The sequence below is a fragment of the Oncorhynchus tshawytscha genome, linkage group LG12 (genome assembly GCF_018296145.1).
Source record: "Oncorhynchus tshawytscha isolate Ot180627B linkage group LG12, Otsh_v2.0, whole genome shotgun sequence".
NCBI lineage: Eukaryota > Metazoa > Chordata > Actinopteri > Salmoniformes > Salmonidae > Oncorhynchus > Oncorhynchus tshawytscha.
Genome location: NC_056440.1, coordinates 58957622 through 59029710, shown reverse-complemented (window position 1 = coordinate 59029710; position 72089 = coordinate 58957622). Strand labels below are relative to the sequence as shown.

Below are 72089 nucleotides of genomic sequence, written 5' to 3'. Positions count from 1 at the left end.
TATCTAAATATGATTAACTCTGCCTCTCTACAGTGCTGGTGGCAATGAATGTCAATCTTCTGAATCGTGGAGAGGAAATCAAACCAGCGAGCAGAGGAATTCCTCCTTCTCGTTCGACCGCAGCACAAGCTCCTCATTACTTCCCAGACCAGGAAGAGAGCACTCACCTTTTTTAACAAGCCCCAGTAAATGTCACACTGCAATTTGACAAGAGCACATTTCCTACGGTGAAGTGATTTGCAGCAAAATGTTCCTGCAAATCATCCCTCTACAAATCATCTCTTTAATGCTCGCCAAAAAGAATATGTTGGGAAAAGGATATTCCTAAAATAATGGTATCCAGAGACAGAGATTGGTAAATGTTGATCAAGAAGTCGCGTTCGTGGGCCTCCCGGGTGGCGCAGTGGTTAAGGGCGCTGTACTGCAGCGCCAGTTGTGCCACCAGAGACCCTGGGTTCGCGCCCAGGCTCTATCGTAACCGGCCACGACCGGGAGGTCCCTGGGGCGACGCACAATTGGCCTAGCGTCGCCCGGGTTAGGGAGGGGTTGGCCGGTAGGGATATCCTTGTCTCATCGCGCACCAGCGACTCCTGTGGTGGGCCGGGCACAGTGCGCGCTAACCAAGGTTGCTAGGTGCACGGTGTTTCCTCCGACACATTGGCGCGGCTGGCTTCCGGGTTGGATGGCGCTGTGTTAAGAAGCAGTGCGGCTTGGTTGGGTTGGGCATTGGAGGACGCATGACTTTCAACCTTCGTCTCTCCTGAGCCCGTACGGGAGTTGTAGCGATGAGACAAGATAGTAGCTACTAAACAATTGGATACCACGAAGTTGGGGAGAAAACGGGGTAATGGATGGACCCTGTTCAATGTCTCCATGCTGTAAAAGGAACATTGATCCCTGGAGATGACACTGCCATCAGATTTCCATTCACTATCAGATGGAGATGACGGTTACAGTATACTGATACATTATGAATGGCAATGTGATCTATCAGCTTTGGGTCTGAGTGATTTGTCTGACCTTCAAAACCATCCTGTGACCATTCTGTTAAGTTACTGATTTAGTAACGGAGGTCTGAGGTAATAGGTTTCTAGTTTTGATATAAAAAGCATCAGTGTGCCGATGGTTGGTGGGAAGTGTTTTTTTAATGCTCAAATACTAGATATCTGGCTTACACATACGAAGCACAGACTGTTTTGGTTTTAAGATGGGAAAACCACAGTGGATTGAGACTACAGGCCCTCAAATAGCTCTCATGTCATTGAAAAGCCATAGTAATAGTTTCTATTGTTGCTCTTATACCTGTGTAATAACATGGTAATTACCTAAATGGTAACGTTGCAATTACTTCTATGACATCTCAATTATTCCAATTCCACACTGTTAGAGATACTATGCCGTATCTACCTCCTAATGATGTTTAGAATGGTGAAAAAGACAGCCTGGCCGTGTTAATGCTCTGAATTCTATTAATATTTAAAAGTATTAAAATAGTTCAAAGCAATTAGCATTAAGATATGGTATGGAATTCACCTTTAATGGCTCAATGTTCTAGCAGTGGTTGCCTCAGAAACTGAGAAACATTTAACAGAGACGTCTAAAGATATCTACACAAAGTATGTTCTCTGGCTAATAATTAGTCCAAAGCTGCAACCTGGTCTCAGAGCATTTCGTATTATTCTGTATGTAAATCTAGCCAATCCATTTAGAATGATATGTATTAATTTGGGGATGTCCATGACCCATTAGAAATGATGTGTTACAATTTACAATTCATATTATATGTTATGAAAATATTTGAACAATCACCCCCGATTGCTCAGTTTGGCAAGGTGGCCAGCTCCCTTATATAGACGGTTGTGTGCCTTTCCAAATCATGTCCAATCAATTGAATTTACCACAGGTGTACTCCAATAAAGTTGGAGCAACATCTCAGGGATGATCAATGGAAACAGGATGCACCTGAGCTCAATTTCGAGTCTCATAGCAAAGGGTCTGAATACTTATGTCAATAAGGTATTGCTTGGAAACATTGGAAACATTTCTAAAAACCTGTTTTTGCTTTGTCATTATGGGATATTGTGTGTAGATTGATGAGGTAAAAAATGTATTTAATCCATTTTTAGAATAAGGCTGTAACTTAAACAAAAATTCAAGGGGTCTGAATGTATCACACTAATTTGAGTGTCCCGGATTTATATTTACTATGTTACCTCTAGTCTATGAGACCAGGCTGGCCCAGACAGTCCAGCCATGTTCAGCCTGTGCGGAGCAGAGCATTGTGGTACACACAGAAGCCCCAGCTTTGTAGGACAGGCTTCATGGAGAGGGACGGATCAAAAGGAGAGGGAGGCCAGTCGGGGTGAGGCTCTCTCTACTCTAACATCTTCCTTTGCCTTTTTGCAGACCTCTCACTGTCCAGCCAAATTGATTTTTTCTCCTCAGCAGGCAGTTAAGAGAAAGAAAGGAAGAGGCCCTGCTGGATAGGAGCAATTCTAACCACGCTGCCAACAGCACACCCTTCACTTTAGCTGGTAGAGGGATTCTCAAGTGGAAATGTTAGTGGGGACTCCCCTCAGAACTCCCCTTTCATAATCTCTAAAGGAACGTGCAGTTTGGCAAAAAATAGTCTTCCAATGTCAGGGAAGGAACTCAAAGAATACACAGCAAATTTGGGGTGTTAAAACCCAGTCTTGAGGTAAAAAGTGTTGTGAGTGTTATATCTGAGTGTTGACTCGAGTGGGGGTTCAAACCAGTGGGATGGAAATTAAGATTTATCAATCTACCCTACATTGGCAGTCATTCTGAGTGCAGTTGGGGTGATTAAAAGTTCCAATTGCTGGATATCCTAACTCTGGCTGGATTCCAATATGAATTATATATCACTTTGCAAGCCAGCATAACGTGAGTTTCAGACCACTGTGTTATGGTAAAACTAGGCTGCCCAAGTATGGTAGTGTCAAAAATAGTAATGCATTGTCATAAATCATAAAATGTTTATGATATAAAATATTCACTCACTTGGTGAAGGCTACAGGACTAAAAGCCTTCAAATGCAACAATAATGACTATGTCACTAGCAAACACAGTCATGGGTGGTGCTGGTACCTCTAAAATTCACTCAAAAGGCACCCTAGGAAATAAATATGTAAATGAGGCTTTAAACCCCTCAATGTTAAGACAACAGCCCAAAACAAGTTACTGTAACACCATAGGTGTTAGTTCCCTAACACTGAGAAAGTGTAACAGCATCACCTCTGATAAAGTGTTCATTTAAGTCAGAATTTGCATGGTATTAGGAACCCAACACTCTTGGGGTGTTCGCTTATCAACACTTTGAAAATAATTTGACTGGTTGAAACAACATTTAGGGTTAGATTTTCACGGATTCCTTTCTTTGCAAATTGAACGAGTGGAAATACAAAATCGATCGTGCATGCTATATGGACCTTTTAAGGATATGAAAAATGATTTTATCTAACAAAACAACACTTCATGCTATCTCTGGGATCCTTTGGATGATAAATCAGAGCAACATTTCAGAATGTAAGTACACATTTCACCTTCAGAGGTGAATTTATCAAACCTATCGTGGTGAAAAAAGTGTTTTGTTGTTAGGAGCTCTCCTCAAACAATAGCATGGCATTTTTTCACAGTAATAGCTACTGTGAATTGGACAGTGCAGTTATATTAACAAGAATTGAAGCTTTCAGCTGATATAAGACACTTATATGTACCGACATTTGTTGTTTCTCTAAAATCTGCGATTGTGACATACGGCTCTGCATGATTTACAACTGTCCCGTTGACGGGACTCCTATCCCTAAGTTAAGTGATTCATGTAATTGTGTGATTCAATACATGTGAAGGGGAATTATAAGTAACGATTATCGTATTTTGGCCACTCATGTTTTTCTATCCAGTCTGGTGTACAAAAGGACATTATGTCAAGAGATTTTTGTTGCTTCACATTTTGTTACTGAGGACAATCCATTGAGGTAAATGCTGAGAGCAGAGTAGCTATATCAGGATATTTTAGAATGAAACATTCATGGGATGCAGTGTAACATTGAGTTGAACTTATTACATGGGTACATATAGTCGAGAACAATCATTCAGATTTCCTGAAGATGTAAGCAGGAAATGATTCATCCACAGACTCTATCATCACGCATGCAAACAAAGCTAGTTCTTTGAGAACACTGAGACGTTACTTTAAATAGTAAATACACCGTCTGGAATACATCTATGAGAACACTGTGAATCACATGACGTTCCTGGCACAACTGCAGCACAACCCCTGTGCTTGAAGCTAGCAATCACTGATAAAGCTAATAACAAGCTTTTTCTGAAAACCTTTAACAAATCCACTCTCTGTTGAAACAAATCCACTCTCTGTGACATCCTTATAGGCCACAGTAGAGTATTGCATTGTGGGTGGTTAACCAGGGTAACCAGTTGGTTGGAAGCTGTTTGAAACGTCATTGGCCTATTAGGCAGTACACTCCACCAAGGGGAAAAGCTGCAGACTGTGGTCCATCCTCACATACCGATTGATAACTAGTCGTGTATCCAATAGCTTCTTGTTTAACTTCAAGGCCAACTGACCATGTCACAAAACAGGCTTTGCACAACCTGTGCAGTTCACACTGAGATATGACAGCACAGACCACCCAATACACAGGGAGGCATTCCCATTGCCACAGATTCTGTGATGTAGAAAAGGCTCCACCCTGCTAACGCAAGATAAAATACTGTTAAACTCACATTACATTGCAGCGTGATCTATGTTGTAAGATGGAGACTATTATTTTACCTGAGTCTAAGTAAATTGTGTGCAAATATGTGGCTTGCAATACAATTACAAGGTAAACAATGTTAGCTCCTGCAGATATTTGCTCAAACACTACAAACATTGTCATGCATTCATACGCTCTCATAAATCTTGGTATATTGGGTCTTAGACTCTTGCAGATGCAGGGGACAGACACTGTCAGGTCAGAGCGAAGGAAGAGAGAACAAGGACTGTACCTCAATCTTCTTTGTTTACAAGTACAGAAAAATTGAATTTCCACAAGGACGAGATGGACACTTAAGGATTGTCAGTGTTAAAGTCCCTCAGTCAGACTGTGTGCTGCCTGCTGTCTGCTGCCTGGCCCTTACTTAACCAAATGCTTTAGTCAGCTATTCCACACGGGTTGGTGCACTTTTGGGCTGACTTGGGGGTGTTTACAATCGAGATTCAACATTGTTCTCTCTTGCTCTCCTTCTCCTTCTTTTGGCAACCCCCTCTCTCTATTTCTCCCATCTACCTCCCCCCCTCTTCCCACTCTCTTTGTGTGCTCGTTTGTAGCTATACACACAGCCATGAATAATTATCTCCAGAGGGAGGGGAAACAAATAGCTAAATCTATGTTATGACATGGCAATGAGAGTTATAGTTTCCATAAGTGCAGGCTATTCCCTGATCCTCTTTATCTTCCATAAGGCCTGACTCTGAGTATGCTTCCAGGTAGTGCCCTGTGTAATTCCCCAATGGTAACTGTTTCTTAGGGTGGCTTGTGGAGTAATGAATGGTATAGGGCTCTTCAGAACAACAATTGCTGACAGAACACTTCATCTGTTGAGAATCTCAGCAAGGCTGCACACTGAATCAAATACTTTCTCCTCTCGAGCCTGGTATGTTCTTCACTGCCATTTGACTTTACCATTCCTTTCCTTTCAGAACCCTATAGGGACACAGCCACTTTTCAACGTCCTTGATGGACCAAGCTTTGTTTAACTGCCACAGGAATGGGTCTGTTAACTTGAAAACATTGAACAAGGATGAAGTCCTTGGAGCTTGACCTGGAGGGACTATCAGCATAACGTACCCATGGCACAGGACCGTTTCTAGCATTTCGGAGGCCTAAATGAGATTTGGTTGGATTTACATGTCGTGTATTCTACTATCCAAACCAGCAGTAAGTTGAGACCCCGACTGGACTTACACATTTCTGCCATGACAACACTGACAGTCTGAATGGCAAGTGTGAAAGTATTTCAGCTCCAACAGACAAGGATTCCACTATCTGTAACTGCTGTTACCACAATGTTCCTTTTCCCAGTTGGAAAAGTATTCTCATGAGTCTCAGAGTGCTGGGATGTGATGTCATACGTCAGATTCAACACTCACACTGACTTGCCTGGTGATGGTTGACGGTTTTGGTCAGGATCTATTCTGTACCTTGCATCTTGTAACACTCTGTCATCACTCCACGCAGCACCACGTCAGGCCAGTGACCCTGGCGCACTTTGTAGGGGAGCAAGAGCTCATTGATTTTCAGGTGAGGTTTCATGACATTGATTCAGGCCGAGTGGGCTTCTCAACGTGTCCCTGCAAATCGAGGAGGGGAGGAGGGAGGAGAGCTGGGAGCAGGTCGCAGAGGACAGCTGGGTTGAGCTGCTGCTCTGTAGCCCCAAAATGCCAAAGACGTACTCAAGATAGTAAACAGAGCACAAAGTGGCGGGGTACAATATAGTATAGATGCTACACAATGCACAGCAGCGGCTTCATGCTATTAGATCCTACGAGGTCATACTGCCTTACCATGCCTCATCCATGTTTCTCGAAAGTCAAATTTCGAAGTTGTTCCAAACTTCAAACTTCAAAGTGCTTAAGGTTAAGTTTAGGCATTAACTCTGTATTTTTCAGGTTGGGCAGTAAACTCAGAATGGTTAACGGTTAATATTCAGAACGGTTAAGGTAAGGATTAAGGTTTGGGATGGGCTTAAAACACAAATATCAGAAACAACTTTCCATCGCTGGATTCAAACATGCAACCTTTGGCATACACCCATCCACAAAGCTGAAACCCACTTGAAGCTAAGAGCGCTTACAGTTGCCCCTATCTCCCCACGTCCTCAGACATGGATGGATGTCGAATATTGACTTGTATAACGGGTGACCTGGCTGGTTAGATCACTCCATACCGGCTGTAAAAGCACCACGCTTTTGAACTCACATATCCACACTAAGGCACATCATGATATGTTATGTTGGCTTTCACTTCAAACATATGCTTTTGATACTAAACTCTACACCATCACAGCATAACAGAGTAAAACATCCGCTTACAAGCCTCATTGTTAGGCGGGGTGGAGCCAGCTGAACCCAAGTGCAGACTCAGACGAGGAGACAGGGATAAGGTAACCAAGGTATATATTGAAAAGCGAGGGGGAGATGGGGTGTAGGCCAGCAGGAGCTCGGGTAGGTAGCAGTGAACCAGGAACTGAGGGTGCGGCAAGGGGAGTAGGGGCAGGGTAAGGAGGACTGGCGACAGGGACCAGAGTCAGAGCGGACGAAATGAGAAGAGGCTACGATCTGGCCGCGTGGAAGTGGCAGGGCTGAATATTTGTAGAGGTCTTGATTATGGAATAGGTTACAGCTGGTGGGGATCTGCTCTGACTCCAGCACACCTGTCTCCACTCACACAATCAGATACATCCACACAGAGAGAGAGAGGGAGAGAGCACTGGGGGAGTGGCGGCAGGTTTGGGAGACACAGGATGAGAAGTAGAGGGCATGGCAAGTGCAGATGTAACACTCATACTGCAGCACTAACTAAACCGCTCAATGTGAATTCATTGACTTCTGTTTTCACTATGTCACATGTCTATTTGATCCTAGAGCCCAAGATGAGTCAGTCTATCCCGTTCAGTTACACAAACAGATTGAATTAAAGTATAATGGTTCTAACATAGGGCAAAACAAATTCATCAGATGTAGACGGTGATCTATACTGTATGTTTGTTTACAGCTTCGCTATTGTTCTGGGTATCCAAGCTAAAGAAAGCACAGCCACGCTTATGTCCAGTTAACTCTAATCCTAGGGGTATATTTTGAGGACATGACCACTAGGATTACATACAAATCCTACTTACCCCAGCTTTTTTTTGATGGGCCCCAGTGGCCGAGCCGTGAACCTGGATATATAAAGTTATTCAGAGGGACTTAACGACATCGAGCATCCTGATTACACAAAGACAATGACAAAGCCTCAGCAGCAATCATTTTAGAGTATCTGAAAACAACATTAAAGGAAAATCCGCAAAGGCCCTGCAAAAGGCATTATGTAACAGATATACATTTTACAGCTGCAGTACATGTTGTTTTGCTGCTGTTTTGCCAAACTACTGAACTGCAGGTCATTGCTCAGTGCTCAGTAAGTGGGAAAAACAGATATGCCTCTCTCTGATAAAGGTTAATTTGTCGTTGCTGAGGGGTGCATGTTTGTACAGGTTGGCGTTGGAGAGGCTAAGTGGCTGACCACTTCAAGATGAAGAGTGTTCCATATCGCAGCTGCTGCTCCCTAATGGCGGCCTGATTAACGGTGCGATGGCAGGGCAGCAGAGCAACGGGGCCTGAGCGGCCGTGGGAGAGACGCTTGTAGGCAGCCACTCGGTGACTTATGGTGTTTTATTTTTAAATTGGCCTTCTCCACCGTGTCTGATAAATCAACACGCAGGTCATTAAATGGTTCATTATCCTCCTAATATGATTCATTGGCGGAAACACAGAACGCGCCAATGGGCAGCGCCACACAATCCACTGGGCATGTTGAGACTGTCTGTCAAACTGATTTATGGAGTGGAGGAGACTGCGGACGACACACACAGAGGTCAAACAGAGCACAGGCTCTACAGCGGATCTGTTCTAAAGACCCCCCTCTTCCTGTCATTTTAGCTCTCCTGCACCTCACTCTGCCCTAACCTCTTGTAATCTTGTAAATCTGGAACAGGCTTATTCAGTTGCTGTGTAGTGCTGCCCTCTTTGTCTTTGCAATGTCAGGTCTCTAATGGTTTTTATCCATGTCTGCTCTGATTTCCACAGACTGGAAATGCCATTGGTTTTCTTTGGCACAGGTACATAAAGCCCTTGCTGTGTGCTCATATTATACACATCCCCATTTCCCAGGCTTACCCTGTTTCCCTCCAGTCCCCCGTGGGTTGATCAAATGATAGCGTCATTACAGTCATTTGGCAAAAGAGAGCTGGACAATTACTGAATCTTTGTACTTGCCATCATAATCCTCAGTCCCATACTTTCAGACCAATTATAGAAATTCAAGTGCTGATGTATTGCCAAGGTATAAAGGTATAAAAGCATTCCAATGTTTGAGGGTAGAGAGAGTACAGTATGTGTGTGCACGTCAACGTGTGCATGTGTGTATGTGTGTATGTGAGAGGAAAAGAGAATAACTCAGCCTTGGCAAGGAGGATACAAACCAAATGCACATGTACACATCGAGTCACGATCAGCACATCTCGTTTCTCACCTCTTACCCAGAATCAACAACAGAGTCAAAGGCAAGAGGGAAAATTATGAAAGGCTGAGAGAAGTGTAGAATATGGGGAAACAGCATTCCAGAGTATGGGACACCTAGCAAATCAAAATGACTAACGGATCGATCAACACTTGAAAATGACTTCCTCTGTGACTCTCACCAGGGCCCCATCCGGTGGCCAGTGCAGGGGTAAATTGAATGAGCCCATGACGAAAGGACTGTGTCCTGCCCAAGCTCTCTCACTCCCTGCTGAAGGTGGGAAAAGTCATGCAAAATAATGTTCTGTCTCGACATCAGCGGTGATGATTTCCACAGCGAATGAGACCACGTGTCATCCCCTGTAAAGGGATATTGAGGGAGAAGGGGGGAAAACTGAAACGTATATTTCAATGCAAATGTTTGCATGCGGCACCGTGTTCTATTTGCTTTGTCTTTAACCTCAAATGTAATGCCTGAGCATCTTCATCTCGCCTGCGCAGAGAACAGAGAAGTGACAGTGTGATGCATTCCATTACATCCTCCACAACCCGCACGTCAGTCACATCAGAAAGCATGCAATCAAAAGCTGATTTCGCTGTGTCGGAGCGATGGTGAGACGCAGAGATTCTTCTATTAACGAGGTAAACTTGTGTTTGAATTGTGCCACTGAGGCGAGCGAGGCTGCCTGGACTGCCCGGGCTCCAACTGTCACGTCTCCCTGTGATTAAGTGTGTCGTTATTAAGAGACATTACTGACTCAAAGTGCACTATTCAGACATTGAAATGTATGGCATATGGATCCACCAGAAGCTTTAGGCTCCCTGGCCACCTGTGTTTAATATTAAAATGATGTAGGCTTTTATAATGAAGAGGTTTTATGTTAGCTGTATGTGTGCATAGTGAAGTACAGACACTACTGTATATATTAAGCTCACTTGAAGATGTCTGTGTATTCTGATTCATCCACATATGAATCTCCCACCATCAACTGTGCATGATACACCCTCAGAAAAATGGGTTCCAAAAGGGTTCTTTGGCTGTCCCCATAGGAGAACCCTTTCAGATTCCAGGTAGAACCCATTTTGGTTCCAAGTAGAACTATTTTGGGTTCCATGTAGAATCCTCTGAGGAAAGGGTTATTGTTATTCGATGGGTTCACCTATGGGGACAGCCGAAGAACTCTTTCAGGTTCTAGATGGCACCATTTTTTTCTGTTAGTGTAGGAAAGGACCAGGAGAACCCGGTCCAACATTAAGCCCATCCACACCAGTACCTCCACTTACGAAATCCCAATATAAAGCCTGCTAGCTATCCATCAATAGACTGGTAAGATCTACGTCGTGACTAAATCATCATCAAAATGAAATCCACACACTTCCATATTGCTGTGTTCGTAGGAGACCAAATGAAACCTTGTCTTTTGCAGTCAACATTTGACATATTATAAAAACTACATCAGTTATGCAAAACATGCCATCCTGTTTTCCCTCAGTCTCAATGTTCATTATTTGATCTATTTTCCAGACAGGAACTTTACCATATATTCCAATCAGGGGAAAAGCCCTTATCTATGAGACAGACCCACAATATAGATGGGGACCACACACACACAAACACACACACACACACACACACACACACACACACAAACACACACACGCAAACACATTTCGTTTTTGTTGTTTTGCAATAATGTCTTTCAAATTCTATATCTAGTTACAACATTGCCTCCTAGTGGCAACAATATTGCCAATGTGTTTTTCTAATACGCAGTCGACCTGTTTGGAATCGCAGTTTGGGGGTTTTGTAGGAAAAGTATTGGATGATAGATTCTCCAAGGTTGTTTATGTGTTTGAAGTGGCAGTGGGGAGTGGACTGATTGATTTGATTTGATTGGAGTGCTTTCACAGGATACATTGAATTGAAGTTGAAGTTGAGATACACTAAGTGCATTAAGTGCTTTAATAACATTTGTGTTAACCCAGGAAAAAAATACATATAATATAATAAAATACATAGAAAAGATTTCAGGAAAACAGCACCATGTTGTAAAATGTTACTAGAATGGACTATTTTTTTAAATAACAGGTGCAAATATTCCACCAATGCAAAACACTCCATAAATGTGGGCCATGTCATGTAGACCAATGATTCAAATTCCACATCGGTCCATACGTCTTGGTCTGTAATAAGGGCTTTCCTGTGGATAATCCTTGTCAGCTGCCTCAACGCTAGGAGAGAAGGGGTTAATAGTAGCCATACTTCATTAAGCAACATAGTAAGTAATGTACCAGCCGCACAGTGACGCAGAGGGCTGCAGTAAGCCCTGTGTCACAGACTTTAAATTCCTCCTCTGGAATAGAAATAAAATCTTCTTTGGAGCATTTAGCCATATTGGAGGAGAGAGAGCGTGTCTCTGCTGTACAATATTACAGCAATTGCTGAGCTAGGTTTAACTGTGGGCCACTGTGCTGGGTTATCTGTTTTACTCACGCAGAAATAGGTCCAGTACTTTATCTGGTCAGAAGTGCTTAATCTTGGATCTCTCAGAGAGTGGAGGTTCTGGCTACACTGTTACTGGAGCCATGTCAGCGATGGGACAGCTCAATCAGCCTGAGAAACTGGCAGGAACCTGGAGGGTTTTGTTTCACCTTATTTGGATGCTGTGTGGAAATGCTGCTTTTCTCAGTACTGATAAGATCATTGGGTAGCGATGGTCAATGATACGTAATGTACCACATGGCCCAACGCACAATCTCTGCAAACTGCAGGAGTGTGTGCTCATGCGTGCGTTCGTGTTTTATGTTTCACTCCCACATGCTTAAAAGCCAATTAATGTGAGATCAAACAGGGACATGAGCTTGGAAGTTTGCATCCTTCACATCCTTAGAAGTGAGCACATTCATTTTGCCAATATTTACATGAATATGTATCCAAACAATCTTTAGAATAACATAATGACAGATGGTCTGAGTCATTAAGTTGAATAAAATGGGAAAACTCAACACGACTCAGAGATATTTTTCAAGTCTCTCCGTGTATAGAGATTGAGAAGTTCACAGTCATTCCCTAAGGGATGCGACTCTTAAGTGTTTGAGATAAATGGCACATTGAAAGTGAAATCCATTCCCCAGTGTCAAAAACAAAACAGTCTCTTTCTACGAGGCTATTTACAAATGGCTGCCTCTACTCAGCTCCCCTCCCATCTCTCTCATTTATCCATTAGCATACAGGCTTTATGTTACATCTCTTCCAAACGGCTGAAACTCAGTAACTAATGTCATCAGTGTTAAAAAAAAAAAGGCAGTGAGACAGCGGGGGGAAGGCAGAGGAGACAGAAAAAAGGAATGTTCCCTTGGTGTGCCATGCACACTCAGACACCTCCAGGTCCAATGAAAGTGAGCAGAAGATCACAGCTCTGTCTTGTTCCCTCTGTCTGTGTACTGCTGCACAGTGGAGGTCAACCAGGTCAACTGCACGTCTGCGTCCGCCACCGCCTGACTGTGCCCACCTGCCGTGAGCAATGCACATCCGGCGGCACTGTGATCTGGTTGAACACGGCGATTAAAAGGCAAAAAGGGGACGCGGTTGGAACGCTCGCTAATGGCCCAAGGTGCCTTTGTAGCGGCCCACCGTGGTACTGTCTCCGTGAGGACAGGCTTAGGTGAGCCCCATTAGATAGAGAGGACCCATGCAGATCTTGGAGATAAAGGATCTGACAGCTAGGGCCCTCGCTGGCGCAGTGATAAATAAACATGATCTTCCCATTGTTTAGCGTGGCTGGCAGGAGTGCTTCTCCACGCGAATCCCACAAGGAACACAAAGTCTCATGAATAAGCCACAAAGAGCCGGGGTGACGTCTCCACAGCAGGGAGAAGTAAACATGTCTCGGTACAACAGGGAAACACCCAGACTACACCAGGAGAGCGGGAGGCAGAGACAGTCTCTGAACTCTAGACTCTACAGACCATGTCTTAAGCATATCATTCAGAGGATGACAGACAGGCAAAAAATACATTCCATGTTATACCCAGGCCAGTAGTATGTCGGTTAGAGGGATGGACAACCGTCAGTATCCATAAAGCTAACCATGGAAACTACACTACATGACCAAAAGTATGTGGACACCTACCTTTGTGACTATAGTGTATGTTGGTGCTCAGGTGTACGTGAGTGACCAAGCATGAAGGGGAGCATTACAGCGTTGCTCATTTAAATCCATTAACTGACTGAGATAGAGATGCAAAGAGATAGAGGATTGACCCCACATTACATCAAACCCGATCAAAGAGTTTGTGTTTGTCCCAGCTGGAGAGCTAAGTTTAGGTGTACTTCCCCCTCCTTATCCGACTGTGTGGCACCGACCGACCGACACATCCTCTGGCTCCTGGTGGCCCAGTGGCATGTGGAGAGTGATACCCTCTCCTGCTAACACAACTTGTCCTTGAGCTCCCACGCGGCGCTGCGCAGCTTCACATTCCAGCGAAGATAACAGTGTCAAAGTCAGCCTCTCAATAAGGTTGATTCAATTTGTCTGTTTGGCTCAGTGGAAAAGGCAGGGGGTTAGAAGCTACAGGAGAAATAGACAGAGGACAGGGGGAGCGAGATTAGATTTAGGGAGTGTGTGTGTGGATGGAAGAGAGAAGAGGATAAGGAGTTAAACAACCACTCCACGGCTGAGACAGAAGAAAGAGGAGGTTGAGGGGAAAGGATGAGGAGAAAGGGTAGGGTATAGAAAAAGGAGGACATCGATGGGAGGCCATCCTCCTCATATGGTAGAGGCTTCCTTCACACCATGGGGCACTTAGACATATGCTAATGGTCTCGCTGGGGCGTAAGGCATCAGAGGATGGACAAGAGGAGCAGGGTCGTACAGAGGATTTTGGTAATATGACCGGTACTTTTGCAACCCTAAACTATGTTCTAGGGCTGTTGCCAACATATTTACTGTAGCTTTTGAGCAGTTTGAAAGCTAAAAGGAAACAATGGAGCTCACTGGTAGACATCACCTCTTCAATGAAGCATTGTGAGAACTGCAGAGATAGCTCAATGAAACAGTTGACTACAGACTGTTTTCAAGATTTAAGCACAAGATGTAACCATCATATGCTGTATCTAATGCTGTCTTAGATACTTCCTTAAAGTTTAAACATGGTTACATTTCGTTAAGATACAACCTTCTTCTGTGGGCATTTCAGTACTTCAGCATAACGTTTCCTCATGTTTCAATTGGAAGTCATGTTCCCAAAATGTTGTGAGAACGTTAAGAAATTGTTCCATAAAAAAACACAAGAAAAAGTTCAGAGAATGTTCTAAGAATGTTAATTAAAAACATATAAAGCTTGTTCTCAACGTCAACAAACTCTGCATATCCTCTATCTTGTTAAGTGTGTTCAGGTGTGTTGGCCACACCTGATCTAATTGGCCACACCGTATCTTAATGAGTGCTTGTTTCCTTTGAAATGCGGTCTGTTTGAATAGATTAAAATGAACAGCTTTGTATGTGTAAAAAACAACACGGCATGCTAGCTTCATCCTGGTGGCGCAGACTAATTCCATGGTTAGACAACAGAAGATTATAGGTTTGAATCACTGTGTTTGCCTGATTAATGGCTCAGGAAACAAATTTCCAAGTGTTCTATCTGTGCTTGGAGTTCAACAAAGTTCAACCAAAATATGTTAGAAGTGTTATTAAATATCTTATTAAAACAGTTTTCAGGAAGTTATTCAAAAACCTTCAAATAACCTACAATTTAAATTCTCAGAGTTAATAAAACCTCCCAGGAAAAATTCCAAGGAACTAGAATAAAACATTCTCAGAACCTCCCTGCAATCTAAAAATAAACATTCAAAGAACAGGTGAAAGTTTCACTATTTAAAGTTTCAGTTTTACTGGACTGGAAACTTATGTCTTCATTCCTAGAACCAATGGGAAACCAAAAACATAAGTTCCCACAACTTCCAAGGAACCAAATGTGCTAGCTGGGTGGTGTGTTGGGGTGTCTGTAGGGGGAGTTGGGGGGTGAAGTATTGGGGTCCTTATTAGTAAACTACCTCCTACGCAGTTAAGAAGATATTTGGGACCTGTCTCCTTTCTCTCAGAGTTAAATAGCGTGCCAGTGTCTGATCTTGTCCTCATTGATCCGGCTAGCTTTTGAAATTGGCCAATTAGTATGCAGGGTCAACCTCCAGACAGAGCAGAGAGGGTGTTTGTGAGATGCTGCCGCTGCAGGAGACACTGACTCTTCCCCTAGCACAACAAGTCACCTTTAATGAGTGCTGACTCCTTTCTGATACAAACACAAACACTGGGTAGCCCACCCACCCACCTATTCCTACCAACCCTCTAACATTATTTTATCCTTGTGGTGGTAAGGCGTGGGGAAGTGGAGACAGACTGCAATGAGGAGTGGAACCACTGACTGATTGTTTGATTGTATATCTGACTTTGGTGCGACAAGAGTTGTATCGTCTCACCTCCTCATCCTGTTTGAGAGACACCTTTCTGATCTGTCTGTATCTCCGTCTGTCTAATTTTCTCTCTTTTACTCTTTCTCTCCTTTTTCTCTCCCTCTCTCAGAGAGAGGGAAAGAGAGTTAGGGACTGGGTTGAAAGAGAGAAAAGAAGAGGGAACAGATAAAGAGAGAAGGAGAGGGGCCATCTGACAATATGTGCTCTCAGTCACCACATTTTATTTTTTATTTCACCTTTATTTAGGCCAGTTCTCATTTACAACTGCGACCTGGCCAAGATAAAGCAAAGCAGTGCGACACATACAACAACACAGAGTTACACATGGAATAAACAAACGTACTGTCAATAACACAATAGAAAAAGTCTATATACAGTGTGTGCAAATGGCATGAGGAGGTAATGCAATAAATTGGCCATAGTAGCGAAGTAATTACAATTTAGCAAATTAAGACTGGAGTGATAGATGTGCAGATGAGGATGTGCAAGTAGAAATTCTGGTGTGCAAAAGACTGGGGATGAGGTAGGTAGATAGGATGGGCTGTATACAGATGGGCTGTGTACAGGTGCAGCGATCGGTAAGCTGTTCAGATAGCTGATGCTTAAAGTTAGTGAGGGAGATATAAGTCTCCAACTTCAGTGATTTTTGCAATTCGTTCCAGTCATTGGCAGCAGAGAACTGGAAGGAAAGGCAGCCAAAGTTGGTGTTGGCTTTGGGGATGACCAGTGAAATATACCTGCTGGAGCGCGTGCAGGTCCGGCGCAAAAATGCAAATGCTTTCCGTTTGAGTTATATTAGGTTTTATTTTCATTGTTATCGTTCATCGTCATCTGTTATGGTGACCAGTGAACTGAGATAAGGCGGAGCTTTACCTAGCAAAGACTTATAGAAGACCTGGAGCCAGTGGGTACAGCATACAGCCGACGAGAGCATACAGGTCACAATGGTGGGTAGTGTATGGGGCTTTGGTGACAAAACGGATGGCACTGTGATAGACTGGATGGATGCAGTTTGCTGAGTAGAGGGTTGGAGACTATTTTGTAAATTACATAGTCAAAGTCGAGGATCGGTAGGATAGTCAGTTTTACGGGGGCATGTTTGGCTTTTTTGATTTAGTTTTACTTGCATTTAAGAGCAGTTGGAGGCCACGGAAGGAGTATTGTATGGCATTGAAGCTCGTCTGGAGGTTTGTTAACACAGTGTCCAAAGAAGGGCCAGATGTATACAGAATGGTGGCATCTGCGTAGAGGTGGATGAGGGAATCCTCCGCAGAAAGAGCGACATTGTTGATATATACAGAAAAAAAGAGACGGCCCGAGGATGGAACCCTGTGGTACCCCCATAGAGACTGCCAGAGGTATGGACAACAGACCCGCCGATTTGACAGAGTTGAAAGCCTTAGCCAGGTCGATGAAGATGGCTGCACAGTACTATCTTTTATCGATGGCGGTTATGATATCATTTAGGACCTTGAGCATGGCTGAGGTGCACCCGTGACCAGCTCAGAAACCGGATTGCAATGCAGAGAAGGTATGATGGGATTCGAAATGTCCAGTGATCTGTTTGTCAACTTGGCTTTTGAAGACTTTAGAAAGGCAGGGCAGGATGATATAGGTCTGTAACAGTTTGGGTCTGGAGTGTCACTCCCTTTGAAGAGGGGGATGACTGCGGCAGCTTTCCAATCTTTAGGGATCTCGGGCGATACGAAAGAGAGGTTGAGCGGACTGGTAATAGGGGTTGCAACAATGGTGGTGGCTAATTTTAGAAAGAAAGGGTCCAGATTTTCTAGCCCAGCTGATTTGTATGGGTCTAGGTTTTGCAGCTCTTTCAGAACATCTGCTATCTGGATTTGGGTGAAGGGGAAGCTGGGGAAGCTTGGGCAAGTAGCTGTTGGGGTGCGGAGCTGTTGCCTGGGGTTGGGGTAGCCAGGAGGAAAGCATGGCCAGCCGTAGAGAAATGATTATTGAAACATCTCATCTCACCGACAACTCCCACAGCAAGACAAGAAAGTCCCAAATGCCATTTGGATGAGCCCATATCTCCCAATCCCTCTCACCACAGCACCCATCCCTCCCACTACACTTTCAAATGCATGCTCTTAGGAGGTCAACAGGTATCTATGGGACTGTGCTTTCACTCAGGCACCCCACCGGTTCTGCCATCTACGTGATAATGGCTCCAACAAAAGCAATAGGGCCAAATATGACCTACACATCATTGTCTCTGACCCAACTCACAGCGCAATTAAAGCAATTTCCCCTGGCAATGCACTCAGAGAAAAAAAAACGTTCATCGCTAATAGCTTAGCATTGCCTCACTAGTGTGCCAAGGAATGAATTAATGACCTTTCGATCAAGACTCAATAACTACTTCTCCATGTATCTGAACTGCTACGTTTTATTGACACAGATCAGACAGCTTATGTGCACAGAGTCAGTAGAGGGAACTTTAATCTAGCAAGTATGTCTTTTTAACTCGACTTCAGAGGCGGATTAACACATGTAAAATGAACAGGCTTTATGATGCCTCCTGCTATGGGGATGGGGCCCTACGGATAGACACTGTCTGCATGCCGTTAAAATTAGTTTAATCTTGTATCTTTAACAACTTGCTTTATGTGCCACACCGCTTCCTGAGTTAATTGTTAATTTATTCACCTTATTATGACTGGTTGTTAGTTCCTCAGGCAGAAAACAGTGTGTCTGCGTCTCTAAAACTGTATGAATAATAATTTAGAAACAGTTTCAGGATAGGCGCAGGCATTGCCGACACTCTTAGATAAAAAGGGTTCCGAAAGAGCTATTCAGCTGTCCCCCATAGGAGAACCCTTTTGGTTTCCATGTGGAACCCTCTGTGGAAAGGGTTCTACATGGAACCCAAAAGGGTTCTACCTGGGACCAAAAGGGTTCTACCTGGAACCAAAAATTGTTATTCAAAAGGTTCTCATATGGGGACAGCCGAAGAACCCTTTTAGGTTCTAGATAGCACCTTTTTTTCCTAAGAGTGTACGACAGTTGCACACCCTATGCAAATTGTATCCATTTGAGTTTATCTGGTTGCTCGTTAATCAAAGACAAATAATGAAACTTAAGAGATACCTGTGGGTATTAAATATCCAATAATGAATGTAATTTCATTTAATTACAACCAACATTGAGATGACAAAGACTATTTCCCTCCCAGCAGTGTAAATCAGTGTAAAAAAAAAAGTGTTACATATCAACATCAACATCATTTGTGTTTTGAAAAACAAAGAAATACAAGAAAAGTTAACTGAAAAGGACTTTGACATCATTGCATGCACTACCTAGTTTTACATGGAGGTATATGTCAGAAGTCATTTTGATATAAAAGCTTTGATATAAAAGCTAACATCTTGATATGAGGCCTTTGCTGTTTTCCGAGAGGAAAGATATAGTGTGTGTGCATCCCACACGGAGCACATTGAAAGAAGACGGATTTGAAGCTACAGTGGAGGCAAACTTCAGGCTGAATCAATGGGGTGTCTCAAGGGTAGATGTAAAAGTTTGAGTGAAGGCTGACAAGCAAATCTGAGGTAATAAGAGTGTTTCACACAAGAGACTGCAATGACCCTTTGAAACTGAAATACATACAGTGGCTTCAGAAAATATTACCCCTTGACTTATTCCACATTTTGTTATATTACAGCCTGAATTCAAAATTGATTCAATCGAAGAAGGAAAAAAATCACAACCATCTACACACAACTATGGGGTAGCATAATGACAAAGTGGAAACATGTTTTAGGATTTTTTTTTGCAAATTTATTGACAATTAAATACTGAAATATCTCATTTTCATAAGTATCTACACCCCTGAGTCAATACTTTGAAGAAACACTACTTTGTAGCAGTCTCTAAGAGCTTTCTACACCTGGATTGTGCAACATTTGCCCATTATTATTTTTCAAAATTCTTCAAACTCTTTTAAATTGGTTGTTGATCATTGCTAGACAACCATTTCAGGCCTTGCCATAGATTTTCAAGTAGATTTAAGTCAAAACTAACTCAGCCACTCAGGAACATTCACTGTCTTCTTGTTAAGCAACTCAAGCATAGATTTGGCCTTGTGTGTTGGGCTATTGTCCCGCTGAAAGGTGAATTCATCTCCCAGTATGGGTATGTTTGTAATCATTAAGGACCGGGGAGCTTTTCAGGATAAAAAATAAACTAATGGAGCTAAGCACAGGCAAAATTCTAGAGGAAAATCTGGTTCAGTTTGCTTTCCACCAGACCAAAAATATATATTTGTTATGCAGTATTACAATTATGTACCCTTTCTTCGTAGAATATGAAAGAATGTTTACTGATACCACTTTGTCTTGAAACCGAGCTGGATTTTTTGTGTTTTGGATTTAAATCAACTTTTAATTATGGAGCTAACCCAGGCTGGTGAAAGGACCCCACTGAGCACAGACATCAATTCAACATCTATCCCACATTGGTTCAGCATAATATAATTGAAATGATGTGGGAACAACGTTGATTCAACCAGTGTGTGCCCAGCAGGACAGCAGCTGGATTACCAAGTGGAGCAAACCCCTACACATGTTTATATGACTGAGTGTTTTAGCAGAAACCATCAATCCTCAAATCCACATTGAATATCCTATTTTAGATATGCAGAATTTACGGACCCCACAAACCATTGTGCTATCCAAGTGTTTTTTTTATTATGTGTCAGAGACAAAGTGGAGTGTAGGACATGACAATATGTCTATAAACTGAGAAATGTCTAACATGATCGGTTAGGACAGATGGCTAGTTTTCATTGCACATAACTCAGAGGCAGAAACAGTGGTGGTTCTCTTTCAGTGCAGACAAATGTACATGTCGCAGGTTGGTTCAAGTATTGAATAAACCATCCCCAGGCTACACCAACAAATTCTGAAATGAATTACAGTACAACAATCCAACAGTAAGATTATCCATTGTACCAATCTGTGATACTTTTACCACAGCTTACAAAATATGGTGTCAAGGAACGGACAATTAGAATGATAACCAGGAGTGTAATGCCACTACGACGGAAAGCCATCAGTGTCAGCTCACTGCTTTAAAATGTCCTTCTGTTATGGGTTGTAAAGGTGATACGTTCTTTGGATCTGGGTTGAGTAAGCAGAGAGAAATAGAGACAAATCACAAATAATAATGCTTAATTATGCTCCTTCGTCTCTTCCATCAGCAATCCAGACACATTCAGGCAAATATTGGTGAGGCCAATTCTGTTCCTCAAATTCTGTTTCTCTTTTCTCGTTCAGTGCCACTCAAAAACTCAATCACTTAGGTCCACACCACGGTGATGACACCTGTCTGAAGGAGAGTGAACATGGTGGAGGGGAGATTTCTTAGGATTGTGGGGGATCAGAGCTGGTGATTCTATTCTAGAGATCACTCAAACCCAAGTTCTGGCCTGGTTTAGATCTTATCTGTCGGAAAGATATCAGTTTGTCTCTGTGAATGGTTTGTCCTCTGACAAATCAACTGTAAATTTCGGTGTTCCTCAAGGTTCCGTTTTAGGACCACTATTGTTTTCACCATATATTTTACCTCTTGGGGATGTTATTCGAAAACATAATGTTAACTTTCACTGCTATGCGGATGACACACAGCTGTACATTTCAATGAAACATGGTGAAGCCCCAAAATTGCCCTTGCTAGAAGCATGTGTTTCAGACGTAAGGAAGTGGATGGCTGCAAACTTTCTACTTTTAAACTCAGACAAAACAGAGATGCTTGTTCTAGGTCCCAAGAAACAAAGAGATCTTCTGTTGAATCTGACAATTAATCTTAATGGTTGTACAGTCGTCTCAAATAAAACTGTAAAGGACCTCGGCGTTACTCTGGACCCTGACGTCTCTTTTGAAGAACATATCAAGACCATTTCAAGGACAGCTTTTTTCCATCTACGTAACATTGCAAAAATCAGAAACGTTCTGTCCAAGAATGATGCAGAAAAATTAATCCATGCTTTTGTCACTTCTAGGTTAGACTACTGCAATGCTCTACTTTCCGGCTACCCGGATAAAGCACTAAATAAACTTCAGTTGGTGCTAAATACGGCTGCTAGAATCCTGACTAGAACCAAAAAATTTGATCATATCACTCCAGTGCTAGCCTCTCTACACTGGCTTCCTGTCAAAGCAAGGGCTGATTTCAAGGTTTTACTGCTAACCTACAAAGCATTACATGGGCTTGCTCCTACCTATCTCTCTGATTTGGTCCTGCCGTACATACCTACACGTACACTACGGTCACAAGACGCAGGCCTCCTAATTGTCCCTAGAATTTCTAAGCAAACAGCTGGAGGCAGGGCTTTCTCCTATAGAGCTCCATTTTTATGGAATGGTCTGCCTACCCATGTCAGAGACGCAAACTCGGTATCAACCTTTAAGTCTTTACTGAAGACTCATCTCTTCAGTGGGTCATATGATTGAGTGTAGTCTGGCCCAGGAGTGGGAAGGTGAACGGAAAGGCTCTGGAGCAACGAACCGCCCTTGCTGTCTCTGCCTGGCCGGTTCCCCTCTTTCCACTGGGATTCTCTGCCTCTAACCCTATTACAGGGGCTGAGTCACTGGCTTACTGGGGCTCTCTCATGCCGTCCCTGGAAGGGGTGCGTCACCTGAGTGGGTTGATTCACTGATGTGGTCATCCTGTCTGGGTTGGCGCCCCCCCTTGGGTTGTGCCATGGCAGAGATCTTTGTGGGTTATACTCAGCCTTGTCTCAGGATGGTAAGTTGGTGGTTGAAGATATCCCTCTAGTGGTGTGGGTGCTGTGCTTTGGCAAAGTGGGTGGGATTATATCCTTCCTGTTTGGCCCTGTCCGGGGTGTCCTCGGATGGGGCCACAGTGTCTCCTGACCCCTCCTGTCTCAGCCTCCAGTATTTATGCTGCAGTAGTTTATGTGTCGGTGGGCTAGGGTCAGTTTGTTATATCTGGAGTACTTCTCCTGTCCTATTCGGTGTCCTGTGTGAATCTAAGTGTGCGTTCTCTAATTCTCTCCTTCTCTCTTTCTTTCTCTCTCTCGGAGGACCTGAGCCCTAGGACCATGCCCCAGGACTACCTGACATGATGACTCCTTGCTGTCCCCAGTCCACCTGGCCGTGCTGCTGCTCCAGTTTCAACTGTTCTGCCTTATTATTATTCGACCATGCTGGTCATTTATGAACATTTGAACATCTTGGCCATGTTCTGTTAAAATCTCCACCCGGCACAGCCAGAAGAGGACTGGCCACCCCACATAGCCTGGTTCCTCTCTAGGTTTCTCCCTAGGTTTTGGCCTTTCTAGGGAGTTTTTCCTAGCCACCGTGCTTCTACACCTGCATTGCTTGCTGTTTGGGGTTTTAGGCTGGGTTTCTGTACAGCACTTTGAGATATCAGCTGATGTACGAAGGGTTATATAAATAAATTTGACTTGATTTGATTTTGGTGTAAAGTACTTAAGCACAAATACTTTAAAGTACTACTTAAGTAATTTTTGGGGTATCTGTACTTTACTATTTATATTTTTGACTACTTTTACTTCACAACATTCCTAAAGAAAATGATGTACTTTTTACTCCATACATTTTCCCTGACACCCGAAAGCACTTGTCGAATGCTTAGCAGGACAGGAGAATGGTCCAATTCATGCAATTGTCAAGAGAACACATGGTCATCCCTACTGCCTCTCATCTGGCAGACTCACTAAACAAAAATGCGTCGTTTGTAAATCATGTGTTGCAGTGTACCCCTGGCTATCCGTACATTTAAAAAATCAAGGAAATGTATTTACTGTATACTTTTACATGTACTTTTGATACTTAGAACCAAATACTTTTAGACTTTTACTCAAGTAGTATTTTACTGGGTGCCTTTAATTTTACTTGAGTACATTTCTATTAATGTATCTATACTTTTACTCAAGTATGACAATTGGGTACTTTTTCCACCACTATTCAAACCAAGGGGGCAAAAGGTAAGGTTTAAGGGCATGACAAAGCCAACACAGCTGCAACACCCAACTCATCACTATTCCACACACCAGAATCAATTGTTCACCTCGATACAGAGAAGCAGTCACAAATAGAATTTAGCAATGTGGCAACCAGCAATCTTAGCTTTGAATACATTCAGTCGCTATGTCATTTTCATGACCAGAACTTCTCACAATGACCTCTTTGGTTGAGGCACAAAAGCTGACACTTCCATACATACACTTTTTCTCCATCTAAAACAACTTTCCACCAGGGGAGCGGGAAGGCCTTCCTATGACAAAGAGAGAACGGGATAGGTAGACTGTGACGACGAAGTCAAGTGCTGTGATAATAGAACCTTAAAGAGGCCAGCCAGGTCAGAGAGGTTGCAGCAGGTTGCTGCCGGCTTTGTGCCCTCTTGTAGGATCTGGTTGTTGTGTAATCGAAAGGAACTCTGGAGAGAAGATTTTCATTCGGTTTTGAAGAGCTTAGAGTTTGCTCCACTTAGAGGACCTTTCACCATGTTGCTTAGAACTACTGCGTTCCCTCAGATCGGCAAAAACTGAAAATGTAAGGGCTACATTGCACGTGTTTAATGCTGTTCCGTCAACAGAGCAGAGTTGTTAGTCATTTGAATTACAGTCTGTAAGCCCTCAGGTACATCATTCCCAGTGTGATAGCAGTGCCAGCGGCGCATTTCTCTATCCACAGACTGCTCTGTTGAAAGAGATGTTTGACTCTTCTCTTTCATCTCCTACTGAATAAAAAAAGAAGAAAAAAAGATCCTCGCTGTAACACTTCCAGCTTTCTCCGCCCATCACGAGGGACCATTCATGTGGCAGCCTTATTCATATGTATAATTTTCGGAGATGAAAATGTTATGGCTGGGGAACTTCATGTGTGACAACAACTCAAACCAGCTGTTTCTGTGCATCTGGCAGAGCGGAATGGGTCACTGCGGCCCACAGATGGCAGCTTGTTTATGCGTCTTCACGCTCTGGGTCTGCAGATTGTAGTTGGGGTAATTCAGAGTGCACTTTTCTGAGCATTCAGAGTGCTCTGCACTCTGTTCCTCTGAGATATTCTGTAAAAGGTTGTTTAACCAAAGCCTAGAACAGAAGAGCAGCCTCCCCTCTCCCCGCCTGTTTCTGTTCCACAGTGAGGAGGGAACTTCCTCAGGGAGTTATTCCCTCTTTATCAGGTTTGTTGCTCAACACTGCAGCAGCAGTAGCCTAACCATCCATCGGTAATTTGCGAGGGGCCGCCTCTTGTGACAAAAGGGACGAGTGCGCTGTAATTGTTATGAATGGGCGGAATCAGAAAAGAAAACAAAGAGCGTTGGGAGAAAACAAACCCAATATGCTACATGACAAGTGGAATTAATCTGACGCTCTAAAAAGCCACTAGCGCCACTGCAACCAGGAGTCACTGAGGGTCTGATTGACTGGCTAACTCTCCGTATTGCATATTCATTAGGATAGGACCGAGGGGCCCTGACGGACCCCCGTCAAATGGACAAAGCCTGTCCAACAGGTGTAAAGTCTTGTCCAACCCCTCCATTAGGAACGGCATCATGATTGGAGAAATCTCCACAGGGAACGTGTGTCCTCCTCCGCAGAGCTGCAAAGGAGCCATCTTGTGTTGGAGACGGCTGGATGAGCAGGAGAGCACGGAGCCTCTGGTGTCCTGAGCACATTCCCTGAGGAGAATGAGTGGAAGAACAGATGGAGGCGTGTAGAGATGCAATCTTTCACTCCGAGAGTTTAATGGCTGAGAGGAAAGGGATGGGATGGGCCTGGATAGCTACATAACAACTTCTGAACTCCCTTGCCCATGGAAGGAGCTGGACAACCTGGTCCCTGTCTGCATTTTAATGTGAAAATCAGACTGACAATTGGGAGTCAGTCCATGAAAAGCAACACCTGTTCACTTCTTAATTCGATTTTTCATCTTAATGTGGCTTATTTCTTTACTTTTGAACTTTCTAAAAACGGATTTCTAACAACTAGATTGCCCCAATTGAGATGCCTCAAAGTTCACTGAAGAGTTTCTTACGTTATTGTTTGCACTTCTCTAACACGTGCCAGAGCATTAATCAGTTAAATCATTCGATTATAATTTTCTTACACACACACACACACACACACATCATTATATTAGGTTGCTGTGGCAACACTTGGATGAAACAGAATTCACACATTTAGTATAAGTTACTTAAATAAAAGAAAATAGACTCCCTGAGACCAAATCTTTTTTGGACACAAAAAATAACTATGGCCGAGACAATTAGAGTGGGCTTTTATTTCTAATATTTACTTGGCTGGTAATGATGGACAGACTGATCCATAGGTATGCTCATACAAAAGTGACATCAAATGTGAATCTTGTATACCGTACATAGTGCTGTGAACTCATACGTCTTAGCTCACCCCCCTGACTATGGATCTTGAATAACTGATTTAGCTGAAAATAGACTTCTGGAGAAATAAGAATTAGAAGCAGAGCAAACCAACAGCCATCCGAGTCTATTCACAGTGCCTATTTTTCTCACTTGTGTCTACAATGCCCCGAATGCATTGTGAATGGCTGGGGTCTGTTCATGCTGACTCTGAAAGATATTTCATTACTTATTAACTGTCGACTGTAAATGGGACATATGGAAGTTTGTTCTGGGGATTCGAAACCCTTAGAATGGTTATATTCTATTGATATAGGCAGGATGACACATCCACTTCTGATTTCTATGAATAACAAGGATGTTTGGACTATGGAAATAAGCCTCAGAAGGTATCTCATTTGCCCTCAGTAGCTGTTATAATGAGACCCTTTGATTTAGTATATGACTGATACAGGTCATATGCCCCTTCAATAGGAATAAATATGCCGTGTTCCATGGCGTCCATGGTCAACAAACACTGTAGGTGTGTAGAGGAGATCAAATCAAATGTTATTGGTCACATACACATGGTTAGTAGATGTTATTGCAAGTGTAGTGAAACGCTTGAGCTTCTAGTTCCGACAGTGCAGTAATATCTAACATGTAATATCTAACAATTCCACAACAACTACCTAATACACTCAAATGTAAGTAAAATAATGGAATAATAATATATACATATAAATATATGGATGAGCAATGACCGAGAGGCATAGGGCAAATACAGTACATACATATGAGATGAGTAATGCAAGATATGTAAACATTATTGAAGTGGCATTATTAAAGTGACTAGTGATCCATTTATTAAAGTGGTCAATGATTTCAAGTCTGTATGGAGGCAGCAGCCTCTCTGTGTTAGTGATGGCTGTTTAACAGTCTGATGGCCTTGTGATAGAAGCTGTTTTTCAGTCTCTCGGTCCCGGCTTTGATGCGCCTGTACTGACCTCGCTTTCCGGATGATAGCGGGGTGAACAGGCAGTGGCTCGGGTGGTTGTTGTCCTTGATTATCTTTTTGCCCTTCCTGTGATATCGGCTGTTGTAGGTGTCCTAGAGGGCAAGTAGCTTGCCCCCGGTGATGTGTTGTGCATGCCGAGGAATTTAAAACTTTCCACCTTCTCCACTGCTGTCCTGTCGATGTGGATAAGGGGTTGCTCCCTCTGCTGTTTCCTGAAATCCTTCTACTTTATTTTGTGGACGTTGAGTGAGGGGTTGTTTTTCTGACACCACACTCCAAGTGCCCTCACTTCCTAGGCTGTCTCGTCGTTGTTGGTAATCAAGCCTACTACTGTTGTGTCGTCTGCAAACTTGATGATTGAGTTGGAGGCATGCATGGCCATGCAGTCATGGGTGAACAGGGAGTACAGGAGAGGGCTGAGCACACACCCTTGTGGAGTCCCAGTGTTGAGGATCAGCGAAGTGGAGATGTTGTTTCCTACCTTCACCACCTGGGGGAGGCCCGTCAGGAAGTCCAAGACCCAAATGCACAGGACGGGGTTGAGACCCAAGGCCTCAAGCTTAATGATGATCTTGGAGGGTACTATGGTGTTGAATGCTGAGCTGTAGTCAATGAACAGCATTCTTACCTAGGTATTCCTCTTGTCCAGATGGGATAGGGCAGTGTGATGGCGATTGCATAGTCTGTGGACCTATTGGGGCAGTACGCAAATTCAAGTGGGTCTAGGGTGACAGGTAAGGTAGAGGTGATATGATCCTTAGAGCACTTCATGATAACAGAAGTGAGTACTACGGGGCGATAGTCATTTAGTTCAGTTACCTTTGCCTTCTTCGGTACAGGAACAATGGTGGCCATCTTGAATCACGGGGGGACAGCAGACTGGGATAGGGAGAGATTGAATATGTTCATAAACACACTAGCCAGCTGTTCTGCGCATGCTCTGAGGACGTGGCTAGGGATGCCATCTGGGCCGGTAGCCTTACGAGGGTTAACACGTTTAAATGTCTTATTCGAGTCGTTCATGGAGAAGGAGAGCCCACAGTCCTAGGTAGCGGGCCGCGTTGGTGGTACTGTATTATCCTCAAAGCAGGTAAAGAAGGTGTTTAGTTTGTCTGGAAGCAAGACGTCGGTGTCCGTAACGTGGCTGGTTTTCTTTTTGTAGCCCATGATTGTCTGTAGACCCTGCCACATACGTCTCGTGTCTGAGCCATTGAATTGCGACTCCACTTTGTCTATATACTGACATTTCGCTTGTTTGAATGCCTTGCGGAGGGAATAACTACACTGTTTTATTCGGCCAAATTCCCAGTCACCTTTCCATGGTTAAATGCGGTGGTTCGCGCTTTCAGTTTTGCGCGAATGCCACCATATATCCACGTTGTCTGGTTAGGGTATGTTTTAATAGTCAAAGTGGGTACAACATCTCCTATGCACTTCCTTGTAAACTCACTCACCAAATCAACGTATAAATCGATATTATTCTCTGTGGCTACCTGGAGCATGTCCCATTCTACGTGATCAAAACAATCTTGAAGCATGGATTCTGATTGGTCAGACCAGCATTGAATAGTCCTAATCACGGGTACATCCTGTTTGAGTTTCTGCCTATAGAAAGGGAGGAGCAAAATTAAGTCATGGTCAGATTTGCCGAAAGGAGGGCGGGGGAGGGCCTTGTACACATCACAGAAGTTAGAGTAGCAGTGATCCAGTGTTTTGCCAGCTAAAGTGCTAGAATCAATATGCTGATAGAGTTTAGGTAGCCTTGTTCTCAAATGTGCTTTCTTAAAATCCCCAGCTACAATAAATGCAGCCTCAGGATATATGGTTTCCAGTTTGCATAAAGTCCAGTGAAGTTCCTTGAGGGCCATCGTGGTATCGGCTTGAGGGGGATATACATGGCAGTGACAATAACTGACGAGAATTCTCTTGGGAGATAATACGCTCAGCATTTGATTGTGAGGATTTCTAGTTCAGGTGAACAAAAGGACTTCCTGTATGTTGTTACAATTACACCATGAGTCGTTAATCATAAAACATACACCCCCGCCCTTCTTCCCGGAGAGATGGTGGCGGGCGACACACAAAGAATCCCGGTGGCTGTACCGACTCCGACAGCATATCCAGAGAGAGCCATGTTTCCGTGAAACAGAGTATGTTACAATCCCTGATGTCTCTCTGGAAAGCAACCCGTGCCCTAATTTTGTCTACCTTGTTACCTGGAGACGGTACATTAGCGAGTAATATACTCAGAAGCGGTGGGTGGTGTGCGCGCCTCCGAAGTCTGACCAGAAGGCTGCTCCGTCTTCCTCCTCTGCGGCGACGTTGTTTTGGGTCAGCCTCTGGAATCGGTTCAGATGCCTTGGGTGGTTCGGACAAAGTATCCGCTTCGGGAACGTCGCATTCCTGGTCATAGTGATGGTAAGTTGACGTCGCACTGATATCCAATAGTTATTTCTGGCCGTATGTAATAACACTTGAGATTTTCTGAGCTAACAATGTAAGAAATAATATATTAAAACAAAATACTGCAAAGTTTCCTAAGGACTAGAAGCGAGGTGGCCCTCTGTTGGCACCACCTTAGTTGACTGCATAATAAAGTGTAAGCTGCATGCCCATGTTCACCTACAGATGTACGATCTTAATTTGGGCCATATTGCTACAGCAACAACAACAAAAATCCGGCAGCAACATTAAATGTGGATTATTATGTGGATTATAATAAATGGACAATTTTGTAGGGGTTGATACATTTTTCGTAAGGGAAAATCAAGTCTGAAATGTCAAAGTAGAAATTAAGCCTTCTCAAACCTTAAATACACTACAAGTTTTACATTTCCTGCAACGCAGTACAATTCTCCAGCAACAGGGTGATCAAATTAAGATCCCACTTCTGTAGACCATCGGTAAACAACACACTTTCTTCTCAATCTAGACTTAAATACAGCCTGGTGAGTCTTTCTCTCCCCTGTAATTCCCAATTACATCCCAGTGAGTAATGAGTCTTAGCTGATTAAACATCTTTATCCCTCTCACACACTGATTATGTAAGCCAGAGAGCGATATGCAGGGATGAGAAAACAATCACTACTAACATGAACATGCACACACACACGGACATGCACAGACAGACACGCACACACACACCACACAGATGGGATCGTTCCCACAAGTCTTCCAAGTCTAAACCCTATGCTAGATGGGGGGGCTGGGAGGGGCTGGCAGTATAGTTTCACAAAGTCCTCAGCGGAGTCGTTCAATGCCGGCGGTATTTCATTAATGAATTAACGACATAGTCCTTTGTAAATTAAATACTTTTTTCAGTGAGATCTAATGACTTTAAACTTTGACAGCAAAAACAATTGCTTAGTTTTATTAAGCATTCCTATTTTTTTTAACCTTTTTTCTTCTTTTCCTGAGGGCAAATCGGTTGCAATATTGTTTGTTGGCGCCAAGAAAGCCAGCACTGTCAATTTAGATTTGGCTGTGATTAAATAGCCTACCAAGTGAAATTCAATGTGACATTGCCCCTGCTGTTAAGAAGCCTAAGATTATTTTTATTTGATGGAGAGAGGAAGAGAGAGAAGAAGATAATGTTGGAGAGGGAGAAAATTGCCCTCACAAAAATATTCCATAAACCAAGGCTCTTGATCATGAAGTCAGCGCTTTGCCCAATTATTAAAACCTCCCGAATAAAAATGAGTTGTTCACTTGACTGGTGTTACCAGTTCTATGGACCAGTTAGGCATCTACTTGTCAACCTTTATAAAATATCCTAACCCCTGCTGTTCCTTACTGTTTTACCCGCTACTGCCTCACAGTATCCTGCGCTCTCTTTTTTTTCTCCTTCCATTCTATCTTTTCTTGGTCTAGTATTCTCTGTTTATCCTTCCCCTCCTCTCCTCACTGTGTTCACCGAGGAGAGTTAGCAGCTCTGTTGGGGTTCTCTAGCTTGCATAGGGGGCCTGATGTTCCACCAGCCCTCTGCTTACACCAGTGGAGGAGATTCACATCAAACAGCAGAAAGGCAGAGCCACGGGCTGTGAGAGGATGGAAGGGGACGTGGAGGAACTGCATGATTCAACCTCCCCTCAACACCGGCACCGGCCTGTTTCCCATCTATCCCACCTCCTCTGCTTTACTACAGCCATATTCAGCAGACACGGATAGAGGTGTATTCAAAGGCAACCCTGTTATTATGACATCAAAGGAGACCATTGCCCTTTGAGGCATGTTTGTAGATGGAATGGCTAGTACAATTTCCCTATAGCTGTTGACATGGTGATGTGGAGGTTGAGGATGAGGTTGAAACACAAGTGTTTGATTTCTTAACACAGAGAGAGGGAGAAAAAATACAAAGTCATTGAAATAAATTGGTTGAATATCTTTTTCCTGGAAAGGCTAGATTGTGCAGAAGTCATGATGGGGGCAGTGTTCAGGGGATAGGGTGGTAACCAGCGGCGACAGAGGGTCAGACAAAAGTCTGTATCACGGTGGACATGCATGCTTTGAGAGTAATGAATGTAAATGTTCAGAGTCAGACACAGACAAACAGTCACAGAGGGAGCCGAATCCTCAATGACCCTTTTAATAAACTCTGCAGGACAAGAGGTACCACGCACGGCTTAACTAGAGGCCAGGAGAGACAGGTGGAATGGTTAAGTAGATGTCAGGCACGGGTCCACCTTGCCTTGTTCAGAAAATAGGGAATAAAGGTTGTATGTATGTATGTATGTATGTATGTATGTGTGTGTGTATGTGTGTGTGTGTGTGTGTGTGTGTGTGTGTGTGTGTGTGTGTGTGTGTGTGTGTGTGTGTGTGTGTGTGTGTGTGTGTGTGTGTGTGTGTGTGTGTGTGTGTGTGTGTGTGTGTGTGTGTGTGTGTGTTGTGTGTGTGTGTGTGTGTGTGTGTGTGTGTGTGTGTGTGTGTGTGTGAGAGTGCTTGGAGCCCTTAAGTTTTCCAGAACCAGCACTGTTAAACTAGGAACATCAGCAGAAAGAGACGGGGCTTTCACACGAGGATGCTTGTGAGGGTTATCCTATTTATTCACTATTTGTTATCCTCGTGGTGCTTTCATTTGATACACAACCAATATCACAGACTGCATACGGGAGTTGAATGGCAGGTTTTCTGTGGACTCTGACTAGACAGTTTCCCAGCTCGTTTTTTGTATTGAGCCTGCTGTATATAAGTCCCCTCCTGCCGTCCATGGGATGCATAAACCCATCCTCCGTCAACAGTAATGAGACTCCAAGGGGAGGACACACACAGAGTCATTCAAATCCCCTCTGCAAGAAAAAGTCAGCACACTCATGCAAGCCATTAGCAAACAAAAAAAAACATGCACTATTTGTCAAATGATCCATCAGAAGCCCGTAATTGCCTCGACCGGATTTACATACTGAAGGATAATAAGTACAAAATGGATTCTAATGTGACAATGAGGGACCTGACATGGGGCTGAATAGCGATGAGTATTAGCGTTCTCAGGGACAGTATTTGCATTCAGCTCAAGGCGTGTTGATACATGTACAGCAATCAGTGCTATGAGGGAGACCAGCGCCCTTTTGTAGAAAAGCTGCCCTCTCGTCCCTATTATGGCAAGTATACGGCCAGTTTATTCCTCACTTGTGACAACAATTGGCATTGCTTTTTGGCAGTACTGCTGTGCAGTAGAGTTGAACGGAGAGAGCCATGTCAACTCAGAAGGTTGTGGTGGTTTTATGACCCTTAAGTAAGAAAGTGGTAGGAGACCTAACCAATACGCACTGTAGGGCTGCCTGACACTTGAGAACAGCAGATTGGCTTGTACTCATCACAGCCTGGGGAGAAAAAGGGAGATATAACAGTAGGAAGAGATTTTCATGCAGAGTAACAATATGTAACAATCAGAGACGGGGAGAAATGCCCTGTTGGAGTGCTATCTACGACAGTGTCTATTTTTTTATGTTGCATAGAAACTCAGCGACAAAAAAAAAACACCCTCTCACTGTCAACTGAGTTTATTTTCAGCAAACTTAACGTGTAAATATTTCTGTGAACATAACAAGATTCAACAACTAAGACAAAAACAGAACAAGTTCCACAGACATGTGACTAACAGAAATGAAATAATGTGTCCCTGAACAAAGGGGAGCGTCAAAATGAAAAGTAACAGTCAGTATCTGGTGTGGCCACCAGCTGCATTAAGTACTGCAGTGCATCTCCTCCTCATGGACTGCAACAGATTTCCCAGTTCTTGTTGTGAGATGTTTCCCCACTCTTCTACCAAGGCACCTGTAAGTTCCCAGACATTTCTGGGGGGAATGGCCCTAGCCCTCAATGGGATTGAGATCTGGGCTCTTCGCTGGCCATGGCAGAACACTGACATTCCTGTCTTGCAGGAAATCACGCACAGAACGAGAAGTAAGGCTGGTGGCATTGTCATGCTGGAGGGTCATGTCAGGATGAGCCTATAGGAAGGGTACCACATGCGGGAGGAGGATGTCTTCCCTGTAACGCACAGCGTTGAGATTGCCTGCAATTACAACAAGATCAGTCAGATGATACTGTGACACATCGCCCCAGACCATGATGGACCCTCCACCTCCAAATCGATCCCGCTCCAGAGTACAGGCTTCGGTGTAACGCTCATTCCTTCGACGATAAACGTGAATCCGACCAACACCCCTGGTGAGACAAAACCGTGACTCGTCAGTGAAGAACACTTTTTGCCAGTCCTGTCTGGTCCAGTGACGGTGGGTTTGTGCCCATAGGCGACGTTGTTGCCGGTGATGTCTGGTGAGGACCTGCCTTTACAACAGGCCTACAAGCTCTCAGTCCAGCCTCTCTCAGCCTATTGCGAACAGTCTGAGCACCGATGGAGGGATTGTGCTTTCCTGGTGTAACTCGGACAGTTGTTGTTGCCATCCTGTACCTGTCCTGCAGGTGTGATGTTCGGATGTACCGGTCCGGTGGTCTTGTTACACGTGGTCTGCCACTGCGAGGATGATCAGCTGTCCGCCCTGTCTCCCTGTAGCGCTATCATAGGAGTCTCGCAGTACGGACATTGCAATGTATTGCCCTGGCCACATCTGCAGTCCTTATCCCTCCTTGCAGCATGCCTTAGGCATGTTCATGCAGATGAGCAGGGACCCTGGGCATTTTTGTTTTGGTGTTTTTCAGTCAGTAGAAAGGCCTCTTTACTGTCCTAAGTTTTCATAACTGTGACCTTAATTGCCTACCGTCTGTAAGCTGTTAGTGTCTTAACGACCGCTCCACAGGTGCATGTTCATTAATTGTTTATGGTTCGTTGAACAAGCATGGGAAATAGTGTTTAAACCCTTTACAGTGAAGATCTGTGAAGTTATTTGGATTTTTAGGAATTATCTTTGAAGACGGGGTCCTGAAAAAGGGACATTTCTTTTTTTGCTGAGTTTACATCAGTATCTATACATATCTGGTTATTTTTTTGTCCTTGTTTTGTTTGTGGTATATCTGTGTCTGTTTTCTCTGTCGATGGACTTCAACAAACCCATTTCTTTCCTCTACACCGTGGAGCCATGGTGCATCTCTAAGTTGATGTATGAGCCGATTTTCTGCAACATTCCTCTCCTGCGTACAGCGTGAGAAACATGCAGCAGGGAATCATTACTCTTGATAAGGGAATCAAGCAAGGGAATCATTACTCTTGATATCCACTGATGTGTCTTGACCTGCTTTCGTAAATGGGTAACACACACACCGTCTTTGTGTTCTCTACAAATTTGCTCACGTCTACTCTTTTCGACCAAAAAATAGAAAAGCCTCTGGTGGAAGCTATTGTATCAGTGATTCCATCTGTGTTTGGGTGTTGCGGAGATACCAGGTTTAATTCATTTTTCATACTGTTGACTAGCCATAAAGACTAGTAGCCTATACAGAACTAAGATTTGGATTGGGGATTATAACTTTGTCCACTATTTTACTCAAACAACAAATGTAAAAAATTCAAGGTTTATTGTTATTCCATGTAAAATTCTCACAATGCTAATGAAACTGACAAAGAACCTGAAAGATAAAAGCCCATAGAGACCATCAACATTTTAGGGTAAAAGGGGTAGCTGAGGGGGAAAGAAAATGTATGATGAAGTTCACTGCTTTCGTGTAGTTGAAGAAAACTTCAACTTCAAAACAGTCTCTTGATATTAGCTTTAAGCCATCGGTGCAAGAAAAAAGATGATGCCTGCCCTATCAGTGGTATCAGAAATAGGTTGGCAAGGGTCACCGTAGCAAGAGCTGACAATTACCCGTCTTTAATCCAGCCCAATTGGCCTGGGCCTGTTGAGGATGACAGATGGTATGAGATATTGCAGTCATTAAAGCAAGCAAACTGTGGCGGATGACCCACCAAGACTCCATCGATCTGCCTCCGCAGCAGGGTCTGGGTTCGACACACTCTGAACACCGATTCTGACCCCCAACAAAGTAGATAAGGGGGCAACTAAAAGAGATGAAGCAAGTGAACGTTTATGGGTGAAAGCTTTTGGTGTTAGCAGCAATACTCTGTAGCCTTACTACTGTCTGAGGGGAGGGACTTTATGGATCACAATTAACTGCTGCATCTAACCAGCTAAATATCTAACTTAGTTACACCGTCATGGATTTCCTGTAAAGATCCGGTCTACTTCACGTTTTAAAAGAATTCATTAGCTCTCTCCGATCGGAGGTGGTCTATTCTTGAGAGTGATAATAATAGCCTGTTTCCGATAAAGGATTTCAAATAAAGCTTTCTACACAACACTTTTCAAGGGCTCAATCCATCCATTTTGGCCTACGGATAATTGTCCGCCATCTGTGACAGATCTAACACACTTCTCTCTCCTCAAACGGAGCTGTCTCCAACCACATTGGCTCTCCTTTTTTTACTGATCAGGTAAAGAAAGGCATGTGTGATGGCAAATGAATAAGCTTATATGAATAGCTTATACACATTTTTCTTCTCAGTCAAATCTACCTCTCACGTACGTCAAAGCCATTGGCCCCATTTCATGCTAGCTGTTGTGCCATGCCAAATGTGAGGTTTAGCTGAAGCCAATCGCTCCACAGATGGCGGCTGGTAGATCAGTTGAGCGCAAACTTTATTCGGTAAAACAAAGCTTTCGGTCCTAGTTTGTCCATTGATTGTGTTCTGAGCACATAGCGGTCATTTTATGCCAAGAACCTGACTGGCAGGGAACGGAAACATATTTTGAGAACTTGCGCTAAACTTTGTCAGTAAGAATGTGAAACATAAGAGACGAAATAGTACTACGGGTATCTGTCTGCATGTTGTAGCTGCCCTGTAGCACAACAACCACATAGGAGCACACTCTCACTCCCAACAGAGCACCTCATGATTACCATTTTCATGCTGTCAGCATACAGTCACAGATGTATCAATTGCAAAAATGTCAATGTTAGTATGTATTGATCGGAACTAGCCTGGTTATAGTCTGCTGACACTGGAGAACTATAATGGAAATAGACGGAAAACAGTCCTCCTACACGCCTCCTCAACTCCCTTTTATTTATTTCACAGGGACCTCAGCTAAAACCCCATATATCCATTGTGCTGATGGCCGGCTATTTTAAACGATCTTCACTCATACAGTTGCAATTAGCCGCTCCAAAGGATTTAATGTTCGACCCACTGGTTGCCCTAAAGAGGCACATTCCCAAATCTCAAACCTGTCTGAAACTGCCCTAAAGCTGTTTGGCTCCTTGGCTGAGATGATTACCAAATGAACATGTGTGTGAATGTAAACAAGCAATCACATATACGCGCACACACACACACACACACGGGGCTTGTTCGACATTGCAGCTGACATTGCAGGCGACTACGGACTGACTGATCCATCAAACCTTGCATCGTAAATAACTACTCATTGTTATTTGTAAATCAGTCAGTCAGCCACAATTTACCCACAATGCATCACAGATTTGAACACGGCTACACACACGCACAAGAGTGCATTCAGACTCACCACATACTTTTTGTCTGCGATCTTCAAGTCATGCAAGGACAAGAGACAAAAACCAGGACAGCAGACTCAAGTATTTGTTCGACAGTATTCTGTTCTATATCATACTTTCCCCACAGAAATATAACTATTTCTATAGTTTTCCCCTTTCTTTTCCCTTTGCTTCATCTGAACAGCCTAGTTGTTTTTTTTAACTGCCTTCCCTCAGATTACTTTCTGTGCCCTTCAATACCCCTGGCCAGCCTCCATCATGTTCAGAACAGATTTAGGTGCAACGGGTTGTGAGCAAAGATTTCAAATCCATTTGAGGTCCTGTTTCCTTCTCTCACGTCGAGCTGCTGAGGTGACCGTATTACCACCCCACTGGTGGTCATGGGTTGTGACCGCAGTAAAATTCCACGTGACAGTTGAGTCACAGTCATCTCCTCTTATGTACTCTGGACATGCTTTGGTAGTACCCAACTCGCTAATGGCCTGGAAATTAGGGCTCGACTGTCCCTCTAACCACGCTGACATTGCAAATGCGATCACAAATCACATCAAACACATATCAAAACAGTATGTGTTTTTAAAGATCACATCAATGTCAGTTATCAATTTCCAGTCACAACTTGCAGACTTGTTTACGTGTTGCTGTTCGTTTTGTTGGCAACCTAAACTTTGCTACCTGACAACTATTCATTTTTTACTTTTTAATTACCGTTTATATTATTTTTTCCTCACTCAACTTTTTTTCATTCAACTTTCTCACTCCGGACGCTTCATCTGGACATGGTTCGTCAGGACCTCCAACAGCCGAAGCTAAGTAGTAACATTAACATCATGATGCCTTCTAATTGCAGTCGCTGTACTCATAATATACAGGAGAACGATCGCCTTACGGCGAGAATAGCTGTGCTGCAAGCCCAGCTTCAGACGCAATCGTTAGGCAAGGGTAATTTCAGTGTAGGAAAGGATGAAACAGCATCTGTGCCACCAGTAAGTACAGATAGTAACGTTAGTATAAATCCCCTCGCACGGTCCCCACAGCCGGACAACTTTCTCATGGTTTCTGGAGGCAAATGCTGTAGGAATGCTCAATCAGTGTCGTTCATTCAGCCAACAGAAACTTTCAACCGGTTTTCCCGGTTGAAAGTCGGAGTCTGAGGCCGAGCCTTCTCTTGTCGCTACTCCTCCCGTTACGGGGTCTGAGACGCCGAAGCTTCCCACCATTAGCTCTGACAAATTGAAAACCCTAGTCATTGGCGACTCCATTACCCGCAGCATTAGACTTAAAACAAATCATCCAGCGATCATACACTGTTTACCAGGGGGCAGGGCTACCAACGTTAAGGCTAATCTGAAGATGGTGCTGGCTAAAGCTAAAACTGGCGAGTGCAGAGAGTGTAGAGATATTGTTATCCACGTCGGCACCAACGATGTTAGGATGAAACAGTCAGAGGTCACCAAGCGCAACATAGCTTCAGCCTGTAAATCAGCTAGAAAGATGTGTCGGCATCGAGTAATTGTCTCTGGCCCCCTCCCAGTTAGGGGGAGTGATGAGCTCTACAGCAGAGTCTCACAACTCAATCGCTGGTTGAAAACTGTTTTCTGCCCCTCCCAAAAGATAGAATTTATAGATAATTGGCCCTCTTTCTGGGACTCACCCACAAACAGGACCAAGCCTGACCTGCTGAGGAGTGATGGACTCCATCCTAGCTAGAGGGGTGCTCTCATCTTATCTACCAACATAGACAGGGCTCTAACTCCTCTAGCTCCACAATGAAATAGGGTGCAGGCCAGGCAGCAGGCTGTTAGCCAGCATACCAGCTTAGTGGAGTCTGCCACTAGCAGTCAGTGTAGTCAGCTCAGCTATCCCCATTGAGACTGTGTCTGTGCCTTGACCTGGGTTGGGCAAAACTAAACATGGCGGTGTTCACCTTAGCAATCTCACTAGGATAAAGACCACCTCCATTCCTGTCATTATTGAAAGAGATCGTGATACCTCACATCTCAAAATAGGGCTACTTAATGTTAGATCCCTTACTTCAAAGGCAATTATAGTCAATGAACTAATCACTGATCATAATCTTGATGTGATTGGCCTGACTGAAACATGGCTTAAGCCTGATGAATTTACTGTGTTAAATGAGGCCTCACCTCCTGGTTACACTAGTGACCATATCCCCGTGCATTTACAATAGCAAATTTCAATTTACAAAAAAGAAAATGTATTTTTTGTCTTTTGAGCTTCTAGTCATGAAATCTATACAGCCTACTCAATCACTTTTTATAGCTACTGTTTACAGGCCTCCTAAGGCCATATACAGTGTTCCTCATTGAGTTCCCTGAATTCCTATCGGACCTTGTAGTCATAGCAGATAATATTCTAATTTTTGGTGACTTTAATATTCACATGGAAAAGTCCACAGACCCACACCAAAAGGCTTTCGGAGCCATCATCGACTCAGTGGGTTTTGTCCAACATGTCTCTGGACCTACTCACTGTCACAGTCATACTCTGGACCTAGTTTTGTCCCATGGAATACATTTTGTGGATCTTGTTTTTCCTCATAATCCTGGACTATCGGACCACCATTTTATTAGGTTTGCAATTGCAACAAATAATCTGCTCAGACCCCAACCAAGGAGCATCAAAAATTGTGCAAATATTCAGACAACACAAAGATTCCTTGATGCCCTTCCAAACTCCCTCTGTCTACCCAAGGACGTCAGAGGACAAAAATCAGTTAACCACCTAACTGAGGAACTCAATTTAACCTTGCGCAATACCCTAGATGCAGTTGCACCCCTAAAAACTAAAAACATTTCTCATATGAAACTATCTCCCTGGTATACAGAAAATACCCGAGCTCTGAAGCAAGCTTCCAGAAAATTGGAACGGAAATGGCGCCACACCAAACTGGAAGTCTTCAGACTAGCTTGGAAAGACAGTACCGTGCAGTATCGAAGAGCCCTTACTGCTGCTCGATCATCCTATTTTTCCAACTTAATTGAGGAAAATAAGAATAATCCGAAATTTCTTTTTGATACTATCTCAAAGCTAACTAAAAAGCAGCATTCCCCAAGTGAGGATGGCTTTCACTTCAGCAGTTATAAATTCATGAATTTCTTTGAGGAAAAGATCATGATAATTAGAAAGCAAATTACGGACTCCTCTTTAAATCTGCGTATTCCTTCAAAGCTCAGTTGTCCTGAGTCTGCACAACTCTGCCAGGACCTAGGATCAAGAGAGACACTCAAGTGTTTTAGTACTATATCTCTTGACACAATAATGAAAATAATCATGGCCTCTAAACCTTCTAGCTGCATACTGGACCCTATTCCAACTAAACTACTGAAAGAGCTGCTTCCTGTGCTTGGCCCTCCTATGTTGAACATAATAAATGGCTCTCTATCCACCGGATGTGTACCAAACTCACTAAAAGTGGCAGCAATAAAGCCTCTCTTGAAAAAGCCAAACCTTGACCCAGAAAATATAAAAAACTATCGGCCTATATCGAATCTTCCATTCCTCTCAAAAATTTTAGAAAAGGCTGTTGCGCAGCAACTCACTGCCTTCCTGAAGACAAACAATGTATACGAAATGCTTCAGTCTGGTTTTAGACCCCATCATAGCACTGAGACTGCACTTGTGAAGGTGGTAAATTACCTTTTAATGGCGTCAGACCCCGAGGCTTTGCATCTGTCCTCCTCGTGCTCCTAGTACTTCCGGCGCCGACAGAGATGGCCGCCTCGCTTCGCGTTCCTAGGAAACTATGCAGTTTTTAGTTTTTTTACGTGTTATTTCTTACACTAGTACCCCAGGTCATCTTAGGTTTCTTTACATACAGCCGAGAAGAACTACTGAATATAAGATCAGCGTCAACTCACCATCAGTACGACCAAGAATATGTTTTTCGCGATGCGGATCCTGTGTTCTGCCTTACAACCAGTGTAACGGAGTGGATCACATGCAGCGACCAAAAAAACGACTCAGAAAAAGAGGGAAACGAAGCGGTCTTCTGGTCAGACTCCGGAGACGGGCACATCGTGCACCACTCCCTAGCATTCTTCTTGCCAATGTCCAGTCTCTTGACAACAAGGTTGATGAAATCCGAGCAAGGGTAGCATTCCAGAGGGACATCAGAGACTGTAACGTTCTTTGCTTCACGGAAACATGGCTAACTGGAGAGACGCAATCCGAAGCGGTGCAGCCAGCGGGTTTCTCCACGCATCGCGCCGACAGAAACAAACATCTTTCTGGTAAGAAGACGGGCGGGGGCGTATGTCTTATGGCCAACGTGACATGGTGTGATGAAAGAAACATACAGGAACTCAAATCCTTCTGTTCACCTGATTTAGAATTCCTCACAATCAAATGTAGACCGCATTATCTACCAAGAGAATTCTCTTCGATTATAATCACAGCCGTATATATCCCCCCCCAAGCAGACACATCGATGGCTCTGAACGAACTTTATTTAACTCTCTGCAAACTGGAAACGATTTATCCGGAGGCTGCATTCATTGTAGCTGGGGATTTTAACAAGGCTAATCTGAAAACAAGACTCCCTAAATTTTATCAGCATATCGATTGCGCAACCAGGGGTGGAAAGACCCTGGATCATTGTTACTCTAACTTCCGCGACGCATATAAGGCCCTGCCCCGCCCCCTTTCGGAAAAGCTGACCACGACTCCATTTTGTTGATCCCTGCCTACAGACAGAAACTAAAACAAGAAGCTCCCACGCTGAGGTCTGTCCAACGCTGGTCCGACCAAGCTGACTCCACACTCCAAGACTGCTTCCATCACGTGGACTGGGAGATGTTTCGTATTGCGTCAGACAACAACATTGACGAATACGCTGATACGGTGTGCGAGTTCATTAGAACGTGCGTTGAAGATGTCGTTCCCATAGCAACGATTAAAACATTCCCTAACCAGAAACCGTGGATTGATGGCAGCATTCGTGTGAAACTGAAGGCACGAACCACTGCTTTTAATCAGGGCAAGGTGTCTGGTAACATGACTGAATACAAACAGTGCAGCTATTCCCTCCGCAAGGCTATCAAACAAGCTAAGCGCCAGTACAGAGACAAAGTAGAATCTCAATTCAACGGCTCAGACACAAGAGGTATGTGGCAGGGTCTACAGTCAATCACGGACTACAGGAAGAAACCCAGCCCAGTCACGGACCAGGATGTCTTGCTCCCAGGCAGACTAAATAACTTTTTTGCCCGCTTTGAGGACAATACAGTGCCACTGACACGGCCTGCAACGGAAACATGCGGTCTCTCCTTCACTGCAGCCGAAGTGAGTAAGACATTTAAACGTGTTAACCCTCGCAAGGCTGCAGGCCCAGACGGCATCCCCAGCCGCGCCCTCAGAGCATGCGCAGACCAGCTGGCCGGTGTGTTTACGGACATATTCAATCAATCCCTATACCAGTCTGCTGTTCCCACATGCTTCAAGAGGGCCACCATTGTTCCTGTTCCCAAGAAAGCTAAGGTAACTGAGCTAAACGACTACCGCCCGTAGCACTCACATCCGTCATCATGAAGTGCTTTGAGAGACTAGTCAAGGACCATATCACCTCCACCCTACCTGACACCCTTGACCCACTCCAATTTGCTTACCGCCCAAATAGGTCCACAGACGATGCAATCTCAACCACACTGCACACTGCCCTAACCCATCTGGACAAGACGAATACCTATGTGAGAATGCTGTTCATCGACTACAGCTCGGCATTCAACACCATAGTACCCTCCAAGCTCGTCATCAAGCTCGAGACCCTGGGTCTCGACCCCGCCCTGTGCAACTGGGTACTTGACTTCCTGACGGGCCGCCCCCAGGTGGTGAGGGTAGGCAACAACATCTCCTCCCCGCTGATCCTCAACACTGGGGCCCCACAAGGGTGCGTTCTGAGCCCTCTCCTGTACTCCCTGTTCACCCACGACTGCGTGGCCATGCACGCTCCAACTCAATCATCAAGTTTGCGGACGACACAACAGTGGTAGGCTTGATTACCAACAACGACGAGACGGCCTACAGGGAGGAGGTGAGGGCCCTCGGAGTGTGGTGTCAGGAAAATAACCTCACACTCAACGTCAACAAAACTAAGGAGATGATTGTGGACTTCAGGAAACAGCAGAGGGAACACCCCCATCCACATCGATGGAACAGTAGTGGAGAGGGTAGCAAGTTTTAAGTTCCTCGGCATACACATCACAGACAAACTGAATTGGTCCACTCACACAGACAGCATCGTGAGGAAGGCGCAGCAGCGCCTCCTCAACCTCAGGAGGCTGAAGAAATTCGGCTTGTCACCAAAAGCACTCACAAACTTCTACAGATGCACAATCGAGAGCATCCTGGCGGGCTGTATCGCCGCCTGGTATGGCAACTGCACCGCCCTCAACCGTAAGGCTCTCCAGAGGGTAGTGAGGTCTGCACAACGCATCACCGGGGGCAAACTACCTGCCCTCCAGGACACCTACACCACCCGATGCTACAGGAAGGCCATAAAGATCATCAAGGACATCAACCACCCGAGCCACTGCCTGTTCACCCCGCTGCCATCCAGAAGGCGAGGTCAGTACAGGTGCATCAAAGCTGGGACCGAGAGACTGAAAAACAGCTTCTATCTCAAGGCCATCAGACTGTTAAACAGCCACCACTAACATTGAGTGGCTACTGCCAACACACTGTCAATGACACTGACTCTACTCCAGCCACTTTAATCATGGGAATTGATGGGAAATTATGTAAATGTATCGCTAGCCACTTTAAACAATGCTACCTTATATAATGTTACTTACCCTACATTGTTCATCTCATATGCATACGTTGATACTGTACTCTATATCATCGACTGCATCCTTATGTAATACATGTATCACTAGCCACTTTAACTATGCCACTTGGTTTACATACTTATCTCATATGTATATACTGTACTCGATATCATCTACTGTATCTTGCCTATGCTGCTCTGTACCATCACTCATTCATATATCCTTATGTACATATTCTTTATCCCCTTACACTGTGTATGACAGTAGTTTTTTTTGGAATTGTTAGTTAGATTACTTGCTCGTTATTACTGCATTGTCGGAACTAGAAGCACAAGCATTTCGCTACACTCGCATTAACATCTGCTAACCATGTGTATGTGACAAATAAAATTTGATTTGATTTGATTTAGACCTTAGTGCTGATTTTGATACCATTCATCAACACATTCTTTTGGAGAGATTGGAAACCCAATTTGGTCTACACGGACAAGTTCTGGCCTGGTTTAGATCTTATCTGTCAGAAAGATATCAGTTTGTCTCTGTGAATTGTCAGAGGACAAACCAATCAACTGTAAGTTCCTCAAGGTTCCGTTTTAGGACCACTATTGTTTTCACTATATATTTTACCTCTTGGGGATGTCATTCGAAAACATAATGTTAACTTTCACTGCTATGCGGATGACACTCAGCTGTACATTTCAATGAAACATGATGAAATGATGCAGAAAAATTTATCCATGCTTTTGTTACTTTCTACTTTCCGGCTACCTGGATAAAGCACAAAATAAACTTCAGTTAGTGCTAAATACGGCTGCTAGAATCCTGACTAGAACCAAAAAACTGGCTTCCTGTCAAGGCAAGGGCTGATTTCAAGGTTTTACTGCTAACCTACAAAGCATTACATGGGCTTGCTCCTACCTCTCTCTCTGATTTGGTCCTGCCACACATACCTACACGTACGCTACGGTCACAAGACGCAGGTCTCCTAATTGTCCCTAGAATTTCTAAGCAAACAGCTGGAGGCAGGGCTTTCTCCTATAGAGCTCCATTTTATGGAATGGTCTGCCTACCCATGTGAGAGACGCAAACTCGGTCTCAACCTTTAAGTCTTTACTGAAGACTCATCTCTTCAGTGGGTCATATGATTGAGTGTAGTCTGGCCCAGGAGTGTGAAGGTGAACGGAAAGGCTCTAGAGCAACGAACCGCTCTTGCTGTCTCTGCCTGACTGGTTCCCCTCTTTCCACTGGGATTCTCTGCTCTAACCCTATTACAGGGGCTGAGTCACTGGCTTACCGGTGCTCTTTCATGTCATCCCTAGGAGGGGTGCGTCACTTGAGTGGGTTGAGTCACTGATGTGATCTTCCTGTCTGGGTTGGCGCCCGCCTTTGGGTTGTGCCATGGCGGAGATCTTTGTGGGCTCGGCCTTGTCTCAGGATGGTAAGTTGGTGGTTGAAGATATCCCTCTAGTGGTGTGGGGGCTGTGCCTTGGCAAAGTGGGTGGGGTTATATCCTTCCTGTTTGGCCCTGTCCGGGGGTGTCATCGGATGGGGCCACAGTGTCTCCTGACCCCTCCTGTCTCAGCCTCCAGTATTTATGCTGCAGTAGTTTTTGTGTCGAGGGGCTAGGGTCAGTTTGTTATTTCTGGAGTACTTCTCCTGTCTTATCCGGTGTCCTGTGTGAATTTAAGTATGCTCTCTCTAATTCTCTCTTTCTTTCTCTCTCTCGGAGGACCTGAGCCATAGGACGATGCCTCAGGACTACCTGACATGACTTCTTGCTGTCCCCAGTCCACCTGGCCGTGCTGCTGCTCAAGTTTCAACTGTTCTGCCTGTGATTATTATTATTTGACCATGCTGGTCATTTATGAACATTTGAACATCTTGGCCATGTTCTGTTAAAATCTCCACCCGGCACAGCCAGAAGAGGACTGGCCACCCCACATAGCCTGGTTCCTCTAGGTTTCTTCCTAGGTTTTGGCCTTTCTAGGGAGTTTTTCCTAGCCACCGTGCTTCTACACCTGCATTGCTTGCTGTTTGGGGTTTTAGGCTGGGTTTCTGTATAGCACTTTGAGATATCAGCTGATGTACAAAGGGCTATATAAATCAATTTGATTTGATTTCAACAACAGTATGACACTGAGTGGAAAGCATGGTAGTTGTGGATGTTGTTTCAAAGTCTAACACGACGAAATGGACGGCGCTTTTTAAGGTGATGATTCATTCAAAACACCCATAAGCATATTAAAGCTTATTGCATTCACATAAGCATATATAGCACGAAAAAAAACTGCATTAAAATGTTGTTACAATACATAGCCTACCGCATATTAAGCATTGGCAGAAATACATATTTTTAAATTATTTAAGATGCCTTTGGACATAATTGGTCTGGCTTATACTCCAAAATGCAACCAATTCTAGTAATTGGCTTTGAACGTGGACTGTATTTTTATGCATACTGAATGGACTGTTACATTATGCTATGCTCCAAACTTTCTTTGCATCAGTCCGAGGGGGAACGTAAAAGCCTAGGCTATACTGTTGGTTCATTGATTGTGCAGGGGCGGCTTATAGAGTTAGCCTACAATTATATTGAATTTGTTTTGATTTTAAACAGCCTGGTAATAGGGCTTTAAAAAATATTTTCATAAGTAATAGGCTGACATTACCTTTAGCTAGCTACAGAATATATCTCACACACAGTGTATGATACACGTTTCCCTTCCTTACAATATATTCAGTGGAAATGGCAAATGTGAGGGACACCAGGAGAATTGCAGGCATGACAAAGTCATGGGGAGAGGTGGAACTACCCTGACACAGCTAACTAACTGCCAACCGGAAGTCGTTCTTAATTCAAATAATACGAATTCTCATTCGCAATGTATCATAAGACAAAGAAGTCTCAAACTTCTTTTAAAGACTGGAAGAGTATTCATTAACTGCTATTGTCATAGTTTTTTTGATGAATAAGATCAGCTATTTTACCATTCATTGGGCAAAAGTTCAGAATTGAGCTGCCTGTGTGAATGCAGCAATTTAGGCCTTTCAAACGATTTATAATACACTGTCAGAAAATGTATTTTTAACATAGAAGCTAAGAGGGAGTGGAGCTACTGACAGTGATTGTGTATTTGGACAAAAGTTTGAGATAAATAAAGTGAGGCTGAAAGGCAGCCAAACGGCTATCTGCCCCTCATATGACAAAGCACTGGTCCCACAGTAGTTTGGGGACAAGACAGACCCTTCCCTCTCCCCCAGAATGATGGTCACTGCTCGTTCCTGTAGACACTCACTATTTATAAAGGACACCACTTCAAACAGCACTTTCCACTGTCCTCCCATCACCCAGAGCTCTAGTTTTGGTCCTCCTTGAATTCTACTCTTTTGAAGATAAAACATTTGTCACAAAAGCCCTGCAATTTCTTTCTCCACCCATTCTGTTTTGACATCTCTAGCATGTCACTGAAACGTTGGGTAAAATCTGTAATAATCCCCTGTATAGTTCTCAAGACAAAACCACACGTTCCCTGGGCAGTGAGCAGTCCTACTAATAATTGGTTCCTAAAATTGACAGAATGAAAACCCACCTGGACCTTGTTCATTTCCAATATCCAGTGTACAGACCTATTCTTGACAGTTATTTTTGGCATTAATATCGCTTTAAAAAAGTTTGATTGTCACATACGCTGGAGCAAATCAAGGTTAAGTGCCTTGAAGGGCACAGACAGATGGTTCCCCTTGTCGGCTCGGGTATTCGAACCAAGGAACTTTTGCCTAATGCAGAAATTACAGATAGGCTCAAGTCATTCACCAGCATCAAGTCCTGCCGGGAATAAGCAGAGGGGGGAAGTAACTAACACCTTGACACGACACAATCCCCCCCACACACACACAAAACACTGAAATACAAGAAACTATCGATCCCTAGGTTGTTTCTGGGTAAAATGTTTGTAAAAATATTAAATTCAACAAAAACCATTTCACATACAATTAGTCCCTTCTCCCAGTCAAATGCTGACCTAAATATGGACTTTTGTCAGACTGTACTCAGACTTTTAAATCCATCATTGGATCCAGTCACTGGAATAATGATTACCGGCAGCATTTAATTCAGTTTTGGATTTGTGGAATAAAATTGGTCTATTGAGGTCAGCCTGGGACACCTTATAAGAAGCAGTACAACATGTATTTCACAGGGGCATGCTGGATTAGGCAATTCATCAAACTGCCTGTGGTGTAATGAGGTTTAACCAGCCCTTTAATCCCAAGGAAATTAATCAAGTGGAATTAAACAATTGTGAGCATCTTATAAAAGGTGAAGCCTTAAGCTTCTTATTAAGCAGATTTCCCCCCCTCTCATCTGACCTGTCCAGTTGTAAAAAAAAAACTAAAAGATCAAAACGTATATAAACTCATTTTATTGGCTCATGATTTTGATTGTTTAGAGTCCCTTCAGCAACATTTGACAAAGGAATGACCAGAACTACAGGTGCGGGTGAGATACTAACTCAAAGGCAACACGATTTCCCCCAACACAAAACAATTTCAAGCAGTGTCATCTTAATAATATCCATAAATATAAATTATACAATATCCACACAAAAAATTTTTTTTGCGAAGGACATTTGAGGCGCAGTGTCATCGTGAAAACAATTCAGTTTATTAGACTCAGGCATCCACAATATCAGTATACTAAAATGAGAATTGTGTTAAAAAGCCATGTTTTAAAAAAGCATTTAAAAATACACATACCCACTCACACGTCCGTGCAGCAAAATTTAACAAAGATGTTGGAATAAATGAAGTAAAAGTGTGTTGTATGGAATACAGAACAGGAGGACGGGTCAGTTAGTCTCAGTATAAGAAGGTGCCGAAGCTGCCCATACCGTTCCTCCTGAACTGGTTGTCCTGTATGGAGACAAACATCTCCTGGGAGAGCAAGTTGTCATCTGCCTTGGTCACCCCCAGCTCCTTCAGCCTGCTCTTCTGGAGTCGCTGCTTCTTGGCTGACGTGGCCACCAGCTCCCTCTTGATGGCATCGTTGCCCTCCGTGAACTCCGGAGGAACGACGTAACAAGACGAATAGGAGACTGGTTCCTTCACGGAGCAGTCGTCCACCACGATGACGGGCACATCCACCTGCAGCTTCCCCTCGCTCTTCATCTCGTCTTTCCCCTCTTCTTTATCCAGTTGCTCATCTGGAAAATAACATGAATCAGTTCATGACAGGCTTGTCAACACCTCACTGTGACATTGACCTAATACCACCACTTCATTCCCCATCATAACATTCTGATTTGTCATGTTTATAAAAACACTACGTCTTCCTGTGAAATATTACTACATTCTGTTCAAAATCACACTGACAGTGTATTTTAACTGAGTGTCCTTAGGGATCAATCGCAGATAATTGCCATGCTCTTACCTTTTCAAATCAAAATGTGAGCAGCCTCATCGACGTTTAAAGTGGGGAATGTTTAATTAATCAACAGCATTTTTTTGCTAATTTCCGGAAGATAAACAACAAAGCACCATAATGGACATATTTTCAATAACAACGAACTGACAATTATTACCCAGTTGTTGGCTTTGTAGTGTCTCTGAAAAACTGATGAATGCTGTAGTTCAAATTTTTAAAAGGTTAATCTGAAAAGAGATGGCTTTGTTCATTTGTTTTATTAAATTTACACTCATTCCCCTGTCTGGGGTAGAGGTATTTATTCCTGCGTACTGGGGGTGGGGGTCAAACAATAAGGGACATTCCATTAGAGGACGCTGGAGAGGGCGAGAGATGGAGAGCTCTCCAGATGTATTTTAAGCCATGCCACCTTCAGCTGCATCTTTTATTCTGCAGCTGCCCTGGACTGAAGGTCAAGGTCATTTAAACTTCCCAGTGAAACTAACTCTGCCTTCCAGAAATAGTAAGCCGATTTATGTGGGAAACACTGCGTAAGACTTGGTTAGTACCTAGTCTCACGTGGCAATCCTTCCAAATCCTGTCTTGCTGATTCTAAAATTGGAAGTCTGGAGAACTTCAGTATTGGATTATGTGCTTGAATGGGAGCGCTGGCATTCAACTCTCAAATTACATTTGCTCGAAGTAGAAATGACATTTCCCCTCAGATGCATTTCCCAGTTTTTTTCTTCCTTGTTTCGTACATTCTCTTCCTACCGTGTCAGACAGTTTCAGTAGCATGTGCGGTGTTGGTTTTGTATCTAAAGCTTGTTGCAAATCAGAATAATTTTCAGAAAGGCAAAACTCAATTTGGAACGCCACTGATGCAAAAATGTCAATGCATCACGAGTTTCCATCTACACTCTGCTGTACGCCACCCCTTATCATATTCCTGAGGAAAACTTCCCAATGATTAGTACCTGAAGGGGTGTCTTCCTGTGCAGCCTCGCCCTGTGCAGCTGCAGCGTCACTAGGTTTGACCAGGATCACTCCGTATCCCTCGTTGTTGTGGATCACGTTGTTCACCATGGTGATCTTGGGTATGGTGTCCAGCTCATCAGCAAAGTCCTGTTAGAAGAAGACGGGACGGAGGAGGTTGACAAATTGAGCAACAGAGTGGGGGGGGAAAGACGGGCATAAACAGAGTCATCATGTCCATCTTCCTGCTTAAGTTGTCCTGGCCAAGTCCAACACATCGGGCAGAGACAACAGGAAGGAAAGCTCTGAGAGAGCGATAAAAACACTACCGTTCTAGCCTCAGGAAATGAGATAAGAACCCAGAAGTCGTCTGGAGGTAACGAGGGAAATAAGTCCATATTTGTTTTTCGCTGTGTGTGCGTGCATTTGAACATTTTCTCCACTAAACTCAATTTCGTTTGAGGGAAGATAATGCCACAGGCTTAGAATTTAACAACCTAGAAAGAGATGAAGGTTAGATGTGCTAGTGCTGGGAACAGTGATACACAGATTGGTAATTTACCAGTAGAACTTCAGTCTCTTACCTTGATCAGGATCCCTTCTTTGCAGTGATGTATGCCATTTCCCACCATACTGCAGACACTGCCAGGATAGATCTCCACACCAGCTCCCTATAGCGCAACAGTTATCAGCATGTAGAGACACAGCTAGGCTACTGCACGGCCTCAGACACACACAGTGATTAACATAACAGCTAGATCTGTAGCAATCAAAAAAGAAAGCCACCATGAGAAGTGTCAATGACCTCTTACCTTAGAGCCGTAGAGGTCACACATGTTCATGGTCAGGTGGCCTGACGTCCGCACAATGACACCGGTCGTCTCGCACTGAAGGACACAGTTCTCCATCTCCATCTTACCCTGACGTACGCCTGGAGACAAGAGGGAAATAAGACGAAAATCGACACTAGGGGGAAAATGAAGATGCCAGCTAGATCCTAGTATTCCGAATGGTTACACACACAACCCATTCTACTCCTAGCAAGTCATTGATATATGGCTGTTGCCGGATGTTAAGCAGCACCAGCAGCTTAGGCAGAATTATTAATGCAGGCCAGTGGGTGGACTGATAGTAGAGTTGGGGAGAGGGGGGGGAGCAGGGTAGATGTAGAGGCAGAATCACATTGGGAGGACGAAGACGACTCACAGAGGATGCCTTCGATAGCGTCGTGCTGGATGAACTTGACGTTGGAGATCTTCACGTTGGCTCCTGTTGACTCCACAAACGAGTCCCCTTTGTTCTTCTTCTCAATCACCACCTCATCAGGTAGACCAAACCCTGAAAATAAAGATTTAGCCTAAATCAGGGCCTAAAATGTACTTTTTGGTCCACCAGTCACCATAGCAGGTAGATTTAAAATTCTACCAGCCACTCAGGGACAACACACAGATTAGCATACTTTGTAATGTTACTAAAACAAATGCATTACTAGTAAGAAGTAATATGGTATATTGTTGAATTTTCTGTGACCTATTTTAACCAAAATATCAGAGATAAAAAATATTCACCTGCCTCAAGGGCAGGGGGGTTACAGTGGTAACGTGACTCCAGTCACGTGTGACTGAGTGACTAGTAGCTGCGTTGTCTTCTCTTCCCTAATAGTTTAAACTCAAACATTGAAAAACCTGGCGTGTGAACAAAACAGTCTACTGTAAATAGCAAAGAAACAGGGAACAAGTCTCACTTCAGTAGACTTGTCTCAAATAAATTAGACCAACTTGTGTCTGTGTGCTGCGCTTCTAAAAATGAATCATTCAGTTCTTCATGTGCGCACAGCCCCCAAGTCAGGCAGTGATGCAGAGCAAGGTGAGATAGGCTATAGGGATTCATAGTTTTTACTTTGTGCAATTAAATTTACAGGCTATGAAACAAAAAGGCTAAAATACTACAGAATCTCTTTAACTACATATCAAACGAGAATGAAATGCTCGCACTGTGGAGCCCTGACCAATCCACCAACATGGCTGGTGAAATAGACATCTGACCAACATTTGGCAGGTGTTCCTTTTAGGCTCTGGTCTACATACATCTCTGCATGTGAGGTCAACACACTAGCTGTGTGCCTAACAACACAGCTGATGACCACAGAACTACATGAATTGTACATAGGACTGGGAATTGCCTAGTGCGAATATTGAGATTCTATACAGTACCAGTCAAAAGTTGGGACACAACTACTCATTCAAGGGTTTTTCTTTATTTTTTACTATTATCTTCATTGCAGAATAGTGAAGACATCAAAACTACAAAATAACATATGGAATCTTGTAACTAAAAGAAAGTGTTTAACAGATCAAAATATATTTTAGATCCTTCAAAGTAGACACCATTGCATTGACAGTTTTGCACTCTTGGCATTCTCTCAACCAGCTTCATGAGGTAGTCACTTGGAAAGCATTTCAATTAACCTCTGGTATGCATTGTTAAAAGTTAATTTCTGGAATTTCTTTACATCTTAATGCATTTGAGCCAATCAGTTGTGTTGTGACAAGGAAGGGGTGGTATACAGAAGATTAGCCTATTTTTGGTAAAAGATTCAAAGTCCATATTATGGCAAGAACCGCTCAAATAAGCAAAGCGAAATGACAGTCCATCACTACTTTAAGACATGAAGGTCAGTCAATCTGGAAAATTAACAACTTTGAAAAAGTTTAAGTTCAGTCGCAAAAACCAAGCGCAGATGAAGAAATGGGCTCATGAGGACCGCCACAGGAAAGGAAGAGTTATGCTCCACTGCGGAGGATAAGTTCATTAGAGTTACCAGTCTCAGAATTCAGCAATTTACTGCACATCAGAGTTCAAGTAACAGACAACATCAACTATTCAGAGGAGACCGCATGAAATCAGCCCTTCATGGTCAAATTGCTGCAAAGAAACCACTACTAAAAGGACACCAATAAGAAGAGACTTGCTTGGGCCAAGAATCCCGAGCAATGGACATTAGACCGGAAGAAATCTGTCCTTTGGTCTGATGAGTCCAAATGTGAGATTTTTGGTTCCAACCACCGTGTCTTTGTGAAGCTGTCATCAAGGTAAAGGGTGGCTACTTTGAAGAATCTAAAATATAAATGCTGAAAAAGGGATGTTTCCTTTTTTTCAGGACCCTGTCCTTCAATGATACTTCATAAAAATTCAAATAACTTCAGATTTTCATTGTAAAGGGTTTAAACACTTTCATGTTTGTTCAATGAACCATAAACACTTAATGAACATGCACCTGTGGAACGGTCGTTAAGACACTAATAGCTTACAGACGGTAGGCAATTAAGGTCACAGTTATGAAAACCTAGGACACTAAGAGGCCTTTCTACTGACTCTGAAAAACACCAAAACAAAAATGCCCAGGGTCCCTGCTCATCTGCGTGAACGTGCCTTAGGGATGCTTCAAGGAGGCATGAGGACTGCAGATGTGGCCAGGGCAATACATTGCAATGTCCGTACTGTGAGACGCCTAAGACAGAGCTACAGGGAGACAGGACGGACAGCTGATCGTCCTCTCAGTGGCAGACCACGTGTAACAAAACCACCACAGGATCGGTACATCCGAACATCACACCTGCGGGACAGGTACAGGATGGCAACAACAACTGCCCGAGTTACACCAGAAATGCACAATCCCTCCATCAGTGCTCAGACTGTCCGTAATAGGCTGAGAGAGGCTGGACTGAGGGCTTGTAGGCCTGTTGTAAGGCAAGTCCTCACCAGATATCACCGGCAACTACGTTGCCTATGGGCACAAACCCACCATCACTGGACCAGACAGGACTGGCTAAAAGGGCTCTTCACTGAGGAGTCACGGTTTTGTCTCAGGAATGAACGTTACACCGAGGCCTGTACTCGATTTGGAGGTGGATGGTCCGTCACTGTCTGGGGCAGTGTGTCACAGCATCATCGGACTGAGCTTGTTGTCATTGCAGGCAATCTCAACGCTGTGCGTTACAGGGAAGACATCCTCCTCCCGCATGTGGTACCCTTCCTGACATGACCCTCCAACATGACAATGCCACCAGTCACACTGCTCGTTATGTGCATGATTTCCTGCAAGGCAGGAATGTCAGTGTTCTGCCATGGCCAGCGAAGAGCCCAAATCTCAATCCCATTGAGCACGTCTGGGACCTGTTGGATCGGAGGGTGAGGGCTAGGGCCATTCCCCCCCAGAAATGTCCAGGAACTTGCAGGTGCCTTGGTGGAAGAGTGGGGTAACATCTCACAGCAAGAACTGGAAAACCTGGTGCAGTCCATGTGGAGGAGATGCACTGCAGCATTTAATGCAGCTGGTGGCCACACCAGATACTGACTTACTTTTGATTTTGACCTCCCTTTGTTCAAGGACAAATTATTCCATTTCTGTTAGTTACATGTCTGTGGAATTTGTTCAGTTTGTCTCAGTTGTTGAATCTTATGTTCATACAAATATTTACACATGTTAAGTTTGCTGAAAATTAACAGTTGACAGTGAGATCACGTTTCTTTTTTTGCTGAGTTAAGGTGCCAGGCGCACCGGTTTGTGTCAAGAACTGCAACGTAGCTTGGTTTTTCACTCTCGACAGTTTCCCATGTGTACCAACAGTGGTCCACCACCCAAAAGACATCCCAGCCAACTTGACAAATGTGGAAAGCATTGGAGTCAACATGGGCCAGCATTCCTGTGTAACGCTTGACACAGAGTTCATGCCCTGACAAAATTGAGGCTGTTCTGTGTGGGAAGGTGCAACTCAATATTAGGTTCCTAATGTTTGGTATACTCAATGTAAACAGCATGTATTGCAATTCGATACTGTGATTTGACTGCGATTTGATGTTCTTATCATATTGCTCACTATTTGTCTGCGGCAGAGGGACAAGAGAGTTATAAAAAGAGGCATTTTGGTCAGTCATGGAGAAGTGCTGAAAACATGTTGGCTAAACATTTTTTTTTTTAACGGCGAACAAGCTATAGAATGATGAGCTATAGGTTTTTGCACATGTACAGCCGACTAGCGCTAGCTAATGCTAACTACCTAGCAACAATCTAAAACGTGGAGTCAAAGTATTTCGATAGGAAATCGGCAAAAATAATATTGCAATACTCTACTTAACGTACTGATTTTTTTTACCCCCTCACCAACTGTACATAGAAGACTTATCATATGGAATAAATTGAATTTGCATGCTGACAGCTGGGACAACTGGCTCAGGGCTCAATGGCCAGTGTTGGGTCTGAACACTCCTTCCAACCTTGCAGTGGTTTACATGACAAGTAGCGATTCAGCACAATCCCAGGCAAGCAGCACTGTACAACAGTGCAGAATGTGATGGACCGTGTTCTGATGGCTAGGGTTCATTATTCTCTGTTCCTTGACAGATGGCCTGGAGACGCATGTTCCACAATGTGGCCAACAATTCTACAGCACTGGCTGGGTTCCACACGCTGCCATTGGAAAGGCCAAAGGCTGAATATCGATTGGTAAAGTCATAGGCCCATGCACACTTCCAGGAGAGGAAAACCATATTCCCAGCGGGCTTCAAGACTGGCAAAAATGTGCTGCTGCTTAGAGAATTAATTTTAATTTAAAATGCTAAAACAGGTGCACTGATTGCAGATCACAAATGCATTCTGTTCTTAACAAGTGCTGACCAACAACCTCCTCACTATTGAATTCTAATGTCTCTTCAGGAACACAGACCGTTTGGAAATTCTCACAATACTTATGAAGACGGATCATATGCATTTTTCCCCCCTCTGTCTTTGATACAGCAATATCCCAAAAGCAATAAGCGCCTGTGTGCCTGGCTCCTCTAAATATCAAAGGCTCTTTGGTGGGAGGGAGAATTCTATTATGGTAATCCGGCGGTGGTCTAATTGAGTTGCTCATCTCCTGTCGTGGTACAGTGCCAGGCAGTGCTGCATCTTATTTCCCCCACCCTCTTTATCTCAGCTTTCAGGGGGTTCCTAGCACCACAGGAGGGCAAGCACATACAAACAGCCCCATGTCAAAAACACACTCTAATCTCCCCTCCCTCCATCCAACTCGGCAGCCCCCCCCTCCATTTGCATAAAGAGACTGACACTGCGCCTCTGCTCTGACCTCTCCTCACCCGCGCTAGCCTTCTCTATTAATTAATATCACCCCCATTCAAACGCTTACCGCGCCATCAAGCTCCATTTGCTTTATGAGGACTCCAACTGTACATCCCGCATCCCTCTCTGCGATACGTTTATTTCAATCCATCTACTGTACATTGAGGGGTGGTTTAACCTTCAAGAAAGCATGAACACGCCACATAGTGCAGCCAGTACCGTAAAAGTATCTGCAGGTGAACACTTGATTTCATATGGCCATAACAGTACTTGGCAGCACATTAGTCACAGCATAGCAACAGATTCCTTAGCGAGAGAAAAGGATGGAAGGATTCAGACTAGAGGTCGACCGAGTATGATTTTTCAACGCCGATATCGGCGGACCAAAAAATGCCAGTACAGATTAAATCGGCCGAAACATATTTGTAATTATGACAATACTGAATTAAAAATTTTAACTTAATATAATACATCAATAAAATCAATTGTCTCAAATAAATAATGAAACGTTCAATTTAGTTTAAATACTGCAAAAACCGTGTTGGAGAAGTGAAAGTGCAATAATTGCCATGTAAAAAAGCTCAAGTTGAAGTTCCTTGCTCAGAACATGAGAACATATGAAAGCTGGTGGTTCCTTTTAACATGAGTCTTCAATATTCCCAGGTAAGAAGTTGTAGGTTGTAGTTATTATAGGACTATTTCTCTCTATAGAATTTGTATTTCATATACCTTTGACTATTGGATGTTCTAATAGGTACTTTAGTGTTGCCAGCCTAATCTCGGGAGTTGATAGGCTTAAAGTCTTAAACAGCTCAATGCTGGAAGCATTGCGAAGAGCTGCTGGCAAACACAGGAAAGTCCTGTTTGAATGAATGCTTACGAGCCTGCTGCTGCCTACCACCGCTCAGTCAGACTGTTCTATCAAATCATAGACTTAATTATAATAATACAGAAATACGAGCCTTAGGTCATTAATATGATCAAAGCCGGAAACTATCATTGAGAATAAACTTTAATTTTTTTCTTTCAGTGAAATACGGAACCATTCCGTATTTTATCTAACGGGTGGCATTCATAAGTTCAAATATTGCTGTTACATTGCACAACCTTCAATGTTATGTCATAATTATGTAACATTCTGGCAAATTAGTTCACAACGGGCCAGGCGGCCCAAACTGTTGCATTTTCCCTGACTGCGTGCAATGAACGCAAGAGAAGTGACAATTTCCCTAGTTAATATTGCCTGCTAACATGAATTTATTTTAACGAAATATGCAGATTTAAAAAAATATACTTATGTGTATTGATTTTAAGAAAGCCATTGATGTTTATGGTTAGGTACATTCGTGCAACATTTGGTGAAGTTGGCTGTCTTTGTTAGGAAGGAATGGTCTTCACACAGTTCGCAACGAGCCAGGCAGCCCAAACTGCTGCATATAACGTTACCCTGACTCTGTTGCACAGAACACAAGAGAAGATACACAATTTCCCTAGTTAAAAGAAATTCATGTTAGCAGGCAATATTAACTAAATATGCAGGTTTAAAAACATATACTTGTGTATTGATTTTAAGAAAAGCATTGATGTTTATGGTTAGGTACACATTGCTGCAACAGTGCTTTTTTCACGAATGTGCTTCTTAAAATCACCTGTTTGGCGAAGTAGGCTGTGATTCAATGATAAATTAACAGGCACCGCATAGATTATATGCAACGCAGGACACGCTAGATAAACTAGTAATATCATCAACCATGTGTAGTTAACTAGTGATTGTTAAGATTGTTTTTACAAGATACGTTTAATGCTAGCTAGCAACTTACCTTGGCCCCTTGCTGCACTCGCGTAACAGGTAGTCAGCCTGCCACAGTCTCCTTGTGGAGTGCAATGTAATTGGCCATAATCGGTGTCCAAAAATGCTGATTCCCGATTATGAAAACTTGAAATCGGACCTGATTAAATCGGTCAACGTCTAATTCAGACAACCTGGAAAATGTGTTGACCAACTCACATAAAAATAGGACATTTTTTGCAACGACTGAACATCAGACTTGGATGATTGGAAAACAACAGAAAATCAGAAGAGGTTTGCAACACCAAGCCTCCAGACACTACTCATGAGCTGAATCCAGAAAAGGGCATCCCTGGCTAACTAAAAGCAACTAAGGACACATGCATACGTAGAAATCACATACGTATGCGTTTGATACCATTCACTTCATTCCAGCCATTATTATGAGCATTCCTCCCTTCAGCAGCCTCCACTGACACATACAGGTAAGTGCCAAAATAAAAGAAACATCAACAAAGTGTCTTAATAGGGTGTTGGGAACAGCTTCACTGCACCTTGGAGTAGATTCTACAGGTGTAGAGTGAACTCTGTTGGAGGGATGCCACGCCATCCTTCCACGAGAAATCCCATAACTTGGCGTTTTGTTGATGGTGCTGGAATCTACCATAAGTGTTCAATTGGGTTGAGATCTTGTGACAGATGGCCATGGCAAATGGTTTACATAGTCTTAAAAAAAAACCAGGAACCACACCTGTGTGGAAGCATCTGCTTTCAATATATTTTGTATCCCTCTGACTCGTGTTTCCATTATTTAGACGTTATCTGTACATACAAAACAGCAGTGGTGCATCCTGCCATTATAAAAGCTGCTTTCAGACATGTGAAACATTACCTTCCACTGATATGGAGTCTGGGATACTGATGGAGCTGGTGACATTGTAGTGTCCTGGAAGGATGATGACCACGTCTCCCTCGTAGCAGGCACTCACAGCCAGCAGGGGCTCACTGTGAAACTAACATTTAACACAAGAGCAGTTCCAGTACACAGTCTGTCTGTACAATACAGATCTGCACTCATGACTAAACAGATGGACACAAAAAACACTTGTTTTCCCGCTTCGGACGTCTCGGTGGAATACAAAAGATACTAGAGCCGAGGCGTTCAGGCGAACAGACACAGCTTCGACAAATCCTGGCGGAATGCCAGTTTACAGGAACTAGGGAGGTCATATAAAAAGACAGCCCAAGCGCCTCAGCAAATCCAAGCGCATTAGACCCTTACAAGTGAGACATGGTTAGAGAACATAACCATTGGGTTTCATCTCTGGTCATCTCATTAAACAGGCCATTTGAAATGGAAAACTGGGTAAACTTAAATTTGATCAAAATACAATATGCTATGGATGAAACATTTAGAAATACCATTTTATTTGTTTGCCATACCTGTACTTCAAACTCTTCCCCTGAGAATTTGGGCCCAAGCTTGTCTGCCATCAGGCTCTGCAGCTGGCTAACTGTAGTGGAGACAGACACGACATGGACCATCCGGCCGCCTGAGGCACGAGGCCCCTTGGCCCTGCACGACTGCTGCCCCGAGTTCACCTTGTATCCCAGCACATACCTGCAGTGTCAGGAGAGAATACATTTATGTAGACGAACAGAATGGTACAGCACTGGACAGAGCAGGTAAATCTTCCACTTTCCCATAGACTCTCAAAGTATAGGCCCAAGTGTGCATTAGGAGTAGCTATAAATTCAATTGCTGTGCCTTTTGTATTCTAACAAGAGGTCGACCTATTAAATCAGGATCGATTTCAAGTTTTTCATAACAAATCGGCAATCGTCATTTTGGGACACCGATTATGGCCGATTACATTGCACTCCACGAGGAGACTGCGTTACGCGAGTGCAGCAAGGAGCTAGCTAACATTAAACTTATTTTTTTTTAAATCAATCTTAACATAATCCCTGGTTGATGATACTAGTTTATCTAGCTTGTCCTGCGTTGCATATAATCGATGCAGTGCCTGTTAATTTATCATCGAATCACAGCCTACTTCACCAAACGGGTGATGATTTAACAAAAGCGAATTCGCAAAAAAAGCACCGTCGTTGCACCAACGTGTACCTAACCATAAACATCAATGCCTTTCTTAAAATCAATACACAAGTATATATTTTTAAACCTGCATATTTGGTTAATATTGCCCGCTAACATGAATTTCTTTTAACTCGGGAAATTGTGTCACTTCTCTTGCGTTCTGTGCGACAGAGTCAGTGTATATGAAGCAGTTTGGGCTGCCTGGCTCGTTGCAAACTGTGTGAAGACCATTTCTTCCTTACAAAGACCGTAATTAATTTGCCAGAATTGTACATAATTATGACGGAACATTGAAGGTTGTGCAATGTAACAGCAATATTTAGACTTAGGGATGCCATCCGTTATATAAAATACGGAACAGTTCCGTATTTCACTGAAAGAATAAACATTTGTTTTCTTTGTAATGACAGTTTCCAGATTTGACCATATTAATGACCTAAAGGCTCGTATTTCTGTGTGTTATTATAATTAAGTCTATGATTTTATATCTGATAGAGCAGTCTGGCTGAGAGGTGGTAGGCAGCAGCAGGCTCGTAAGCATTCATTCAAACAGCACTTTCCTGCATTTGCCAGCAGCTCTTCGCTGTGCTTCAAGCATTGCGCTGTTTATGACTTCAAGCCTATCAACTCCCGAGATTAGGCTGGCAATACTATAGTGTCTATAAGAATATCCAATAGTCAAAGGTATATGAAATACAAATACTATAGAGAGAAATAGTCCTATAATAACTACACCCCAAAACTTCTTACCTGGGAATATTGAAGACTCATGTTAAAAGGAACCACCAGCTTTCATATGTTCTCATGTTCTGAGCAAGGAACTTAAACATTAGCTTTTTTACATGGCAAATATTGCACTTTTACTTTCTTCTCCAACACTGTTTTTGCATTATTTAAACCAAATTGAACATATTTCATTATTCAATTGAGACTAAGTTGATTTGATTTATGTATAATATTAAGTTAAAAGTGATCATTCCGTATTGTTGTAATTGTCATTATTACAAATATATATACATAAAATTTGTCATTATTACAAATATATATACATAAAATTTTAAAAATCTATTTTAAAAATAGACCGATTAATCGGTATCAGCTTTTTTTGGTCCGCCAATAATCGCTATCGGCGTTGAAAAATCATAACCGGTCAACCTCTAATTCTAACCAGAGTATGGTGCATTGAACTGGACTGTAGTGTTATTACGCGAGGTGTTTTACTCTCAACTGGGGCAGTGTAGGTCAAACACGCTACCTCAAGGACAGAGGTGAATCCAATAGCTTTTACTCAGTCGTCTTATTTTCATCCTCCGTAAAGAGACCAACTCCATCAGTCACACAACTATGCCCTCAACACACACACTCTGCAGAGACACTGATAGCTCCTCTCAGTCTTCCCACCCCGTGTCCCCTTGGGCAGTTACCTGAGCAGCGGGTTCTCCATGATCCGGAGTTTGCGCTTCAGGGCCTCCATCTGCTCGTACATCCTTAGGCCCTCCACCATGGACACGTTGTCCAGCTCCGACTCAGAGTCGCTGCTGATACCGTTCCGCAGGCTAGAGAACTCCTGGAACTTTTGAGAGCAGCGTGCCAAAAGAGAGTAATACTCTGCCACAAGTCCAGCAGGCACCCGATCTTCCAGAATATCATAAAACCTGCAGGATTGACAGCCACAGAGGGAGAAATACTTGTTTTTAAAAACACAATTGCATTATGGAGGTGGTCTTGAAGGAGTGTTGGGAACAAACTGTTCAGCAACATTGGAGGGCTAAGAGGTTAAGGTGAGATAACTAGTGGAGAAGATCAGAGGACAACATTGTTTTTTTGATGGCCTTGTCCGGAATTTGAAACTGTTCTTAATCATTATTTGGAGAAAGAAAAATACAAGTGAACATTGAGATTCTGAACAAGGAGGGTCTCGATTCTATCTAAGGAGCCGGTCATGAATGGGTAACAAAGACTGTCTTTAAAAGCAAATTGGAGACATAGTGTTCTTGGTATAAACTAGGAGCTGATTGTTAGACCAATAAGCTTTAGGATTTCTGCTGAAGCCAATAAGATGTCTTAACCCTCGTCTCCAACCATAAATATCCACCCATTAAAAAAATAAAATAAATCGATGCCACAGTACGCTCAAAATCCCCAGGTACACACTGCCATCTATTGGCCAAATAACAATCTGCACCCTCTCACTGCAACAGCCTTGAGCATATCCAGCTCCAACAATTAGACATGGAGCTTGCTCAAGTGCGCCTGAACTGCAATGATTTGCAAAGCTCTACAGGTTCCTATGCCATATGGCCGTTCTGATAGTGGCATTCAAATAATGGGTTCAACCAAGCCGTGTCATTGGCAGATCTGAACCAATACAGCCTAAATGAGAAAGTGCCAATCAAGCCCACACACTGACTAATCTTCCCATTCCCCACACTATCAACCTTCTACACATACAGCCTGAGGCGGGGCTCCACACATCTGACAAAGTAGTCAAAGTCATCATCCTCGTCCTCGTCGTCCCACTGTCTCCAGATGTGTTTGTAGAAAAACCTAAAAAAGAAGAAAACGGTTTGAGACAGTTCAGATAAGAGATTTCACAGCACAGAAGCAGAACCAATTGTTCCACTGCATCATCTCTCTTCAGGGTATTTCTCAGTGTCTGTCAAACCACGAAATTTGAACACACCCTTGTTATTTAGTATCACATCGAAGATAAACATTCTGCGGCTGTAATATGACGGTTCTGTCCTGCCTGTCCATTTACAATCCTTTGACTGTTTGTCATATCGTATCTGAGAAAATGTGCAAACAAGTTATATACTGCAGCTTTAACCACTCCAAAAGAAGAAGTTCCTTCACAGGAAAAAGTTAAGTTATTCTAAAGTTCTATCAAGCGGACCAAAAGACAAGAGGAACACATTTTCAGACACACATTAAGAGAAGTTAAAGTCAGACACACCCAAATTGAATGTCAGTTCCACCACATGCAAACTCCTACAACAAGAGGTTTCAATAATTGTTACGGGGGGATGGAACAAATCTCCTTCGGCACTTTTTCTGGTGCTTTCTCCTCTGACATGGAAAGAAATACAGATGAAGTCGGAAGTTGACATACACTTAGGTTGGAGTCATTAAAACTCATTTTTCAACCACTCCAAAAATGGTCTTGTTAAACTGTAGTTTTGGCAAGTCGGTTAGGACATTACTTTGCGCATGACAAGTAATGTTTTCCAACAATTGTTTACACAGAGATTATTTCACTTATAATTCACTGTATTACAATACCAGTGGGTCAGACGTTTACATACACTAAGTTGACTGTGCCTTTAAACAGCTTGGAGAATTCCAGAAAATTATGTCATCGCTTTAGAAGCTTCTGATAGGCTAATTGACCTTATTTTAGTCAATTTGAGGTGTAACTATGGCTGTATTTCAAGGCCTACCTTCAAACTCAGTGCCTCTGCTTGACATCATGAGAAAATCTAAATAAATCAGCCAAGACCTCAGAAAAAAAAATTGTAGACCTCCACAAGTCTGGTTCATCCTTGGGAGCAATTTCCAAATGGCCTGAAGGAACCACGTTCATCTGTACAAACAATAGTACGCAAGTATAAACACCATGGGACCACGCAGCCGTCATACCGCTCAGGAAGGAGACGCGTTCTGTCTCCTAGAGATGAACGTACTTTGGTGCGAAAAGTGCAAATCAATCCCAGAACAACAGCAAAGGACATTGTGAAGATGCTGGAAGAAACAGGTACAGAAGTATCTATAACCACAGTAAAACGAGTCCTATATCGACATAACCTGAAAGGCCGCTCAGCAAGGAGGAAGCCACTGCTTCCTGGGAATGTGACGAAAGCTGAAATGAAATATTCTCTACTAATATTCTGACATTTCACATTCTTAAAATAAAGTGGTGATCCTAACTGACCTAAGACACTGCATTTTTACTAGGTTTAAATGTCAGGAATTGTGAAAAACTGACTTTAAATGTATTTGGCTAAGCTGTATATAAACTTCAGACTTCAACTGTAACTGTGGCTTTAACAGCCCTTTGAATAAAAACCTCAGCAGTGTTAACCTGTTTACAATATGGTCTTACCGGAGGTGCTCAAGTGCCAGTGCAGTCTGGTCAAAGTCCCCAGACTCATCAAACACCACACGGAGCTCCTGCAGAGGCACTTTTTGCAGCGTGGCCTCTAGGAGAGTGTTCATGGCCTCCTCCGTCAGCTCGCAGCCTCTCGTCTCACACTGCAGGGGCACCACTAGCTTGACCTGTGCTTTCAGCTCCTTATAGTTCACATCCACCACCTGATGAAAAGGGCACAAATATGAGGTTGTAACCTTCATATAACACTTTTCCCATGTTTGAATGGTTAGGCTACCCTGTTCAGTTACTTCTGCTTCGCTCATCAGATCCAAACATCTGCATAACATTGGAAAAGATAGCTGTTTCACACTGTTTAAACAGACCTCTGGATTCAGATTCACTATAAAACCACATCCAGAGTGCAAGTGTTCCAATTCATTTCATGCAGTGTAGAAAGCACAGCTCCTTTAGACAAGTCTCTCGCTGGGAACTTTTTCAGGCCGAAGTGACTTACCTCCACTAGCACATCAAAAACATCTGTGCACCACTGTGCCTGCCAGTCACAAGGCTCCAGGACCTTCTCCAGGTAGTCAGCTGTGAAGGCCTTAACCTCAGATGTTTTACAATCACCTGTCCAAAACAACAGCACAGACAGCATTTGAGACAACCTCTCAAGTCAGTTTATTTTTTTAGCGCTGAAGATCAATCAATATGGTTGTAGTAAACCTCTTTTTACCACTTTAGCCAATAACCTTGACAACAATTGATGCAAGACCGTGGGAAGGTTACATACCTAGCATGTAGTCTTGATAGGCTTTGAATCTCTCGTAATAAAGCAGTTCATTTGTCTGAAAGGTGTCAGGAAGGGAGGCATCTCCTATGCGTTCGGCACGTTGCAACCGAGTACCAGCCATATCAAGGTTGAAGTAAGCTGTGCCGCTGTCACCATCATCATCCTCATCATGGAAAAGTTCTGTGTTAGAAAATAAAGTATAAGTAAGATTAGGGTTGCACATTTTGGGGAATATTCAGGAGGTGGAAACTATCCATGGGAATTAACAGAAATATGCTAATTAATATTAATAGCATTTAAATGTAGAGGTTTTTCACATTGGATATATTTACCCTATCATATGGAGACAAAGTAAAAGGTTTGTTTCTATCATAAGTAGAAATAATTGCAAATGATTAAATCCTTCAAATAGAAATGTAAACAATTTAGTTACAAATTTAACTTTAAATGAGTTCTCTTCACATGGGATGATTTCACTGAACAAAGGGGAAAATTGAATGACCCCAACGATACATCGCAACTCCCAAAAACATTTAACATTCAGCTGTAAAATGATAGTCTAGAAAACTAAAGCTTCCTCGCAGGCTTCCATGTCTTCTCCCTTCACCTCCTCAATGTCCACCTCTTGAACATCAGACTCTGAGGCCTCATCACGGTCACTGTCCAACCCTGTTGAGGATGGCTCGTTGTCAGGATCAAAAAGCCTCAAATTTGCCCGGATGACCACCAATTCTTCAACCCTTGTATTGGTCAGCCTGTTGTGTGCTTTGGTGTGTGTGTTCCCAAACAAGGACCAGTTGTGCTTTGAGGCAGTTGATGTTGGTGGGATTTGGAGGATGGAGGCAACAGGGGAAATAGCCTCAGATCCACAAAGTCCCTTCCACCAGGTGGCTGATGACATATGTTGGCACAACTTCCATATTGCATCTCCATCCCAAAGCCATGGCTTGGAAGTGTACTTTGCCAGATTTCCAAGAACCTTGCCCTTACCCAGGCCAAGGTGGCGAGACACGGTAGTGATGACAACATAGGCCTTGTTGATCTCTGCACCAGACAGGATGCTCTTGCCAGCATACTTGGGGTCCAGTATGCACGCTGCGGCGTGTATGGGTTTCAGGCAGAAGTCTTCACGCTTTGACGTATTTCAGAACTGCAGATTCCTCTGCTTGGAGCAACAGTGAAGTGGGCAGGGCACAGGCAGTACAGATTTCTCCTCTTACGTCTGCAAGCAGAGTCTGAACATCAGACAGGATGGCATTGTCTCCCTCAATCCGTGCAATGGCTACTGCTATAGGTTTCAGTAGTTTCAGGCTGCTTACCACTCTCTCCCAAAATACATAATCCAGGAGGATCCTCTTGATGGGGCTGTCCATATTGGCAGACTGTGATATGGCCATTTCTTGGAGAGACTCCTTCCCCTCCAGAAGACAAACATGATGACAACACCACCCCAACGGGTGTTGCTGGGAAGCTTCAATGTGGTGCTCTTATTCTTCTCACTTTGCTTGGTGAGGTAGATTGCTGCTATAATTTGATGACACTCCACATACCTAACCATTTCCTTGGCTCTCTTGTAGTGTATCCATTGTTTTCAGTGCCACAATGTCCTTGAACAGATTAAACGCATGAGCAGCACAGCCAATGGGTGTGATGTGAGGGTAGGACTCCTCCACTTTAGACCAACCAGCCTTCATGTTCGTAGCAGTCTGTTACCAGTGCAAATACCTTCTGTGGTCCAAGGTAATTGATGACTGCCTTCAGCTCATCTGCAATGTAGAGACCGTTGTGTCTGTTGCCCATTGTGTCTGTGCTCTTGTAGAATACTGGTTGAGGGGTGGAGATGTAGACAATTATTCCTTGCCCACAAACATTCGACCACCCATCAGAGATGATTGCAATAGTCTGCTTTATCTATGATTTGCTTGACCTTTACTTAAACTCTGCATCCAGCATCCATGAGTAGACAAAGCACGTCTGTTTGGAGGAGTGTATGCTGGGCGAAGGACATTCAGAAATCTCTTCCAACACACATTGCCTGTGAGCATCAGTGGTGAACCAGTTGCATGCACAGCTCGAGCAAGTCATTCATCAGCATTTCTCTGACTACGTTCCTCCATTGAGTAAAACACTTCTGATTCCAGGAGGACCATGAGCTGTTGCTATCAATTAGGTCTCTGATTCATCATTTTCACCTTGAATAGAAGTCGGAGGTTGCTTGCTGTGAGCGCTGAGCGAACTTTATGGACTTGGCCAGATGATTCTGCATCTTTGTTGCATTCTTCACATATGATATGGCACAGTATCTGCAAATGTACACTGATTTTCCTTCTACATTAGCTGCAGTGAAATGTCTCCACACATCAGATAGAGCACGTGGCATTTTCCTGTAAAGACTAGAAGTGTTAATTTAAAAAAATGTAACTTAAAAAAGTTCCATGTACAGATAAATAGTTACGCAGTTTGATTAAACAACTCCTTTGTAAGATAAATGTTTTAAAATGAAACATGTACGGAAACAGGCAAATTAATTAACACTCAGTTAGCAGGCTCAAGCAAACTAAAACCCACAAACTCAACTGTCAACTGTTTATTTTTAGCAAACTTAATATGTGTAAATATTTGTATGAACATAAAATTCAACAGACTTAAACTGAACAAGTTCCACAGACATGTGACTAACAGAAGTGGAATAGTGTGTCCCTGAACAAAGGGGGGAATCAAAATCAAAAAGTAAGAGTCAGTATCTGGTGTGGCCATCAGCTACATTAAGTGCTGCAGTGCATCTCCTCCTCCATGGACTGCAGCAGATTTTCCAGTTCTTGCTGTGAGATGTTACCCCACTCTTCCACTAAGGCACCTGCAAGTTCCCAGATATTTCTGACGTGCTCAATGGGATTGAGATCTGGGCTCTTTGCTGGCCATGGCAGAACACTGACATTCCTGTCTTGCAGGAAATCACACACAAAACGAGCAGTATGGCTGGTGGCATTGTCCTGCTGGGTACCACATGAGGGAGGAGGATGTCTTCCCTGAAAAGCACAGCATTGAGCATTGAGATTGCCTGCAATGACAACAAGCTCAGTCCGATGATGCTGTGACACACTGCCCCAGACAATGACGGACCCTTCACCTCCAAATCAATCCCACTCCAGAGTAGAGGTCGACCGACTGATTTTTCAACACCGATACCGATTATTGGTGGACCAAAAAAAAGCAGATAGCGAGTAATCGGGCGATTTTTTTTACATTTTATTTGTAATAATGACAATTACAACCATACTGAATGAACACTTATTTTAACTTAATATAATGCATCAATAAAAATCTATTTAGCCTCATAAATAATGAAACATGTTCAATTTGGTTGAAATAATGCAAAAACAAAGTGTTGGAGAAGTAAAAGTGCAATATGTGCCATGTAAAAAAGCTAATGTTTAAGTTCCTCGCTCAGAACATGAGAACATATGAGAGTTGGTGGTTCCTTTTCACATGAGACTTCAATATTCCAAGTTAAGAGGTTTTAGGTTGTAGTTAATATAGTATTTATAGGACTCTCTCTATAATATTTGTATTTCATATACCTTTGACTATTGGATGTTCTTATAAGCACTTTAGTATTGCCAGTGTAACAGTATAGCTTCCGTCCCTCTCCTCGCCCCTAACTGGGCTTTAACCAGGAACACGTCGACAACAGCCACACTCGAAGCAGCGTTACCCATCGCTCCACAAAAGCCGCAGCCCTTGCAGAGCAAGGGGAACAACCACTCCAAGTCTCAGAGAGAGTGAGGTTTGAAACACTATTAGCGCGCACCCAGCTAACTAGCTAGCCATTTCACATCGGGTACACCAGCCATTCGGCTGATTGAGCTGTTTATGACTTCAAGCCTATGCTTGCAAAGAGCTGATGGCAAAACGCACTAAAGTGCTGTTTGAATGAATGCTTCCGAGCCTGCTGCTGCCTACCATCACTGTCAGACTGCTCTATCAAATCATAGAGTTAATTATAACACAACACACAGAAATACGAGCCTTAGGTCATTAATATGGTCGAATCCGGAAACTATCATGTCGAAAACAAAACGTTTATTATTTCAGTGAAATACGGAACCGTTTGGTATTTTATCTAACGGGTGGCATCCCTAAGTCTAAATATTCCTGTTACATTGCACAACCTTCAATGTTGTGTCACAATTACGTAAAATTCTGGCAAATTAGTTCGCAATGAGCCAGGCAGCCCAAACTGTTGCATATATCCAGACTCTGCGTGCAATGAACGCAAGAGAAGTGACAATTTCACCTGGTTAATATTGCCTGCAAAACCTGGATTTCTCTTAGCTAAATATGCAGGTTTAAAAATATATACTTGTGTGTATTGATTTTAAGAAAGGCATTGGTGTTTATGGTTAGCTACAGTAATCCAACGATTGTGCTTTTTTCGCAAATGCGCTTTTGTTATATCATCCCCCAGCGTTGCATCGATTATATGCAACACAGGACAAGATAAACTAGTAATATCAACCATGTGTAGTTATAACTAGTGATTATGATTGATTTTGTTTTTTATAAGAAGTTTAATGCTAGCTAGCAACTTACCTTGGCTTCTACTGCATTCGCGTAACAGGCAGTCTCCTTGTGGAGTGCAACGAGAGGCAGGTGGTTATAGCGTTGGACTAGTTAACTGTAAGGTTGCAAGATTGAATCCCAGAGCAGACGAGGTAAGAATATGTCGTTCTGCCCCTGAACAAGGCAGTTAACCCACCGTTCCTAGGCAGTCATTGAAAATAAGAATCTTTCTTTTGGTGTTTTTCAGTCAGTAGAAAGGCCTCTTTAGTGTCCTAAGTTTTCATAACTGTGACCGTAATTGCCTACGTCTGTAAGCTGTTAGTGTCTTAACGACCATTCCACAGGTGCATGTTCATTAATTGCTTATGGTTCATTGAACAAGCTTGGGAAGCAGTGTTTAAACGCTTTACAATGAAGACATGTGAAGTCATTAGTATTTTCACAAATTATCTTTGAAAGGCAGGGTCCTGAAAAGGGGACGTTTCTTTTTTTGCTGAGTTTAGTAGCAAAACTAACTAGCAGAAATGTTGGGTTAGAAATTATTTAAACACACTTTGCTGTAGGCTACTATTTATTAGTTAACAAAAAAATGTCATAAAATATATTCACCCCACCCAGTATTGTAATCATAACTTACCAGAAAGAATGTGGTCCTTGGCTCAGAGAGTGTAGTAGTGTGGGCTTAATAGCGTCACATTAGTGTGCAAGATCTTGAGAATCAGCTGTACGTGTGATGGAAGAACGCACTGTGCATGCAGAGGGTTGCAATTCCATTAAATTGGGGGCAGTTTAACCAAAATATGCCACCAGACCTAGAATTGACTTGTGTATCCCACAAAAAGGTTCACTGTTGAGCTAACTTTTTTGATGAATTTAAGCAAAATTACCCAAATTCCAGGGCTTAATTTCACATCCGACCCTTTGCAACCCTAAATTAGATGAGTATCTAATTTACTACTTTGGATGCATAGTGTAAAGTGGTTCCCTTCAATTTTGCCCTCTAGTTCATGATCACTCACTATTATCGGGCATGGCCTAGAAGCGGGCAATGATCATGGGGAGATTCAAAAATCATGCGAATAGGTGCTGAGACTTCTCTATTCCTCTAACAGTTCTTTGAAATTCAGCAAATATGTTAATGATACATATCTAGCATTATTTGCTGTTATGAGTCAACAGTTGGTGGCATTGCATGTTCAGCTAGTTAGAGTAGTTAGCTAGATAACGTTACTCAATGTACTTAGCTAATTAACGTTAGCTTGCTAACGACGTTATTAGCCAGTTAGCTAGCTGCAAGGTTGAAATGAGCAACAATAGTTACTAAACAAACCTTGTCTGACAACATCTTCTTGTCGCAAATTAAAATCTCTGACATCCTCTTCTAATTCGACATTTGACTCCAAATCCACTTTGTCTGTCTTGTTCTGTCCACTTCCACAAGAAATTGAATCTGCTGTCGAAATCATTCCATCCGCCGCCGTTTCTCCTGCTTCAAACTGAGGCTCCATCATAGATGAACAACCGTCTTCTTCAGCCATTTTGCAACTTTCAAACTAGCCACAGCAGAGGTCCGAATGTCCAATACAATCCAGCCCTGAGTAGTGAAATGACAGGTGAGCTAGCTAACTAATAGTGTCTTTGGTAAGAAATGCACTTTCACACAAACATCATTGTTGCAAATGCTCCTTTCAAAATTTCCCCGGTTTACGGAGTCTCGTCCAATGAACATTGACGTTGGCTGAACGTCTGGGGTGGTTCTATTGATGGGCGTTCCCAATAGTAAACCAGTTCTTTTTTTTCTTTTCTTTTTTTTTTTTTACATATGAGGGCAAATGTCAAATAAAATAAAATGTTCTTTGACACATTAGCCGAACACAACAAGTGTAGGCCTAGTGGTATAAAGTACTTAAGTAAAAAATACTTTAAATTACTACTTAAGTAGTTTTTAAGTAGTATTGATATTTTTGACAACTTTTACTTCACTACATTCCTAATGAAAATAATGTACTTTTTACTCCTTACATTTTCCTTGACACCCAAAAGTATTCATTACCATTTGAATGCTTAGCATGACAGGAGAATTGTCCAATTCATAGATTTATCAAGAGAACGTCCCTGGTCATCCCTACTGCCTCTGATCTGGCAGACTCACTAGTGCTTAGTTTGTAAATTATTTCTGAGTGGTGCAGGGTGGCTCTGGCTGTCTAAAATTTTTTATAATAATAAGGAAATCGTGTCGTCTGGTTTGCTTAATATAAAGAATTTGATGTATAGCATTTGCTTTTACTTTTTCCACCACTGTTCTTAAGTACATTTAAAACCAGATACAGTACATTTAGACTTTTACTC

At 43.1% G+C, this 72089-nt stretch overlaps 1 protein-coding gene across 1 annotated transcript; it reads right to left on the bottom strand.

Moving 5' to 3' along the window:
* Positions 1-48313: 48313 nt before the first annotated feature.
* LOC112232209 (SHC SH2 domain-binding protein 1-like) lies at positions 48314-71472 on the bottom strand. The gene is made up of 13 exons (XM_042330842.1): positions 71071-71472; positions 65178-65357; positions 64899-65014; positions 64397-64605; positions 62746-62841; positions 61719-61949; positions 59637-59814; positions 59086-59206; positions 51490-51621; positions 51096-51214; positions 50868-50954; positions 50286-50433; positions 48314-49108 (listed from the first exon to the last, which is right to left on the bottom strand). Exons 1-13 carry the CDS (start codon positions 71276-71278, stop codon positions 48765-48767), a joined length of 2169 nt encoding a protein of 722 aa, XP_042186776.1. The 5' UTR covers positions 71279-71472; the 3' UTR covers positions 48314-48764.
* Positions 71473-72089: the final 617 nt, after the last annotated feature.

What these genes read in the sequence shown, in the direction of transcription:
- LOC112232209 (XM_042330842.1), bottom strand. Translation starts at nt 71,278, where the DNA reads ATGGCTGAAGAAGACGGTTGTTCATCTATGATGGAGCCTCAGTTTGAA. An exon ending in AGAAGATGTTGTCAGACAAG is followed by an intron (nt 65,358 to 71,070) that starts GTTTGTTTAGTA and finishes TTTCTAACACAG; the next exon opens with AACTTTTCCATGATGAGGAT. An exon ending in GGGAAGAGTTTGAAGTACAG is followed by an intron (nt 59,207 to 59,636) that starts GTATGGCAAACA and finishes GTTAAATGTTAG; the next exon opens with TTTCACAGTGAGCCCCTGCT.